Source organism: Silene latifolia, chromosome 6 (genome assembly GCF_048544455.1).
Source record: "Silene latifolia isolate original U9 population chromosome 6, ASM4854445v1, whole genome shotgun sequence".
Classification (NCBI taxonomy): domain Eukaryota; kingdom Viridiplantae; phylum Streptophyta; class Magnoliopsida; order Caryophyllales; family Caryophyllaceae; genus Silene; species Silene latifolia.
Window position 1 is genome coordinate 25,293,465 of NC_133531.1, and position 60,948 is coordinate 25,354,412.

Genomic DNA, 60,948 nt, shown 5'->3' on the forward strand with positions numbered 1-60,948 from the left:
TGATATGTACAAAGGCCTTCTAGTCTTGTCTCTTCTTGATGCTTGGTCATTGAATACAATCAATTTAGCCTCGTTTTGCCATGAAAATGCAAGATTCTTACTCCTTTCCTACCAAGGGATCAAAATCTCAAAGAATATGCAAAACAAAGAACTAAAGATAAGAAATGACCCAAATAGGCACTAAAAAGCATGGAAACAATGGTAATTCGGGGGCTAAATATGCGCCAATTATGGTCACATCAAATATCCCCAAACCGAACCTTTGCTCGTCCCGAGTAAAGAGGTGACAAAGACTAGGACCAATACTAACCTATCCTAATAATAATAGCCAATATGAGACAATTAGCGGGTCTCACTCCGCCCCTTCAACTCACAACAAGACAACCATGAGGTAGGATGCCTTCTTGCAAGGCAAGGTGGGTCTTGCCAAAATGGCGACACATCCAAACATTAAAGCACATAAAATCACATAATGGATGCATCTACAAAAAGAATAGCCACTCCCTCATCAAGTGGCGGAAATTATCTACAAGGGAAGCAATTCAAGGGTACACAATCCTTCATAGATGCAATTTGTTCAAACTACTAAGCCTAGAAGGATACCAATAAATCACCTCCAAGTTGTGTCAAGCTAGGGTACCTTTGTCCTCAATCGTTAAATGCTTTCGTCAAGAGTAGATTCCCTATGGTGTTAGAAACACTGGAGGATCGCGGAATTCCCCCTCTTGCCTAGACAAGAAGAAGGGTCGTCCCCTCTCTACCATGCACAAAAATGGATACGATGGATAAAGGGATCAATAGATATTTGAGTTTCACTTTGGGAGTCTGCTTTTGTTTTTGTTTTTCCCCCCAATTTCTTGTGGCATTTGACATTTGAGAACACTTTCTTTGCCATTTCTTTTTGATTTTTGACATTTCAACACTTGACAACTTTTTTGCATTTCTTTTTGAACATTTTCAAAGTCACCCCAATTAGTAACGAGGGTGCCTTGTATTTGAAGCTTAGGAGTTTTATTTTTTTGCTCCTCTTTTCATTTGATGCATTTTTGCAAACTTTCTTTCATTTTTCATTTCTTTGAACTCAAATTGATTTCTTTTTGTGCCCATTCCCTTTGATGACAAAAATGTGGTAGAACATGGATGAATGATGGAAGTATGCATGGTTTCAAGGGTCACCTTGGAATAAACGGTAGCCAAGGAGTTATCACACCACAAGGTACTCTTGACTCGGCCTTAAACCATGGGTCAAAGGATACTAGCATGACACATCCTAGGGTGTTTTACAAGTATTCTAACAAGCAAAGTCTTAAGAACAAAAAGCATCTACTAGGGCCTATGTACACTTGTCAAGCTTCCCAAATAGACAGTTTCACAAAATTTTTCTAACATGCAACTACATGCCATGATGAAACTAACATATAAACATCCTAATGCATATGATTCTACCAATTAATATGCCATATAAACTAAATGCAATCCTAAGTTCACATTGTTTTTACCGCATCAATCAAAATAAAGCCACATAGTCATTAACATAAAGAGGAAAAAGGAGATTGGAAAGATCATACCATGCGGTCTTCAATATCCTCATGTCTCGGATGTGGCGTAGTCAATCAAAGTGAACAAGGATAAAACAAACACAATATATACAAGACAATATATACAAAGGAAATGAACTTGTTTTTGGATGTTTCAATTTTCAAATTTTTATGATTTTTGAAAATTTTCAATTTTTATGGTTTTTGAATAAAAGTTAAGTGTTAGAATTCCCATCCCCACACTAATATGGGCATTGTCCTCAATGGCCAAAATGATGGAAATTATGCAAAGATGATGCATGATTTCTATACTAAATGCAATTCTACACTAAGCTACACTACATGATGCATAGTTTTTGTTATGACGGAGAGGATAATTTAGATTACCTCCCGTTGTGTATGCATTAACTTCCCCAAACCAAATAAGACACTATTGCTAATGTCAAAGCATTGGGGTAGTTCATGCACAAACTAGTTTTGTCATTTTGGATTTTACAAATGGGAACAATAAAGAACACCTCAATGGTACCGAGGTGTGAGTCCTTTGATGTTGCTAGGACTAAACCAACAATGATCAAAATGAAATAAAATACAAAGAGATATAGATAAACCGTGGGAGAGTAGGAATCTCCAAGGCTTGCTAGTCCACCATCATGCTATCATCATCACCACTTCCCTCATGAGAAGTGGTCACATTGCCACTTTCCTTGACACTTTCTTCTTCACTTTCTCCATCATCTTGTTCATCATCATCTTCACCATCTCTTTCTCCATCTCCACTTGCTTCTTCCTCAATATTATCATCAATTTATTCACCATTTCCAACAACCTCATTGTCTTCCACCACGTCCCTAGATGCACCCGGAAACAAGGCTTCTTTATCCGCCCAACTAGGCAAAGGACAAGATGGATCAAGGAGTCCTTGCCTAGCTAAATGTAGGAGGGGAGGATATTGAGCCAAATATGCATTCTTCCGATCTTCATAAGCTTGCTTGTGCATTGCTTGCATAAGAAGAGTGACATAGTCTTTCCCAATTTCAACTCCTTGCGGTTTGAACTCTTCATACACAAAGGGGTAAGGCGGTATAACAATGGAAGAGGAGGGGGTTTCATGATCACCCTTTTGTTGTTGAATGATGTACTCGGCTTCTTCGGATAGGGGAAGTAGATAGTTGGTCCGGTGGACACTTAGACGACAAATCTTCGCGGGTAAAGTGAATGATCGAGCCTCACTAGTAAGCCATCCATACTTGGTGTCAAGGGGGTTTTGAGCAACCCACTTGAACTTGTTAATCATGATAGGCATATCAATAAGATGGCCATCTTCCTTTGCCTTGTACTTGCTATCCTTATTGAAATTAGGATCAAAGTGCTTGGCTAGGACCGTGACTAGGCCGCCATTAACAATAACGGTTGTACCCTTCTTCCCACTATCAACATGGAGCCATCTATCAACCAATAGCCTCAAAGAATTGAAAGGCTTGGTATGGATTCTTCCGACATTCAAAGCCGATTCAAGGAGAATAAAATCAAGTCTTGTGAAATGATTGGTGTCTTTCCTAGCAATTATGGTATTTCCCACAACTTTGTGCCATACTCTTATGCCCGGATGATGGACCAAAAGAGCACGACAAGCATGAAAATCATCAAATTTCTTCCCGGAGATTGCCTCCCAAAGAGGCTCGGGGTCATACTTTCCATAATGCTTAAGATATCTCGATTCATCGCTAAGACCCAAAATTTCACCCAATTCCTTAAAGGTAATGCGTCTACTAATGTTAGCTAGACGAAACTCAAGATTTTCCCTATCTTCAACTTTGGTAACTTTTAAAGAACTTAAGAATTCCAAGACAAGGGAAGGGTATGTTGATTCCTTTGTTTCAAACAATTTCTTCAAACCCATGGCATTGAAAAAGGCTTTTGTTTGTTCAAGAACACCCAATTTCTCCAAAGCATCTTTACATATGAATTTGGTGGATTGAATTGATTTCATAGCAAACTTGGCAAATGTCTTTCTATGGGTATCGGAAATAAAAGTTACCTCCGGATAATGCAAGAGTTGATCGACACGGAGTAGAAGGTGATGCTCCCATAGAAGTTTGTTGTTGTTGTTGTTGCACTTCCAAGTTTGGTGTTGCTACCACCATTGCCAAAGCTTTCTTTGTTTGGAGAGCTTTTTGCCTTTGAGAGAGAGCCTTTGCCTTTGGTGCCTTTGTTGCTCCCTTTGTTGCACCCTTAGTCCTTGCCATTTGATGAACCAACCAAGAAAAGAATCAAAAATCTTCAATTTGTAGAATGCCCAAATCGATTTGAAGGTGAAAGGCTTTGCCTTTATGAAATCAAAAATCGACTCAAAGGTTGAAGATTTTGTTCTTGGTTTTGATTTTTGTTGAAGATGGAGTGATTGATTTGTTGTTTGAAGGATGGTTTGATTTGATTTTGGTGGATTTTGTTGAGGGTTTTTGTTTTTGTGATGGAGAGGATGAGGGTTTTGATGTTGTGGGTAGTGTTTATGAATGAATGAATGAAGGAATGAAGGTGGGAGGGTATTTAAAGAAGTCGAAATTTTCGAAAACGCAGGGGCAATCCGTGCGGATTAGGCCCAATCCGTGCGGATTCTCGCAGTTCAAAATTTTGAAGCTCGCCTAAAGACGGGCGGATTCGGGGAATCCGCTCGGATTCTTCCGTGATGGGACGGGCGGATTTGCTGCGGGACGGACGGATTTTAGTCCAGAGAAATTTCTTTGTTTTCTTGTTTGCAAAGACGGGCGTCTTCTTCACAAGACGGACGGATTCTATGAGACGGGCGTCTTTCCAGAAATCCGCTCGGATTCTTCAACAGTCAAGAAATTTTCAATTTCAGCTCAGCTCAGGACGGGCGTCTTCTCAGCAGGACGCTCGGATTCTCGTAGACGGGCAGATTCTCAGGAATCCGCTCGGATTCTTCCCTGTTGTACACGGATTCAGCTCCACCCGTGCACAATGCATTCCCCTTTACCATTCTTCCATTCTTCTTCATTTCTTGTGTTCTTCGTTGTGGGGGCATTACTAAGGCATGGATAGCCTAGGCAATTCCCATCCCCACACTAAGGTAAAGCACTACACATCAATTGAAATCGTTAGTCCCTCCCTCACTTCTCTCTTACATGACAATTATTTTGATCAAAGTAAATAAAAATCCAAAAATGATAAAAATGCAATACAAGAATTGAAATGTAAGTTAGGGAGTTAGAAATATTTACAAGTGGTGGTTTAGGGAGGACTCCACCAAACTCTCATTCTTGATGAGATGTCAAGGGGGCATGTTCAAGGTGTTGTTGATGTTGCTCAACACCTTGAAGAAGTAATCAAAAGCTTGTTCATTATTATGGTAGAGGTCCTCAATAGACCGTGCCCCTTGTTGTTGATCATAATCGATGGCATGCCCAATGTAGGGATTAAAAATCCCTTCAAATTCGTCGTCCTAAAGACCACAAACTTCATTGAGTTGATCATTGAAAATCTCTTGCTTAGATGGAGACAACTCTCCCAATTTCTTTTCTTGGCCAATGAGGCCATCCTCTTCTTCCTTGGTTGATTTTGATGAGCTTTGAAAGCTCTCCTTGTCACAATTCACTTGCTCTTTGAATGGAGCATCTTCAATTTTCTTCCTCCATTGGAGTTCCGATTTCTTCCTTTCATCTTTCCGGCTATAACGATCAATCATGAAACATGGCTCATGTAAACGAGGAGCTCTCATGGTCTTGTTAGATTAAAAGTTATGCTTTCATCTCCCACTTCTAGAGTGAGCTCTCCATGTTTCACATCAATCACCGCACCCGCGGTGTGTAGGAAAGGTCTTTCTAAGATGATTGGAATGTTGGAATCTTCCTCCATATCAACAATGACAAAGTCTACCGGGATGAAAAACTTCCCAATTCGCACGGGGACATCTTCCCATATCCCTAATGGTGTCTTCGTCGATCTATCGGCCATTTGAAGTGTGATATTGGTGCATTTAAGCTCTCCCATTCCCAACCTTTTACTTACCGAGTACGGCATGACACTCACACTAGCCCCTAGATCACATAAGGCTTTGTTGATCGTCGTGTCGCCAATGGTACACGGTATTGAGAAGCTTCCCGGATCCTTTAACTTTGGAGGTGAACTCCCTTGAAGTATTGCACTACTCACCTTAGTGAAGGCGATAGTCTCAAGTTTCCGGATCGACTTCTTCTTTGTGAGGATATCTTTCATGTACTTTGCATAGGCGGTGACGTGATTGATTAATTCCGTGAAAGGAATTGAGACTTCTAAGTTCTTCACAATCTCCATGAACTTTCCAAGTTGATCATCAAATTTTGGCTTGGCTTGACGACTTGGAAAAGGAAGTCTAATCACAATGGGCTCCTTTTCTTTGGCTTTGTCTTCATTTTTCTTTAAACTTTCTTCTTTTGATGATTCCCCTTCTTTGGGGCTTTGCACAACAACTTCATTTTCACTAGCTTTCACAACTTCATTCTCAACTTGCTCCTTCGGTGCTTCATATCTTGTACCACTTCTCAAGTGAATGGCACTAACCGTTTCATGTCTAGGGGGATTACTTTGAGGTGGTAATTGCCCCTTTTGTCTTTGTGAGCTTGAAGATGCTAGTTGAGTCAATTGTGTTTCCAACATCTTGGTATGAGCTAGAATGTTGTTGATGGTGGTGTCCTTTGCTTGGCTATCTTTTTGCATTTGGGTGAAAAATTCTTGTTGATTCTTTTGCATTTGGAGGACCGCTTTTTGGACATCAAAACCTTGGTCGTTTTGGTGATTGTATGGATTTTGATTTTGGTAACCTTGGTTTTGATTGTAAAAGGGTCTTTGATTTTGATTTCTCATGGGTGGTGGAGTGTATGTTGTTTGAGGGTTTTGAACATTTTGGCTTTTGTATGAGAGATTTGGATGGAACTTGGTGTTTTCATTGTAAAAATTTGAATAAGGGGTACCACTTTTGTAAGCTTGGAAAGCATTAACTTGTTCGGTTGTTCCCCTACACTCACTTGGGTCATGACCCAAAGTTCCACAATTCTCACATATCCCACTTGGGATTGATGAGGATGCCGTCATGGCATTGACATGATGCTTCGATGATTTTGAGTTTTCCTCAAGTCTAGCCATAGCTTGCTCAAACTTCAAGTTGATTGTGTCAATGTGAGCACTAAGTTGAGCACCCAATTGAGTAACGGAGTCCACTTCATGCTTTCCTCCTCTAGTAGCCTTGCGAGGTCTACTATATTGTGAATTATGGACCGCCATTTCCTCAATCTTGTTCCATGTTTGATTGTCATCAACTTCGGTGAACATTCCATTTGATCCCATATTGAGAATGTTCCTAGAATCTTCATATAAACCATTCCAAAATTGTTGTACCAAAAACCATTCGCTAAGTCCATGGTGAGGACATGAGCGACAAACACCTTTGAACCGCTCCCAAGCTTCATACAAAGATTCGTCATCCCTTTGCTTAAAACCCGTAATTTGAGCTCTTAGCATGTTAGTCTTTTCCGGTGGGTAGAATTTTTTGTAGAAAGCTAGAGCTAACTTCTTCCAAGAATCTATTCCAAGGGTGGCCTTATCAAGGCCCTTCAACCATTGCTTCGCGGTGCCGATTAACAAAAAAGGAAATAAGACCCATCTAATTTGGTCTTGAGTCACGCCCGTTTGAGAGATAGCATCACAATAATCGCAAAAGGTTTCCATATGAGAATGAGGGTCCTCACTAGGCATTCCCCCGAATTGGCTTCTCTCAACTAGTTGGATGAAGGCGGACTTGGCAATAAAATTACCGGTGAGATGTTGCGGTGTAGGAGTACCATTTGGTAGATTCTCCTCGGTGGGTATAGAGTGTGACGAGAATTTAGGCATTGTAGGTGGATTTTGTGTGGTATTGTTTAATGGGTTCTCTTCTCCTTCTATTGCGAAAGGATTGACAAACTCACTAGTGGGTTGAACAACTTCACCAACACCTCCCAAATTCCTCCTAACAAGTCTCCTATTATTCGTCAAGGTTCTTTCGATTTCACGGTCAAAAGGTAACAAATCACTTTGTAACCTTCTAGACATGCAAAATATCAAACAACTCGAAAACAATTAGAACAAACCTTGAGGAGTTTTACTTCCCCAAGGTGAAAGAGACACAACTAATAACAATAAAAGAAATCTTAAATCAATTAAACACCGTCCCCGGCAACGGCGCCATTTTTGATCGAGGCCATTTCGTGTTCACAATTAAGCATATGTGGTCGTTGGTCAATGGTCGATACAAAACACAATTTATACTTCACAAACAACTCTACAATTAGTAAAGAGGCAAGTAAAGGTCGGATCCCAAGGGACGGGTATTGAAATGAGAATTCTATTGCAACTAGTAGTGTCTAGGGGTGTCACAAATTGAGTTGGTGTAGAAGGTCACTAAACTAGAATAACAATGAAAATAAACTAGCAAGATGAATGAAATAAGGGGTGTAAACAATTGATTAAAAGCACTAGGGTGTCATGGGTTCATAGGGGAATCATGGGATATGATCATACAAACATGTTCTCAAATTATAAGCAAGCAATTATTGTTGTGATGGATCGAGTTGGGTTATGTCTTACAATCCTAGGAAAGTTTGGGTCCCGGAGCCGAATCGATTAGATTGTACAACACCTACAAGTCGACTTAATCTTTCCTACTCAACACATGCATGGTCTAACAAGACTCGAGTTGGGTTATGTCTTACAAGTCTCATTGAAAAGATAGAAGATGATAGTAAATGCAAGGATTCATAGGCTTAGCATTTCATCAAATATAACATGTGCATGTATTAAGATCAAAACAAGCAAGCAAATAAGATATGAAAGCATATTGATTTAAGCATGAATCATTCCCCATGTTGGTTTCCCTAATCACCCATTAAACCCTAGCTAAGAGACTACTCACTCATTATCATGTTGATCATGCTAGAAAGGTTGTCAATCATACTAACATAATGAAACATGATGAATAAATGAAAGTAATTAACAATAATTAAAAAGGGATTAAGAGATTATACCTACTAATGATTCCAATAATAAAGCAAGAATAATAGAAGTACTTGAATCCTAGATTGAGAGGTTGTCAATCTCCCAATAATAACCCAAATAATCTTCAATTACCCAAAATAAAGGAAGAACAAGAGAGAGATTAAAGAACTAAAACTTGGATTAAAACTTGATTAATACTTGATTACAATATTGAAGAGAGATTTGATTGATATTAACTACACTAATTATTGATAAGAAGAACATGCTCCTCTAATTAGACTAATGGGGTATTTATAATGAAAATTAGGGAGGATGCATTAGGGTTAACTAAGGGCTAAACTAGTAATTACACTTTTTAAGTTGAGCAAGGAGGAGCCAGTATTTTCTGAGAGAAGGGCTTCTCTTTTCGTAGCTTGAAGAATGAAATCCGTCTTTGTGCAGGTGAACGTGCGGATTAGAGTCGGGACGGCCGGATTTGGCGGTGCAATCCGAGCGGATTCGGGAGAGGGACGCTCGGATTGTTGAGGGGGAATCCGAGCGGATTCCAAGGAGGGACGCTCGGATTGTTGAGGCTGGACGGACGGATTGTCTGCAATCCGTTCGGATTGTTGGTCAGCATCAATTCTTCTTCTTTTCTTCCCTTTTCTTCATAAATTCCTTGGGGATTTCCTTGGGGACGCAAGGATCCTTTCTCAACATTGCTCTTCTACTATGATATGTACAAAGGCCTTCTAGTCTTGTCTCTTCTTGATGCTTGGTCATTGAATACAATCAATTTAGCCTCGTTTTGCCATGAAAATGCAAGATTCTTACTCCTTTCCTACCAAGGGATCAAAATCTCAAAGAATATGCAAAACAAAGAACTAAAGATAAGAAATGACCCAAATAGGCACTAAAAAGCATGGAAACAATGGTAATTCGGGGGCTAAATATGCGCCAATTATGGTCACATCAATCCTTTTAGAGACTTATATGTCATTGCACTAACTGTGGAGGACACCAGCCCCAACAAACTCCCACTTGTCCGTACAAGTGTACGTGCCAATAACGTTATCCGTACTAACTGGAGGACACCGGCTCCAACAGAGCCGTGCCGTATCTCGACTTTCTTCGACCAGGTCTAGGGAGGCTCTCAGGCCTTCTTCATTTTCGACTGGGTTAAAGGTTTGCGTTCTGAATGTCGGCACCGCTGCTTCAATTGGCAGGACGGCCTCAGACCCATAGACTAGGTCGAATGGATTGTACCCTGTTGCTTCTTTCTCCGTGGTTCGAAGGGACCACAGGACGCCGGGTAGTTCATCTGCCCATCTTCCCTTTAGATCTTCAACCTTCTTCTTCAACCCGTTCAGTATTGTTTTATTAGCTGCCTCCGGCTGCCCGTTGCTCTGAGGGTGGCAGACGGAGGAGTATACAAATTTTATACCGAGCTCTTCCAACCAATTCATCACCATGTCGCTCCAAAACTCTCGACCGTGGTCAAATACAATGACTTGGGGTAACCCAAAACGTGTTATGATGTTCTCCCAAATCACCTTTCTTACGGCCGCCGTGGTCTTGGCAGGTACCGCGACAGCCTCGACCCATTTGGTGAAGTAGTCAACGGCGACAATCAGGTACTTCCTTTCTCCGGAGGCCGTCGGAAATGGTCCTAATAAATCCATCCCCCACTGTGCAAATGGTAGGGGATTAAGTACCGGTTGCAGGTCTCGGGAAGGTGCATGTATTACCGGAGCATGCATCTGACAATTCTTGCACTTCTTGGTTTTTGCCTTGGAATCTTTCAGCATGGTAGGCCAGAAGTAGCCGGCTCGGAGAGCTTTGTGGGCTAGCGTTCTCGCCCCCATGTGATGTCCGCAGATGCCTTCGTGAATCTCGTCGTATAAGCTCCGCGTCGGTGGGCCGACACATTTCAAGAGTGGTCTTATTACGGACCTTCTGTACAATTCTCCTTCGAACACTAAGTACCTTGCGGTGATCCTTCTTATCTTCTGAGACAGACTGCGGTCCTCCGGCAACTCTTTTGTCAGCTTGTATTTCATTATCGGAGTCATCCACGTCGTCTCGGCTTCGATGTCGCCCACCATGCCGACGGTCTCAGTGATGCTCTTAGCATTTCTGATATCCACCGGCACGGTTCGACTGACATTTTTTATGCTTGAACTGGCAAGTTTTGAGAGAGCGTCGGCTCGGTTGTTCTCAGACCTGGGGATGCACTGTATTTGGAAAGATTTCAATTTTGAGGTGTCAGCTTTTACCCTCTCCAGGTACCTTACCATCCCATCGTCTCGAGTCTCATACTCTCCTCGGATTTGATTAGTCACTAAGAGCGAGTCTGTTTTCAACACAATATGCTCCGCCCCGGCAGCTCTAGCTAACTCGACTCCAGTTATCACCGCCTCATATTCGGATTCGTTATTTGAGGCCGAGAAGGTAAACTTCAAGGCGTACTCAAACTCGTTTCCGTTAGGGCTGATGATAAGGATGCCGGCTCCTGAGCTGTTCGCCGTGGAGGACCCGTCGGTATACACTTCCCACACGCCGGGATGTGATTCTTCTTGATACGTGCACTCGGCCAGGAAGTCTGCAAGCGCCTGCCCCTTTATCGAAGGCCTCGGCTTGTACTGAATTTCAAAGCCGGAGAGCTCCACTGCCCATTTGATAAGTCTGCCGGATTTTTCGAATTTTTCTAATGCTTTCTCCAATGGCTGGTCGGTTAAGACCGTCACGGGATGTGCGTCGAAGTAGGGTTTCAGCTTCCTTGCAGCAACGACGACGGCGAGGGCTGCCTTTTCGATTAGTGGGTAATTTCTTTCGGCGGCCAGCAGTGTATGGCTGATAAAGTAAATTGGGTATTGCTGCTTATTTTCTTCCCTGATGATTACGGCACTGACCGTGGCCGAGGTAACTGCTAAGTATAGATATAGCGTCTCCCCCAGCGTCGGCCTGGACAGGGTCGGCAGTGTCAGAAGGTGGGCTTTCAGTTGCCTGAAAGCCGTGCTCTGTTCCTCCCCCCAGCTAAAGTTTTTTTTCCCTTCAGCACTTTAAAGAACGGAGTGCTCTTGTCGGCCGACCGAGAGATAAAGCGGGCGAGAGCCGCCATCCTTCCGGTCAGCGTCATAACCTCTTTTCGGTTTCTCGGCTCCGGTAGGTCTAGTATTGCTTTGACTTTCTCCGGATTGGCATCAATTCCCTTGGCGCTGACAAGCACACCGAGAAACTTGCCGGCCCGGACACCGAAGTTACATTTCTTTGGGTTAAGCTTCATTTTATATTTTCTTAGTGAACAAAATGTCTCGCCTAAATGGGCTAAGTGCTCGCTGTCAGACTTGCTTTTTACAATAGCATCGTCGACGTAAGCCTTGATGTTTCGCCCTTTTTTATTTTGGAACACTTTGTCCACCAACCTAGTGTAAGTTGCGCCAGCGTTATTCAAACCGAACGGCATCATTTTATACATGAATGTGCCGTGACTGGTGATGAATGTGCATTTAGGCATATCTTCTTCGGCCATAAATACCTGATGATACCCTGAGAAGGCGTCTAGCAGGCTTAGCATAGTGTAGCCTGCCGTGGCGTCAATTAAACCATCTATTCGAGGCAAGGGATAGCAATCTTTAGGGCACGCTTTATTAAGATTGGTAAAATCAACACACATCCTCCACGCCCCTGACGATTTCCTCACCATTACAACATTTGCTAGCCACTCAGGGTAAGTACAAGGCATGATAAAGCCCGCCGCTAATAATTTGTCTACTTCAGCTTTGATGGCCTCATCCTTCTCGGCCGAGGAGTTCCTCATCTTCTGCTTGACCGGACGAGCGGTGGAGAGTACGTTCAGCTTGTGAACGATCACCTCCTGGCTCACACCTTGCATCTCGGCAGCTGAGTATGCGAAGACATCTTTGTTCTTCCTCAGTAGGTCTAGGAGATCAGCCCTGAATTTTGGCTCCAGGTCGACACCGACAGTTACGGTGCGCCCTGGGTCAATTTCCACTTCCTCGGTCTCGGTTCCTTCGACCATGCGGACATTAGTATTCATCGGTTCGCCCTCCTGCTGCAAGGATGGGCTCTTCCCTTTCTCCGATTTCTTCGCCACTTTGAGGGATTGCATGTTGCACCCCCTGGCAGACACTTGGATATTGACTATTTCATCTTTCTCGTCCTTTGAGACGAGCTTTTGTGCTTCCCCCCGGTCCGAGACGTACATCAATGTCAGGGCCCGGATGGACATCACTGCATCGGCCTCGCTCAAAGTGACCCAGCCTATGAGAACATTGTAGGCAGGCGAACCATCGATAACCACGAACTCGATAAAACATTTTTAGCCGCGTCCGCTTGGCCGAACATCACCGGCGGTCGATTGACCCCTGGGGTACCAGGCCCGCCCCAGAAGAAGTCGTATAGCGGGTTAATGCAGGGGCTCGGGTCTCCAATCTTGGGACCGAGATTAAGAAAGCACTCCCCGAACATGATGTTCGTGTAGGCGCCCGTGTCAATCAGGCACCTTTTGACCAAGTGGTTGGCTATATCCAGGTGGACTACAAGCGGGTTCTTTGTGCGGGGCGACGACTCCCTCGTAGTCCTTCTTTCCAATGGTTATATCGGGGATGGTGGAAGAGGGGATCATTTGTTTTAGGCACAAAGTTGATGGCTTGGTATAACTCATTTAGGTGCCGTTTGTGCCCATTAGCTGACCCACCGTTCTCGTTTCCCCCGATGACAACCTGGATTACTCCCATCCGTTGGAAAACTGATTTTCTATTCGCCCCGTCGGCGCTTGTTCCTGGGCCTCCAGCTACATACTTGCTGAGGCCCCCCTTTCGGACTAGCTCTTCGATGGCGTTCCTTAGATGTCGACAGTTGTTAGTTTTATGGCCGGTGTGGCCGTGGTACTAAAAAAACTGGCTTGTGTCACCGTCCCCCCTCGCCTTGGGGGGCCTTGCCCACTTATGTCAATCATTCTTGTTTAGGGTAAAGACCTCGGCTGGAGAGGCGACCAGGGGGGTGAGACTACTGTACCGCTTCTGGTTGTATGGTCCCGAATTCCCCCCGGCGCCCGCCGAGTGCTGTTTCCTATTAGATCTCTCAGGCCGTGACCTATCCCGTCACGGCGACCTTCATCTATGTTGTCCCGGCGGCTCTTCCTCTCTGGGTGCCTAGCTTCACTGTGGCCTACCCAGGTTTTGTGATAGTCTTCCACCTTTACGGCTCGGTCGGCCATCTTTCTGGCGGAGTCTAAGTTGAGGTCTTCGCACTTGATCAGCTCGTTTTTGAACTCGCCTTTCGGGAGGCCTTTCATCAGCGCGAAGGCCGCCAGTTCGGTGTTCAGCTCACGGATCTGCTGAACCTTAGCGTCGAATCTTTTCACGTAGCTTCGGAGGGACTCGTCCTCCCCCTGTCGGATAGTTAGGAGATCTGATGTTTCCACGGCCCTTCTCTTGTTGCAAGCATACTGGGCTATGAAATTTTCTCTTAGGTCGGCATAACAGTATACCGAGCCATTAGGTAGCCCCTTGTACCAACTCTGAGCTATCCCATGCAGGGTCGTTGGGAAGACTCGGCACCACACCCCATCAGGTTGCTCCCATACCGACATATACGACTCGAAAGCCTCGGCATGGTCGGTCGGGTCGCTATCCCCTTTGTATGATATGGGCGGCAGCTTCAGCTTAGTCGGCACAGGGATCTCGAGGACGTAGGTACTGAGGGGCTGTCTGACCACGTGTCAAATGACACGCGGCGATCGGCTCCTCGCGGGAAGGGCTTGTTGTCCGACTTTGGTGAGTCGGACTTCTTTCATTCCTTCGGGGCTGGCCCCGTTGTTGCCGCGGCGACGCTGTCCTCCCGCGTGTGGGGGAAGGACTCAGGTCTGCCACTGGCACCACGGGCTCTGCTGGCGTTCTAGCACGCCCAGCTCCTTGTATCGCTCCGGACAAGTTGTTCGGGGCCACTCTATGGGCCCTGGTTACCTGTGGATGCGCTGTCGTCTCCGTCGCCGTGACAGGGGTAATCGGCGTACTACCCATCAGGTCCAGGAATAGCTTTAATTTGGCCGCATCGATCACATGTCCCATGACAGTGACTTGGTCGGTAGGCAGCGGTGTTTCTGGCTCTTTCGGCATCCCGTACGCCGTGTCAGTGACTCGGCCGGTGGGGATCGCCGATCTCGTAATTACGGAACGTGTCATCCTGGAAGAATGCAGTTCCTTCACTCACAGTTTCTGGTTGCTTTGACATCTTCTTAGCTCGCTGAATGTTTTTTTTTTTTTTTTTTTGGTAATGTAGGTGACTAGCTTTTAGTACGTATCCCCACAGACGGCGCCAATTGTTCCGGGTGTAATTCCGGAGCAGGATTGTGACCACTTGAGCTTGTAGAATGATGTCGTTGCTCGTCTCTTCCTTTCACTCTTTCCTGTAAGGATGAACAAACTGAGGGCTCGGCTTGGGGCCGAGCGTACTCACTCCGACGCTCAAGTCAGTAAACTTAGAGAGATAAGTTGTATGTTTAACTTGGCAAAGTATATTGTAGAGAGATAAGGGAGTTTTTTACCAGATATTCCAGTTGGTTTCTCAATGAGAGATGTGGAGTATTTATAAACTTTCACCTTTTGTCACGTAGTGGCCAAGTGGCCAAGTGGCGTAGCAGGTGGAAAGACTGTCTTACCCTCGGCCGAGGGACCCATGGCAGGCCGACAGACCTGGTTGACTTCATGCCGAGGGGACTGGATGTGAGTATACGGATATGCCTCTCGGCCGGCTAGTTGCCGAGCCGAGACCCAAGTGACAGGCCGACAGGCTTTGTCTGTTAGGCCGTTTTTCTTTTGACTTGTTGTCTTTTAGCTTTGACCTTGGTCAATATGTTGACTTGGTCAGCGGGTGCAGAATATGCCCCATCATATTTGTTTAGCCTATCTCGGCGAGCTGTTTAGCCGTATCAAATACACAGGTTCTCAACCCAAGTTTATATACAGATATAAGATTTCAAATCGTAGCTTGTCTATTTACGCTGTAAAAAGGTGTGATGATTGAACGAGTTCATTGAATTAGGAAAATAATGTTCGACCATGTCGATTGTCAAGTACTCCGTATATGGGATTTGCCAAATGTTTATAGGTCGCAATCCTACTCTTTGTAATTGCTCAAATTTTCAATATTTTCATCACTTATTTTGAAAGATGGTCGTTCTCAATTCAGGAAAGAATACAATTCTAATTTAATGTAAGAGGTTAACAATTTCGGGCTTACCCAATCGACATCAACCCATAAAATATGTTTTATTCTGAGATTGTAAAGCTTCAAATCGTCTAAATTCTTTTATCATATACTAGAATTCGTGCCCGTGCGTTGCACGGGTTTCTAATCTATTTTCCTCTTATGTCCTGGTTCTTTTCATATTCTTTTAAATGATACCTAAAAGTTGTTTAATCTCGTGTTGGTATGCGGTAGTTTGAGCAATCATTATCGTTATATAATTAGACCCTTTTTTATTAAGCTCTTAAACAAATCTGGTTGACACGGGTTTTTATTAAGTGAGTAATTCTTGTGTAATAGGTACTTGTTCACTGTTCCATAAAATTGCATCATACATAAAATAGATTAGGCGCATCTCAGTCGTTTCATCTTCATTTCACCTACCACCCCCATATCTCACCATCGTCACCCTCCTGCGGAACCGCGCACCACCAGCAATGTACCCCAAATCGAACACCACAATTATCAAATCAACCACCACCAATCGGTTCCTCAACCTCAGATCTGTTTACCCATATGATATTTTCTCGTTTCCGACTTCTATTGATTCCGCATCTATCTTAATCCCAAATTCTCACTAATTATCATGGGCGATTGAATTTTACTTGTTCCTTCTGGGTTTTTTTTTCATCCAATTCTTGGTATGGGTCTGCTGGATTCATTTCGTAATAATTACATCATCAACTATTAAATGGTGATTAGTTGAAATTGATGGAGTATACTATTGATCTTTACCCGGTGGTTTCGGATTACCCCTCATAGGTCCGTTTTTCCTGTTTTCGTTTTACTGTCAATAGTAATTTTTTTTTTTTTTCTAAATTAGCATATGGCATGATGATCACCATCTCAAGGCAACACTCCCACTGTATTAAGATAGACTTAATGTTCTTTGCATGCAAATGTTGTGGGGCGGTGTTCGATGAACTTTGCATTTGTTAGACTGAATACGAAAATACATTTGTTGTGTTCTTTAATCAGTTGACGAAGTCTGGGTCTCTAAATGAATTTTCTATGGTGTTGCTGAATGAAACAATTTTTGCACTTGGTCATGGACAAAGGAAAACATAGTCTTATTAAATTATCCTTTGATTCCTAACGGCTAGATACTAACCAACCTCTTTTTGTATACTATTAGCAGTATAGTCTAAATAATTGAACTTCAGATAGATTGGAAAACATGTCAGCTCTGTTACACTTGTTGCATGTGTGTTTGTTGCATGTATCTAGGGCTCCCGGTGAACGATGGAGGTAGATATATCCTCCGGCCGATTTCTATCCCCATATGGTCCCCTTGTGTAATGTTTGCTTTGTTTGTCTTCCAGTCGCTACTTCCGTTGTCGTCTTTGTTTTCAGGCGGGGCGGGCATTAGTTCAATGATGAGCGGATAAGATCTGTTGCATTTAAAAAGTCAACTTAATATAAATTAACGTAATACTGATTGGATGCAGGAGTGAAGACTACAGAGAATATACCTTGGCTCCATGTGTCTTAAAGAAGTTGCTGTATATTCTGCTCTAGAGGTAAGTATCTCATTGAAATTAGTTTCTTTATATAGTTCCGATTTTATTAGGTAAAAGATTAATTGAGATAAACGTTGGGGCGTTCAAGATGTAGTATTTGAGTTTTGGTAGAATTGGGAAGGTATTTGATTTGCGTATATTTCATAAGAGAAGATATTTTTCCCTATATCTGTGTAGATAGGGATAATATTAATCTTTAATGTTTTATTAGACTTTCTATAAGAGAAGGTATCCTATAAATACCTTAAAACAAGACTTTTCTCTTTTTTCGCTTTAATCATAAAAACGATGTGGACTTATTTTACCAGTTTAGATCTTTTTCGGATTCATATTTTCTCCTTCATATTATTAAAACTGTAAGTTAATAAATTTGTCAAACGGAAAAAAAAGACATGTAAGTCCACTTATTTTTGCTGAGTTGACGGTGGCCACGGTCAGTAAACGTGACTGCTGGTCAATTTTTCTTTCATAAACCTTAATTGAGTTCATTTCCAAACTATGTAATAACAGTTAAATTGTGAACTGATGAAATGAGCAGAAAATACTTTAATACAAAACTTTTAAATCGAGTTACTCTCTCTACTACTCAATAACTGGCAAATTCGAAAAGACCTCCTTGTATACTATATTTCGTGTATATCCCTTGTATTTTTGGTCAGTATCATCTATGAAAAACCTCAGCCCTTGCGGTGTCGTCGTCCTCGAAGCCGCAACGTATAACTGTCCGTGACTAAAAACCGGTTTCGGTAAGTATACGCCGACATGCGTAAGGGATTGACCCTGACTCTTGTTTATGGTCATTGCATACCACGGTTTTAGTGGATATTGTCTTCTTTTGAGGATGAATGGTACTTTAGGATCCGTTGATGTTAATACTATCCTTGGGATCAGCACATGTTTACCCACGTTGGACCCGGTGATAATCCTTGCTTCCACTATATATTCTCTTGTCCGTGTAACAATCAATCGAGTTCCATTACACAAACCTTGCGAGGGATTAATATTCCTTAAAAGCATCACTGGCATCCCTACCTTGAGCTTGAGCTCGTGCCTTGGCAGACCTTGTAGATTTACCGTATTTAGGTACTCGGTTGGGTAAGCTGAGAACTGGTCATCGCTGTCTATGGAAGCCGCGCATACTTCATCGCAACTTTTATATATTTTATAGTCACCAGGGATTTTCTCGGTCATATAGTCGTTTACTGTATCTGCCGTTTCGTTCAAAGGAGTCAGTATTGCTCGTTCACGCAAGTAGTCATCGTCCTTACTCCCGTCTATGAAATTTGGGTAAATTTCATCGACTACCTGTTTAATATCAAGCTTCCCACATGCTGAGGTGTACTCGGTTGGTATCTCTATCCATGTCTCTTCATCTTCGTGCTCTTCTGCTTTTGCCTCTAACCTTCCGTCTCCCATAGCCAATAACCACTTATTAAATCTTTGTCTTTGACCATCATCTGAACCAGTCTCCTGGACTCTCATGCTCTTCTTCAGAAGAAACACGGTGCATGATCTCCATATATGTGACCTGCTTATGGAGGCTTGTACTATATCCTGTCTCTTCCCCTTTGATACGATGGGGAGCACTTGTCTGAAATCGCCTCCAAGTAACACAACCTTTCCCCCAAACATTTTTGAAGATGCTTCCGGGTCCTTGTAGCTAACTATATCCCTTATTGTACGATCGAGCGCCTCAAATGCATTCCTGTGATCCATTGGTGCTTCATCCCATATAATCAATGATGTCTCTCTTAGTAGCTCAGCCAGTTGGCTATTTTGCTTCACATTACATGTCGAGTCATCAAATAGCTCTATAGGTATATCAAATCTACTATGGGCTGTCCTTCCTCCTGGTAGTAGCAATGCTGCGATACCTGTAATCGCACTGTTAGTTCTTCAATGTGCATTATCATTAATTCTCTTATTTCTCTCCTTGCAGCTGTTACATGTACTGTTTATCATCTAGTTAATCTAGATAACTAACCTGACGATGCCACATTGAGTACAATTTTTCCTTCTGACCGCAGTCTCGCTGATATTGCCCCATATAAGAATGTTTTTCCTGTTCCTCTATGACCATAAACGAAAAACAACTCCGGTAACTCGCTATTGACAGCATCTATAACTGCATCATAGACAACTACAATCGGAGAAATAGTTAATAGTTTATCATCATTTTACTATGCTTGCTTTTAAGTCTTTGACGTACCTCTTTGCTCTGTGTTTAGTAATTTGACCTTCCCCTCCCATTCTTCCCTCAGCTGTTTGCGATCGTACTTCTTCTCATCTCTAATCAGCATGTTCTCCATTCCGTGCACATCAGATTCTACTGGTTGCGGCATACCTTCTATGTCTGCTAGTCTTTTCCCGTATCTCATTAGAATCTTGTCTATCTCAAGTAGGGTGTAAGACCGCCTAGCGGCGTCACTAAGTTCTAAGTTAGGGTCTCCAAACAATCTTCTTTTCTTTCGCTCAATGTCATCTGATAACATCCCATAGCTCTCCTCCCACAGCTTTGTGATGTCCGTCACCTCACAAAATAGAATCATCGTGACGAATAACTTCCTGAGCTGCCACGGCATCGCCCATCTATTTGCCTCTGACATGGCTTCATGCCACTCTTTATCATTATTTAAAAGGCCATGCGCATAGCAAGCTTCCTTGAATGTAGGGTACACAACGTTACCCAATTTCCTAATTTCTTCATGACTTTGGACACCTTTGACGATATTAAGGAGCACTCTCAGGTAGTACTTTTCTCCCGCTGTTGGGTGGACGTATACCATTCTGCCAATGCACTTTCCCTGTTTCCTTTTGTGCCACCCCCCCGTCCTTCCACACATACTTAGTCGGAAACTCTGCATAGGATAACGGCCTTGCCTCTGGATGTCTCGCATTAGTTGCCATCCACGCTGTCATCATTGTGTCTGTACTGTTCTTCTTTTCTATTATCTCTTCTAGCATATCACTATCTCTAATCACTACTGCTTGTTCCCCTTCCAAATGGACAGGGAGGCGCAATACTGAAGGATAACTCTCCTGGATATCAAATTCAAAGATTCTCCAGGCCGCTTCTGATGCTGATAAATATCGGCAATCCATGTAAGCCTTTATCTCGTCATTCGTGTCCTCCTTTATGACTAACGTTGCCTTATCTGGCCCCTTCGATATATATTTGAACAAATACTTTATGGCCTTTGCTGTGTTGCACCACTCGACATTGATGTGTGCATCAAACATTAAAAGTAACCCCGGATTATATGGTACAATAGACCTATTGTCCAACTCATGTACTCCCTTTTTAATGGTCCTGCACGTGGAGAGTTAACGGTTAAGGTCATGTTCGTTAGCATTCATTTATTGAGGAAAGTTTCTGGGCAGTTTCAGAAAATGTATTTACCTACTGTCCTTCCTTCTTCTGTACACGGGGTATCCATTGTGGTCCAATGTTGTGCTCTTGTTATGTTCCTTTGGATATTTTTTTGTGCAAACATCATTCATCATACACGGGCAATTTGGTCCATCTTTGCCGCACGGACCATGGACCATATAACGTGACACAATTTCATATAACTGCGGCTCCTTGTCCTTGCCAGGTATCTCCGCACGGATGATGGTGTCGATGAAGTCGGTTGATACCTCCGTGGTTCCTCTCTTTAGCCATAGAAGTATATGAGCATGAGGTAACCCTCTCTTCTGAAATTCTATTGTATAAATATCTGCAGGGGAAGGGTACTTATGTCAGCAATTGACCTTTAAGAACAGTGTTATTTATTTAGCTATTGTTTACCTGCAATTGTAGGTCCAAAATAGTTGTCTTTTTTCAAGAGGTGCATTAGTTGTCAGAGCTTCATCTTGAAAACTCTGGCCACGATATCTGGACGGTCTACAGCTTTTTGTTCCCCCATAAGGGTTAAAGCTGCCTCAACCTCTGGCCACCTCGGATTTGCAGTAAATGTTAGAAATAAGTGTGGATTCCCATACCACCTACAAATGGCCATCGCGTCCTGGTAATTTTGCTGCATGTATCTCGGACTACCAGTAAATGAGGGAGGCAGGTATATTCTCTGTCCGATTGCCAATCCCATGTTATCACCTTGAGTAACGGCGTCATATAAGTTACTTAGAACATCACACCTGAACTTGTCCTGATTATTTCTAATATACCAGAGTCTCTCCGACTCGATCGCACAACAATAGTCAACTAAAAATTGCTGGAACAATCTGCCAGAATATAATAATGGACCGACTCCTATCCTCCTCTGTTGTATCCGATACGCATAGTATTCTCTCATAGTGACGTACTCCCTCTTGCCCTTTTTTTGTGTCCCATCTGGTACGTAATATTGTATGCCAGTATGGTAACTATCTTCGCCGTAGGGAAATAAAAGTGGGTACTGCAGAGCCATATACGAAGGATGCAACTCGCTAATTGCCCGTAACCCGTTGGATCGATGATGTACAACTATGTCTCTCCCTCTGGTCTCGGTACTATTATCTTGTACAATGAGTGCGGCGATCTCCGAGGCTGTCGGAGTATTGTATATCCTGTCGTTAGGCTTCCTGGTACCTAATAATTTAACGGAAAGCTGTACCCTTTTGTCCTCCTTTATCCGCTCTTTTGCCATACGAAATATCTTGGCTAGTAGGTTAAACTTGTCCAACATGGCTTTCAGTCTTGTTAGGACGTGTTGATCTAAGGCCGGGCTTCCTTCTCTTCAGGCCACGGCCTTTTCTCTTAGCAATATTTCGGAGTCGGTATCGTATACATATAGCTGCGCATACGCTGGTTGGGATCCATCCTCTGGAAGCAGTGTCCCCATACGGTGGAGGACCTGGCCGCTAATCCGGAATACGTAGCTCCCAGGCCTCATGTTAACTGAGTTGTCAATCTTTGCACCCATAGAAGTGAATGCGTAACAGGAATTATATACTCTAATTAACTGTCTAAAGTCTTTCGATTCCTTATCGTCATGGGTTAATAGCCTTCTTAAGATGTTGGGCGGATCCTTTATTCCTTTTAAACGCACCTTACCATCCTTACAACACATGTTGAACCTTATATTATTTCGTGTGCTTGTGCTCTTCACTCTCTCATCGAACCACATAATGGCACCACAAGAAGGGCACTCGTACTCGGCATCTCCTAGGTAGCGATACGCTGTCTCTTTGTCCTCTACGGCAGCTATTAAAAACTTAATCTTATCAGTGCTTTAATTTAAAATTTAAATACCCATGCCTAGTGACGATGGGCTGCTACTTTATTAAACGGTACAGAAGTTACATTTACCTGGTTCTCCTTGGTCTATAGCCTCTATCCATTCTACAGAGCGGTTATCTACCCTTTGCCTCTTTCTCCTGCCTTCTAAAATGATTCTCCTTCGTTTGTTCCTCTTCTCTATGCCTTCCATTATTGTTGTTTACAATTCAACAAACTTTGTTCGAGCTGGAATAACAGTTGTGCTTATGTGAATGTTTGCTTTCTAATGAAGCTTTATATATATTTTCTTTTTTAAGTTCTATCTAGTTGCAATTTCTATCCTCTACTCTTTATTCTATTTATCTGCTACATAAGGTTTTAATTTTCTATTATCTTATATTATACTCTCTTTCAAATTCTTTATTTTTTATTATGAATTTATTTAATAGTGTTGTAGTAGATGTCAGGCACAGGTGGGATACTCAGTGAACGTAACCCTACTCCACACGGACTGAAAACTTATGTGATTAAAAAACGAGGCTTGGTATACATCGGTGATTATTTAAGCCGTGATGCGATCCTTACCTACTGCCTTATTGTTTTGCAGGCCCGTCTTCTCAACAGGAAGCTGATGAAATTTTTCTAGCCCCTGGGTATGATCCCTACTTTTAGAAACAGAAACTATATTACCACAATGTCACAAAGGCTCTTGTCTACGGGATAGAACTACGGGAGTTCAGATGTAAAAACGGTGCGGTTGCTTCCATAATAACAAATTTCCTCACATATTATTATATGTGGCAGCAACATAATAAATATATCAAGATTCTGACATATAATCATGAACTTCACACGGTTCATCAGTCTCGAATAAAGTAAAGAGAGACCGTCGTCTAAATTGAATTACTTGACCTTGTAGGGTGAAGGAGTTCCAAAAGATTTCTGAAAGAGGTGACGTATACAGTTTCGGCGGTTTTCTGCTGGAGTTGGTTTATGGTCAGGAGGAAACAGAATCATATTCATCAGAGTCCAACAACAATTAGGTTTAATGGGTAAGAATCTAAATCTCTGCTGATATTTATTCTTTATTAATCTATATGAAATGTATGTAATATCTAATGATAATACATCAATTATTGGCTAAGTAAATGAAAGTAACAACTAATAATATGTAGTTGTGCCACATACGTCACACATACATCACACTGTAGCTAGAAATTTAAATTATAAAAGCTAATATTATTTTTGGAATCCTATAAACTATTAAGTAGTAGTTTAGAACTATTTAGTCTTCCTTGAGATCTATCAAGTCCACCTCCTCGTGTCTTGTCTTTTTGTTGCTTGACGTGCTGCTCGATTCCTCATCATCTGATCCGTCCACAATATGCACTTGTCTTGGACGTTTTGGTTCAGTATGCTCTCTGCTGACAGTCTGTATTTAGTGGTCGAGGTGTTAATATCTACACTTTGTTAAACTGTACCCATGAAACATTTAGTAATATTTACCTCATTGGAACACTTCTCTGAGATGTCGATAACGTTGAAGCTCTTTCTTCTTTTAAAGCCATGGTTGTAATCGGCAACCTTTATTTTGAAACAGAATTCTTTTCCAACGAAGGTGTTGTAGAGCAGATCCGGAATGTGGTTGTAGTCTTCATCATCCTCATCCTCAATTGGTTAGGAATCAAATAAGGTAAGTGCATCTTGTCCTATAAGTCTTTTAGCCTCTTTGTCAAATATGACGAAAGATGTAGTAGATTCAGCATCCTGCACTTTTAACTCGATATGATACCTAACACAAAGAAGAGTCAGACAGTTAGATAACATTGTTGATAGTGTCACTATTACATCGATTAAAAATCAGAGTATTGTCCGAAAAACTAATACCTTATTGTCTGAGTTTCACTTGACTTTTTGCAAGTGTCACACCAAAGGCCAGATGCCTTGTGACGTGGCTTACTGGTGCAGCCAAAACATGATTGGTAATTCCAAGGTTTTTGATACGTGCCTAATATATAGTCTTTTTGGCCTATTTCAGCACGTATTTCTATGCTTTTCTATACTATTTTTATAGTATTTTGCCCCGAATTGGCTACTTTGGTGTATTTTGTCCTTTTTGTAGGAATGATCGCGAAAGTGGTGGAACCATACTCCTTTTCGTCCTTTTTGCATGCATTTAGAGGAGACGTGATTGACCCAGAGTGAGTTACTGCATTTGGAAGTGTCTTGGCACGCACTACGAGGCACTTGGGTGAAGACGTGAGCTGAATTGAAGATAAAAGCACTCGAACGAGCTACACCTTGGTCGATCGAGTGGTTTTTAGACCCCCTGATGCTCGATTGAGCTATCCCTTACTCGATCGAGTAAGCTGCATATGACCAAGTCCTCGATCGAGTACCCATTTGGTCGATCGGGGGACTTTTGCTGGAATGTTAGTCGATCGAGTGGTTTAACCTACTCGATCGAGAGGTTATCACGGGCAATGGGCTTTTGATTAGTCCGTGAGTTGTTATTTCCGTAGACTTTAGTTCTTTTTTTTCTATTTAAACCTAAGTTAATTAGGTTATTAGCAATTCTTTTTTTACTATCTCTTTTATCTAATCTTCTGCACTAGAACTACTGTTACTTTTCCTACGTTACTTTTTACTTTCTACTGCTACTCTTATTTCGGGATTGCTTCATTGGATTTCGGGTTCTTTACGCCGGAATTTGCTTGGATTGTAATCTCCTTTCTTCTCTCAATAATAGTTAACCTTCTTGTTGCATTAATTCCTTGTTTGCCTTATTTATTCTTTTGCCCTAGTTCATCTATTATTGCAATTTACTGTTATTCATCATGTTTTCTGTTGGAATTTTATTTGCTGTTAGTTTAATTAAGAATATGAGTAGCTAAACCCCTTCATGTTGGGATTAGGGAATCTGCGGTAGAAAAATGACGACGTAGTGAATGAATTGGACGAATTGATTAAAAGACCCTGTCACTATAGCAATTTAACTGTAATTCCCGACCTAGTTGAGTGCACGCTTCTATGTCACCCATTAAACTGGCTACAATTAATCCTGGATCGAAAGATTGGACTAAATAGGCTCGCTATAAAAAGAGACTACCCTAATGAGGACGAAAGTTAAGTTAGTGGTATTTTAGGGTAGGAAGTGGACCGAAAGGACCTTCTAACATCCGTCTCACATTAGTTCGTCTCGAGTCATTTCTTCACGAGTTGTTGGACTACCGTAGTGAACCGAAATCCCGACATGTACCTCTCTTCTTGATAGTTAAATCGTAATTTACCGCTTTAATTCTCGTAGTTTAGAAACCAAAATTTAAACAACCCTCAATTGTTACCATAGGATTAGAATAGACAGCTATAATTACATTTCCTCCCTGTGGATTCGATACTCGACTGCCTCTGCTACATTTTAGTTGAGACCGTTAGGTTTTATCTTTGATAGGGTTGCGATAGCCGTGTCAAATTTTGGCGCCGTTGCCGGGGAGGCAATTGTTCAATTTATTAGTTGTTTCGTTTTAATCCTTTTTCGGTCTAAGGGACACCAGTTCCTTGGACTATTCTCATTTCTTGTTGTAGTTTCTTCTTATGCGCAGGTTGCAAGGTGGTCCACTACTACCGTTTGATCCCGAGATTGAAAGGTCTCTGCACGTAAAGAGGAGATTGTTCCAAGATCAACAGTTAGAGGAAGAGTCCAGTTCTCGTTCCAATTACTACGAGAACGAACTGTTCGAGGACAACCCACCGTCTTCTCCGGTTTCTACCTCATCGGTTGAAACCGTCACTTTTCCGGACATTCCGAGATGGCCGAAGAAGCGACCATTGCTAGTCACTCGAACCTACAGCACGAATCTCTACAAGGGATTCACGTTACCGGGGAGGCAAGAAAATTCGAGCCAAAGCCGTCCCTTATAAATTTGGTCGAGAGGAATCTATTTGGGGAAGCTGCAAATGAAGATGCAGCCAAGCACATGGAAATATTCATTGATTATTGCAGTTCCATGTCTCCACCAACCGGGCGTGACTCGACCAAGTGAAAGAAACCATGTTCATTTTCTCACTCCGCGATCTTTGCAAGGGAGTGGTATAGGGATTTGGACCGGCAGCGGTGAGGGGATAATCGACTGGAATTCGCTAGCTTTGGCGTTTTACAAGAAGTATTTCTCCGCTTCAAAGACTATCGCCATTAGAGCTCAGATAATGAGCTTTAAACAAGGGCCTGACGAGACCTTCCACGAGGCATAGGTTCGATTCAAGAAGCTAGTGCGCACCATACCGCACCATGGGATCGAAAAATGTAGCTTGTGCAACCATTTTTATAATGGTTTATATGATGATCACGGGGGCCGTCTTAGATGTCACGCAATGGCCGTTTCTTTGAAAATTTGGGAGCTACCAAGGGGTGGAAGATCATTGATGATCTGGCCACCCATAAAGCTGAATATGGGAACTCGAGAGGAAACCAAAGAAGAGCTGCCGAATCTACTTCCGTCGCGGCACTTGAAGCCCTCACTGCAAGGTTTGACAAGTATGAGCTAGGAGGGGTTTCTAAGGGGGCATGTACGGGTAAATGTAATGAGGACGGTCCTTTCGTCCGTAGAAGATGTGGGGGAGATGGACATGTCTCGGATCATTGTCCTAGTCCTTTTGAGCAATGCGCGCCTTTCAACATTACAGGCGGAACAACGATTACTACGAGCCGAATATCCATCCCAATTTGAGGTGGAGCAATCAGAACGTGCTCAACCCCACGGCTCCTCCAACGCAAAGAACCATATATTCCTCCACACCGGAAGCAACAAGGCTATCGAAGCCTCCATCCTTCAACCCTCCTAACCAAGGTGCATCATCCTCTAGTGGGGTGAGTGAGATGGGTGAGTTAAAGTCCATGATGCAGTCCATTGCAAAGCAATTACAAGAGAAGGACACGGCATTCAAGGCACTTGAGACTCAAGTTGCCCAACTTGTCGCAAATCAATCTTCGAGGAAGCGGGTCAATTACCGACTCAAAATGAGAAGAACCACATGAGACGGTAAACCCGATCGAACCGAGAAGCGGTCTTTCTTATGAGGGACCGAAGTGAAGAAATCGGACCAAGATAGTCAGAATCGATGATGAACAGTTTTCCGCCAAGAAAAAAAGGACTCACGACAAAGGAATTGCTCGATCGACTGAAAGCTGGTGTTCGATCGAGTGAAAATGGCGAGGAAAGCCCTCGATCGAGTAGTCTTTCTGCTCGATCGAGTGAACAGGAAGCTGAGGTTGATCGATCGAGTGGAAATGTTACTCGATCGACTGAAGTTGATGAAGAAACTGCTCGATCGAGTGAGCACATTGCTCGATCGAGTGATATTGATGACGGGAAGCTTATTCGAGAGCCTTCTAGTGCTCGTTTAAGCGAGAAATCACCCGAAAGACCTCGCTCGAGAGGTAAGAGGCGTCCAAAGGATACCGAACTTGCACCAGAAGACACTTTGAAAGCGAGAAACAAGGGACTCGAGATACCTATCACGGTTCCCTTCCCGAGGCGGCTGCAGAATACCAAAGTTAATCAACAGTTTGGCAAATTTGTTGAACTCTTGAAGAACTTGGAAGTTTCCGTGCCGTTCACTGAGTTGCTGACTAAGGTACCCTCTTATTTAAGATTTATGAAAGAAATTTTAGCACGTAAGAGGACTATAAATGATAGTGAGACCGTAGCTTTGATTGAGGTGGGGTCAGCCCTGTTTCAAAATAAGTTACCCCCTAAGCAATCAGACCCGGGTAGTTTTTCGATTCCGTGTCATATCGGTATGCAGTTGATTGATAATGCGCTATGCGATCTAGGCGCTAGCGTAAGTGTCTTACCTTTGTCTCTGGCTAAGAGACTTGGTTTGACAAAACTGAGTTGCACCAACATGATGTCAAATGGCCGACCGTAGTCCTGTCACGGCCATTAGGTATAGTAGAAGACGTACTGTCCGGATCGGGAAGTTCTTTATTCCGTCGATTTTGTTGTCTTAGATATCCCCGAAGATGCACACACCCCTATTATTTTAGGGAGACCATTTCTATCCTTTGCCCGTGCGGTGATAGACGTCGTGGGAAGACTTTGACATTTCAGGTAGGGGATGAGGAGCTGATTTTTCATCAGTCCAAGTTCCGGAGAGCTCCCATGCAAGTTCAACCTTGCAATGCTCTTTCTTCTATTGTCCCTATTGTAGACGCTCCAGATGAAAATTTGGAAAATATTGCTGTTATTGTTAACCCTCCGCCTCAGATTGAGAGCAAGAAGGAGGCAAGTTCGTCTGTTGTCCTTACTGCAGGTACAGATGAGAGCAAGGATAGGACTGTCAAGGGACATGGTGTGGCCATTATCAATCAAGATGAAAGCAAGGATGCCAAAGAAGATGACAGAGGAGCGAGAACGAAGAAAGTTCGAACCTACATAGATTGGAACTACATTCCTCCTACTGTCGCAAATGGTGATTCAAGCTCATGGAAGATGAAGAGGTCGGTCAAGATCGCTCGAGGTGACGTCTTCATCGGAAGCCCACGAAGGGGCTACTGAAAGCTGATGAGAATTAAACGGGGAAATGCCCCGTGTAACAAATTGTAATAGACAATTCGTTGAATTTCTTTAAACTTTGTTTTTTTTACGTTTTAATTAGGACAATTAATTTAGACAATTTTTAGCATAGACTAAGACTATAGACTGTATTTTCTGCGTATTTGGTATTTTGGGATGTGTTTGGATGTGTTTTATGCAGGTTTGGGGAAGTTTCACGCATTTCGAGGAAGTAAAGACGGGAATTCAAAGAGTCTACAAGAGGAAGTCCTCGATCGAGTACTTTTTGTACTCGATCGAGTGGAAGTTGGTTCGATCGAGCTGTCTGGTTACTCGATCGAGAAAAGCCCAAGAGGAACAGTCGATCGAGAGGATTCTTACTCGATCGAGCGGAGGACATCAAAGTCCTCGATCGAGTGATTTAAAAAACACTCGATCGAGTGGTATGAATAGGACACGGGAGTTTTCTATCTTAAAACTCTTATTTTTCCTAATTCTATTTTCACTCTACCCTAATTTCGTCTAAACCCCTCCCTAAGTGCGATTCCCATTTCCCCCAAATCCCCATTTTTTGCCCAAAATCATCAAATCCGCCACCTACAATTCTCTCCTTGCACATTAATCTTCAAAAGCCCCTTGTTTTCCCTCTCATTTGTGCTTGTTTTCGCGGATTTTAAAGGGAATTAGGGTTCGCGGGCTTTTCAATTGAAAATCCGCCTTTGTTGCTTGTTATTTGAAGTTTAATTGCTATTGTAGGATAATCATCATCAAGTAAGTGTTCCTTTCACACTCTTTGCATTTTCTCTTCATTTAATTCGAATTTCTTGAGGTGATTTGAATTAGGGTTCGAAAAATCCATGTCTAGTCGATTCTTTTTCGATTTAATTGTGTTTATATACCCTTAATTAACTTGCTTGATGATCTTATCCCAATCTCTCACTGCTTTGCTTGTTTAATTCGAAAATTGCGCGAGATTCCGCGACTAGGGCTTCTCAGTCGAAAAATTTCGACTGTTAGACGGTCTATTTGCTGCCATGCTTTGTTATTTGCAGTTATCGCCTACTTGTTACTGCCGTTAACTGTTTTTCCGTCCCCTATCGCCATTACATGCTGTGAATCATTGGGAATCTTGTTCTGTGAGTTGGAATTTTCGACTGCTAGGAGTCTTACGTGCTCCCTTATATGGTTTTCATGCTGTGTTTGCCCCGTTAGTAGTCATTACGTTATCATATTACCACCACTCACATGCTACCTTTCGAATTTATTGAGGATTATTGGATTTTGTATCTTTGGAAGTCGGATTTCTTGGTGATAGGGCCTTTTATTTCTTGTCACATGTTGGTTAGCGGGTTGTTTTAACCACGGTCGCAGCAATCTTTTCTTATCATGCCCTTTTACATTTGCGGGATGGATGCGGTTCTCGCCTTCCACAAAGACCACTTCGATCGGCCGTGAGCGAGTCGGTGGCCCCCTGCCGCCATCGGCTCGCCTTAGTCACCACCGCGCTCGGCTAGCACTTCTACCCCCGCCAGACCTTCTCCATTTGGAACGAGGATTCACTCCTCGTTTCCCGACGCCTGTATATCCGCCACCGAGGCCGCATCGCAGTTAGCCGATTAGCCATCACTTCCAGCCCTTCCGAGGCGATGTTACGGGAGAGGGCGCTCTCACTCCTTTACCCGGATGCCCACGGTACGTTTTACTTCAGCGGACCACCGGACTCGGTTAGCCGCTTTACTTCGTTGCCCCCTCTCCTCCACCCGTTTCCTTGCACGGACTGACCTAGAGACCTTAGGAATTTATGAGGAGGTCTGTAGTTTGTTGAACGGGACGGGTATGTCGGGTCCCGATCACCATGCGGGAAGTCGCTATTCGTACCCCTACTTACGAGTTTTTCGGCTCCTATTCTTTTGACACCGACTCTTACGATCCGACCACTCCAGTTCTTGCATTCACTTTCGACTCCGCAATGAGTCGCACCACTGGACTTTGGCCAGGTTTGGGCAGGTTTTAGGCCTAGTTAGTGACGGTCCCACCGACCCACCTCGAGACCTCCTTCAGCCACTTTGGGCTGCACTTTCTCACACCCCCTTCTCCTCACGGAAGGGAGCTCACGTTCACTTACCTGCCCCCCATTACTACTTGCGTCTGATAGGAGAGACCATCTTTGGGTGTGACCGAGCCCAATAACGTGACCAACACCGAGCTAGCGATTCTCGCAGGTACCTCAACATTGACTACGGCACCGTTTGTTCTAAACATTGCCTATCTAGTAGCTCAGCATTGGAACGGAATTGGGACTCGGGTCAAGACCGCTGTTGTCTGCGGCGGGCTAGTGACTAGGATTGCCCGCCACCTTTACCCCACTGAGCCTGGACTTACTGCACCGGATAGGATGGCTTACCTTGGCCTGGGAGCCATGACCGACTTCGCCTGGTTCCCAAAGGCGAAGGGGAGCGCGAGGACGTGGAAGATTTGTGGTTCCACGTCTGTCACCTTGCCGTGCTCTACCCTTCCTCCACTCTTATCGCTCCCGTCTGCTGCTGAGGGAGCGAGGCCACCTCCACCCACCTACCACCTCACCTTTACCCCTACTTCTTCTTCTAGGAAGAGGAAGCGGGAGGCCGGAGCGACTTCTAGCTCTCAGGCTCAGACTCCGGCCCAGACTCAGACTTAGACTGGACCCACACCGACTCCCACACCTACACCTTCACTCACTCCACCTCCCTCCGATCCGGCCTTTCCGGCCAATTTTGTCTGCCCTCCTGTTTTAGGGGCGCCCGAGGTCCTGGACCAAGGGCGTCGTGATGCCTTGCTTTTGGATATGTGCAGGTACATTACTGAGATGAGATGGGATATGGCTTTGGCTGTATTCCCGCTCTACGAGTACCACATCCGAGCACGGCGACCGGGCCCAGAGGGGTGGCCACATCCCTCCTTCTACCGATACCCAGCGGACGGGTACCCTCCACTACCTTCGACTCGGAGGAGGAGCGGAGGAGACACCGAGCACGAGAGGTGCGATTCTGGCCGACGGCGGCACACGAGCTGCGAGAGAGGAGGAGAGTGATCCCCCGTTCACACCCGGTCCGGAGGATCAGCCTGGAGATGACGACTGAGTTTCCAGCTTGTCTGTTGCTGGTTTGGGGAGACCGTTTTGTTGAGTCGGAGTACCTAGGAGACGGCGGTACCGACGACGAGTAGTCTATCGGTCTACTCACTTCCCGATTTTCGTTGGTTTGGGGAAGTTCGCTTTTGTATGTACATTACTCTTTTCATTTTGTCTCCTTTATTTTTATTCTGCTGGTTGTATACCCCCATCCCCCATTTTTCTGCTGGTGTATGCTGGAGGACAACGAGGGCGTTGTCCGTTTTGGTTTGGGGAGGGTATTGCATCCTTTTGAGTCTGCATCTGCATTTGTTTTGCATTCACGTTTAATTTCTTGCCTGCATTGTTGTTTATTTTCAATAAAAATCAAAAAAATCAAAAAAATTAGAAAAATTTCAAAAATTCAAAAACATTGCACGTTTATTTTTGCATATAGGTTGAGTCGGAACGGTAGATTTCCGTGATGAAATTGCACTATAACTTGTCATATTACTTGAGCCTTGCACTTTTATTGATAGTCTTTAGCCTTGTCATACGCATAATCTACGAATTTCTGTTCAAATATAAGCTGACCGTTTAGACTTGACCTATAAACTGGCAAACTACTTAAAAATTCTGAGTTTTAGAGCCATAACTGGTGACATTCATGACCAGTTCATTAGAAATTTTGAGAGTAGTACTCCTTGCATAGCATGTTTGTCTCATTTGCACATTTATGACATTCAATTTCTCATCAAATGCACATATTCGGGTTTGTGGTTGGTGTCACATGCAGGGAGGGTCTTGCAAATTCCCCTTTCTTTATATCTTACACCCATTTAGCTCCACTTTAGCCAAAACTTGCCTTTTTGACCCATTAGCTACATTCCAAACTAAGCCTGCCTAGTCAAGCTAGTTAGTTTGTCTTTTGTGGTATGTCTTCCATTGCAGTTTGGTCCGTAATTCTTGTTGGAGTTGGTGTATGAATTAAGGAAGGAGGAAAGAAAAAAAAAAAGTATTGAAAAAAGAAAAGAAAAAAAAAAGAGGAAACGTGAAAGAAGAAAGAATCGAAAAAAAAAAAGAGAAAAAAAAAAAGAAAAAAATTACATGAAAAACAGAAAAAAGAGAGTTGAATCGAAAAAGAAGAAAGAGAAATTGTGAAAAAAAAAAGTTGTACCCTCTTGTCAGAGTTGAGAAGATGTTCGAAGATGTACAATCGACAAGAGTTGTTGTTCAGTTGTAACCGTCTGACTCCTCCGTTCTATCCTATATTTTTTTTGAGGAGATTGTGCTTTGAGTCTAGTGAGTTTTGTGCCAAGTGAAGGGCACTAGTACTTAGTTTTTCAGTCAGTTTGAGATCCGGATGGTTTCATTATGGTCCTGTTAGGAACTAGCTTGACGCTTTTACCTCCACATTTTCATAACTTGTTTTGCCTTTTCTCACCTGAACCTCACTATTCCCATATTATTTGCATACCCTCGGCTGTGACGGACATTATTGGTTGGAGTGTGTGCATTAGTACTTGAATTGTCTTTCATTTTTGTTGCATGCATGCTATGTAGGTCGCAGTTAGGTGAGTGACTGTCCCTTCTTCTCTCTTCTACATATTACATTCGCCCTTTGCTTCATGAGAGAAGAGTGACCACGTGAGAGTCCAGTTTTGTTGGTCTTGCAAGATCGATAGGTCAGCTTTATTTCTAAACAGCTTATAATTCGTTTTGCGTCTCGATCGCTTGGCTTTAATCGTTGATTTTTGTTGCATTAAATCGGTTCGGTAGACAAGTTAAGCTAGCTCGAGTTATCATTTCCGTTCCATTAGTTTAGTTTTGAGTTTACTCGAGGGCGAGTAAAGGTTTGGTTTGGGAAGATTTGATACGTGCCTAATGTATAGTCTTTTTGGCCTATTTCAAAGACGTATTTCTATGCTTTTCTATACTATTTTTATAGTATTTTGCCCCGAATTGGCTACTTTGGTGTATTTTGTCCTTTTTGTAGGAATGATCGCGAAAGTGGTGGAACCATACTCCTTTTCGTCCTTTTTGCATGCATTTAGAGGAGACGGGATTGACCCAGAGTGAGTTACTGCATTTGGAAGTGTCTTGGCACGCACTACGAGGCACTTGGGTGAAGACGTGAGCTGAATTGAAGATAAAAGCACTCGAACGAGCTACACCTTGGTCGATCGAGTGGTTTTTAGACCCCCTGATGCTCGATCGAACTATCCCTTACTCGATCGAGTAAGCTGCATATGACCAAGTCCTCGATCGAGTACCCATTTGGTCGATCGAGGGACTTTTGCAGGAATGTTAGTCGATCGAGTGGTTTAACCTACTCGATCGAGAGGTTTTCACGGGCAATGAGCTTTTGATTAGTCCGTGAGTTGTTATTTCCGTAGACTTTAGTTCTTTTTTTTCTATTTAAACCTAAGTTAATTAGGTTATTAGCAATTCTTTTTTGACTATCTCTTTTATCTAATCTTCTGCACTAGAACTACTGTTACTTTTCCTACGTTACTTTTTACTTTCTACTGCTACTCTTATTTCGGGATTGCTTCATTGGATTTCGGGTTCTTTACGCCGGAATTTGCTTGGATTGTAATCTCCTTTCTTCTCTCAATAATAGTTAACCTTCTTGTTGCATTAATTCCTTGTTTGCCTTATTTATTCTTTTGCCCTAGTTCATCTATTATTGCAATTTCTTCGTTATTCATCATGTTTTTGTTGGAATTTTATTTCTTTGTTAGTTTAATTAAGAATATGAGTAGCTAAACCCCTTCATGTTGGGATTAGGGAATCTGCGGTAGAAAAATGACGACGTAGTGAATGAATTGGACGAATTGATTAAAAGACCCTGTCACTATAGCAATTTAACTGTAATTCCCGACCTAGTTGAGTGCACGCTTCTATGTCACCCATTAAACTGGCTACAATTAATCCTGGATCGAAAGATTGGACTAAATAGGCCTGCTATAAACAGTAGACTACCCTAATGAGGACGAAAGTTAAGTTAGTGGTATTTTAGGGTAGGAAGTGGACCGAAAGGACCTTCTAACATCCGTCTCACATTAGTTCGTCTGAGTCATTTACTGCTGAGTTGTTGGACTACCGTAGTGAACCGAAATCCCGACATGTCCCTCTCTTCTTGATAGTTAAATCGTAATTTACCGCTTTAATTCTCGTAGTTTAGAAACCAAAATTTAAACAACCCCCAATTGTTACCATAGGATTAGAATAGACAGCTATAATTACATTTCCTCCCTGTGGATTCGATACTCGACTGCCTCTGCTACATTTTAGTTGAGACCGTTAGGTTTTATCTTTTATAGGGTTGCGATAGCCGTGTCAGTTTTTCTCTCGGGATACCTTTTACTTTAGCGGTGCAGTAACATATGAGATCCTGGTTGTCCCAAAAAGGTTAATAAAGGGCTTAGTGAACCAAAGGAGAAGGAAAAACAAAAGGATAGTTAATAAATTTATACCTTCTTGTACTCAGATTCTGCATACTCTAAGAGGCTTGATATATCTTTTTGGATGATTTCATGTCTAACTGACTTGTGTTTCAACTCGCCATTCTTCTCGCTATAAATTGTACTCAGTGTGTTCACTTCAGGGAAGTCCAGATTGAGGTATAGACTACTTGTTGACGAAGTTGCTAGACTATTGTATCCTGAAATTTTTTTAAATCAAATGAATTGGGTGATATGGTCTGAAATACAGTTAGAAGCATGGTAGTGAATAAATTACATACTTACCATTATAGTTCTTTACCGTCAGAGATGTGACGACGGCTATGGTAGGTAAATTAGAACCAGACAGTTTTTCCTTTTGTAGATGATAGTCGGCGAGACACTGATCCCATAATGTAATTCTTACTTCATCACCCCTGTATAAGAATTAAAGAAGATTATAAAGTTTTGGAGGGAAAGAGAAAGGTAAAGCATATAGATTATAGTCCAAAGGTCGGGTACATACACTTCATTTTCAATAACTATTGCAAAATAATTGCTTCCGGGTTTCTCGTCGACAACCACCCCATATAGATCTGTAAATTACAGAGTGAAATTAGAATGGTAGATATTAATTACAGACCGTTAATTAAGGTAAGTTTAAATACCCGTGAGTATGTAGTGATTATCACGCCGCTGATCTAGGCAGTCGAATGGAATGAAGTCGAATCTATGAGTAGGTATAGTACTATCTTCTAATGCCATGGCCTTGGCAAAAGTAGAGTAAAAGAATTTCAGCATAATCTTGTTGTCGCTTACAACACGATGCATACTCCTGTTTGCGATAACCTCAAAGTTCTTGAGGATATGGATTTTTCCATCACAAATTTTTGGTTGGAAGCGTTTCCAAAAATAACCTGGGATGGTTGCCTGCACGTATCCTCCCTGTAAACATATAGTTGGAAGTCAGTTGGTTGCCACATGTGGTAAAAGTAAGGTATATGGACAGAGGAGATAGAATATAGAATAGTTTGTTACCTCTTCATCTATGAGGACGATAGAGACATAAAGAAGTTCAGCTTTGTTACTTGGACTATGAACTTTGCACAATCTTGTGACACGAACCTTGATTTTCAAATCGTTACTGCCGGAGTCTTCATTGTCAGGAGATGTGGGTCTTAGTTCATTGATCATCGAATAAGATCTGTTGTAGAGAAAAATTCAAGTTAATATAATATAAATGAACGTAATAGTAATTGGATGCAGGTACTGAAACGGTACTAAAGCTACAGATGGAGAACACAAAGCTACACATGGAGAACACACCTTGGTGCCATGGTTGATTAAAGAGTTTGTACGCTATTCTTTTTCACAGGTTTCTCAACGTTGATATTAGGTTATTTATATAGTAACTTTACAAATCTTTCTGTTATTATAGGATTAGGAATGTATGAGATAAAAGATAAGAGTGATGGCATGGAAGATCGTCTGAGAGGATGAAGACAACAGGCTGTAAACCAATTTTTAATGTAGTATTTGATTTATGGTAGACTGGGGAAAGTATATATTTTATATATTTTTGTATATTCCGTATTCCGAAAGAGAAGATATTTTTCCATATAGTTGTGAACATAGGGATAAAATAATATTTTGTAATCAGATTTTTTAATGTAGTAATCAACTTAAGATAATATTTGGGACTTTTTTAATAGTGTTTGTTTTATGGTAGAACGTGGAAAAAAATAGTTGAGCACAAAAGGCTGTTATTGATTATTTTAATTTGAGTGTTTTTAATTTGAGCGTTTTATTGAGGACAAAAAGGTGTTATATCCAACATGATTTTTAAAGATTAATTTAGTGATTATTTTAATTTTAGTGTTATATAAAACGTGGAGACTCTTAAAATGCCTGAAAAAAGCCTCTTTTATATATATATACTAGATTTAATGTCCGTGCGATGCACGGGCCTATATATATTTTTTTTATAGAATATGCTTGTATATAACTGACACTTCAATATATTAACACAAACTATTTTTGTATTAATCAAACTTCTATTATTATTAAACAATAAAAGCTAAAATCATAAATATGAAGGTATTAATGTTTTTCTACCAAATTAATCTGTTTGACTTAGGTTTAAGTGAAGGATAAGACCAATTACAACACATTTATAAATTATACGTAAATATTTTAAGCTTTACTCGACATAATAATATTAAAACATCTAAATATAAATGTGTCTTTAATTTTTTTTTTAGGACTCTCGGTCAAGTTCTTAGGGTAGCCAACTCACAGAATAAAGAAGGCTCATAAGCATCACTACATAAGCAATTTAGATTACTATATTGTCAAACTTACTTAGAAAATACAACGATCAAATTTAAATGAAACCAATATTTTTGTTTCTTTACCAAATACTCCATCCATCTCATTTTTATTGTTCTTATTTTTCTAAAATTTATCCTATTTTTATTGTCTCCTTACTTAATTTAGTATGATGTCACTCTTATTCTTAATTAGAGGGGTTGATGTCACTCTTATTCTTAATTAGAGGGGTAGAGTAGTAATGTTATCTTATTTGTTAAATCATTCACAAAAAGGAAAGTAGGACAATAAAAATCCTCTTAATTTATTTAGGGTTTTTCTAACATGAATGTTTCACAAAAAGGGAAGTAGTACAATAAAAATGGGATGGAAAATATTAGGAATATTTATAATAGTTGGGCCTCAACCATCACCTTAAGGTTTTGGTTGAGATGGTTCATCTATCATGATATCAGAGCCAGTGTGACCGAAAGTCACGGGTTCAAATCCTGGCAACCTCAAATACGGGGGGAGCCGGTGCACAACTAACCACTCTTCAAGCCCGACGGGCATTTGAGTGAGGGAGCGTATTAGGAATATTTATAATAGTTGGACCTCAACCATCACCTTAAGGTTTTGGTTGAGATGGTTCATCTATCAAAAAAATATAATAAATACTATTGAAATACATACCATAAGAAGCGTAGAGAATACAAAATGTCTATCTGGAAAATCATGTACCGCTAATTTGAAGTTAAGTGGGAGAATGACTCTGGCAAAGCCAAACCAAATACATAGATTACGGTACATATCTAACATAATGAACTTCAAAACAGTATACTACCATTAATTATAGGTATAAAGTGTCGAAAAAAATATGTAGCTTCTTAATTAGTTTGTAAGAATAATAATAGCGATAATTCATTTCTTTTTAGTTGTATCATTTGTATATGCTTCTCACACCCAAAAAAAAATCATTTGTATATGCTACTACAATTTCAAGGTGCTTCGCAGACTTGCTCGTCTAAAAAATACTCCAAATTATATATTAACATATCGGTTGGTAGGGTCAATTCTTATACTTATGAACAATATTCAATACTGGACTCTCTATAATCGCTCGAAAAAAGCTTTCTTTACTAACTATCCGACACACAATTGCATCGACAATTTTGTTACCAAGCAAGAGTTGTTTGTGAAGTTACGACTTGATTAAAGCAAATACATCCTGCAAAATAAAAAAAAAAGTTATCAATAACACACCAATAAATGTATAAGCAACTTCTCGAAGTTTGTCAATTATTACTCCGTACTTTCATAATTTTTAATGAATTTTTTCTCAACAATATATACAACGGCAAAATAATCACAGATTTAATATACTCCGTAATAGGAGTATATTAACGAATGAAGTACAACACATTTGTACAATGTATTTGTTGATCAATCAAATAATACGTAGTAACTAATAACTATCATCATCTTAAATTACCTCGGTGACGTACACAACAACTTATATGGTTGAGTTTGCGCACACGTTCTACACATACATTAAAAATTGGTTGTTAATATACCTTTTAGAACGTCAAAACATTAACAAAACCCTATAAAATTACCTTTGTGAGAGATTCAAGCTTTCTCCGTGCCATGATACCTATAAATGAATAAAAATAGGATGTTAAGTTAAACATCAAAATTTAGATAAAAAGAGATCGACACTTAAAATAACAAAATAATACATGCACGAAGTATTGTACTTAAACATTCACATATGTTAGAAAACTAAAGACAAATAAAGATAAAAATACTGGTGGTTGAAAATCAAATTAATATACTCCGTATATAGTACTCGGCGTGAGTTATTTTGATGCAAATTAAATTGTTACCAAAGTCCTATTATTTGTGTACTACTAAATTTAAAAACGAATTTAGTACTCCGTATTTAAGTAAAATAAAAAGGTAAAAAAACTACTCTCTTCGTCTTGGCCGCTTACTGCCTTTTTCCCCCCTCTGGATATTTAGAGATTGGCTATTTTTATTCCATAAAAATAAATAAAGGGGGCTGATTTATATCGACGACGTTTTAGTAAATATCGACGACGTTTTTCATAAAAAAGACGATGAGTGCCCTTATGACTTTATCTCTCTAAAAAAAATTCTCTCAAACTCAACTAAATTCAAAACAAACAACAACAACAACAATTAACAATATGTCTAATCTCGATTCAACGGTACGTAAACAACTTAATCATTTGCTTAATTTTTCAATTTTTTTTTGCGCATCGTTCATTCTATTCGATAGTTGAATTAATTGACGTATTAACTTAGTAGTAGGGAATGTTTGAATTTGTTGCGTAATCTAAAAAATGTCCCCCGAAAGATGAACCATGGCCAAATTTGGAAACCAACGTTCAGACCACGGACCAAACGTTGGAAACCAACGTTTGCCACGGACCAAACAATGGAATTCCACGTTTGGCCATGGTCCAACGTTGGATTCCAATGTTTGGCCGTGGTCAAACGTTGGAATTCAATGTTTGGCCGTGGTCAAACGTTGGATTTCATTGTTTGGCCGTGGTCAAATGTTGATTTTCATTGTTTGGCCGTGGTCAAATGTTGATTTTCATTGTTTGGCCGTGGATTAAAGTTGGTTTTCGTTGTTCGTCTGCGGTTGATCGATAGAAAGTAATGTTTGGCCGCGGTCGTTTGTTGGGTCTCGTGTTTTAGGCATGAATAAGTCGTTTTTACATGTTTTTCTTTCGTTTTACGCAATTTATGTAGTATATGATTCCTTTTTATTGTCTTACTATAGTCGTTATTGCTTGTAACAGGAATCGTGGGAGGATTTTGGCGATAATCCAATTTATTACAACCCGTTGTTCGAGACTACTATAGATTTCAAACGCGTGATTTAAGCTTTCAATTGGGCTCGAGAAAATCGCATTCGAGAATGGGTTTGCTTTGGTTAAAGCAAATAACGGAGCTAAAAATAGGAAAAAGAACGGGTTGTTGGCAAGTTATTTTCGATGTAAAAGAGATGGTAAACCAAAAGAAACGGACGATCTTGAAAAGCCAAGGAGGTCGCAGAAGTGTTCATGCAAGTTTCGTATTCGTGTCGTTCAAAATTTCGTGTCTAAAAATGATAAAGAGACGGTGGTGTGGAACATTCTAACCTCCGAGAGTGGTGGACTACACAACCACAACGTAGCCGTTTATAAGGACGGGGATCGGCACTTTGCGGGATTGGACGCGGAAGAGAAGGCATATGTTAGGCAACAAACATTGGCCGGGGTTCAACCGAGGGATATTAAAAATGGTCTTCATTTGAGATCCCCTGATAAACCTCAACCGTCAAGCACCCAACTGTATAATGAAACAAGGAAAATTAAGAAAGAAGAAATGGGTGAAAGAAACACCGCTCAGCAAATGTTGGCTCTAGCGGTGGCAGCGAAATACGTCCACTTCTACGAGATTGATTCCGAGGAGTCAAAAGAGTTGACTCGCATTTTCATGGCTCATCCTGAAGCGATTAAGTTGTTTCGGGCTTATCCTTATGTGGTCCTCATGGATTCGACTTATAAAACCAACATTTACCAGAATCCACTCATTGAGATGGTTGGTGTGACACCCACGGGATCGTCCTTCTTAATTGCATGTGCGATGATTCCTTCCGAGTCTGACGTGAATTACAAGTGGCTGTTGAGAAAGTTAGCTGCGATTTTAGATGCCACCGGAGTTGCGTCCCCGCCGTATTTGTCACCGACCGGGAATTGGGTTTGATCAGCGCTCTTGAGCAAGTATTTCCCGGGCTGAGCATTTGTTGTGTAGATGGCATGTGAACAAAGCCGTCAATGCAAAAGCCTTGACAACATTCAAAACTGAAAGTATGAGGAAATTTGTCATCTCAAATGATGAAGATGGTTGGTTTAGGGTGATCAATTCAGTTACCGAGGAATCGTTTCAGCGTGCGTGGCAGTGTTTCCAACGTAAGTGGCCACAAATGGTGGATTATATACGGACAACTTGGGGTCAACACGCAGGGAAGTTCGTTTTATGCTATACAAACGAGGTCTTACATTTTGGTAACACGGCAACTTCCCGTGTTGAGTCAGCACATTCTCTATTGAAGGCTTGGTTGAAGTCAAAGCATCTCACACTTGACTCCATGTGGTCCCGTATCCACGGCATGCTTGAAAGTCAACACTCGAAGATTAAGAAAGAACTCGAAGATGAAATGAGTAAACCTAGGAGAACATCTCGTACTTTCTCCTTATTGCAAGGAAACGTGTCTACTAAGGCCATAGAGTTAATGGAGAAAGAACTTACTAGAGGCCTTGGTTTGGGTATCGGATTGAATGATCGATGCCGACACGTGATGCGAACGACTCATGGATTACCTTGTGCATGCAATTTGGTATCTTTGCACGGAAAAGGTAGGAGGGTCCATCTCGAGGATATTCATGTCTTTTGGAAGACATTGGTGTATGATATTCCTCAACAAATGCCGAAAAATGACGGTGATTTATGGGAGGAATTAGTGGATGATATGAGGCACAGTGACCCGGTTAAACTAAGGGCGGCCATAGACTTGTTGCGTGATTTCCAAAGCACCCGGAGGACCAAGAGATTTTGCCACCCCCTATTAATGAGCACCTGAAAGGTCGTCCAAGAGGTTCAACCACTAGAAACAAGTCGGGTTTTGAGCATGCAGAAAGGAAGTTCGGGACACCAAGTACTCACTGTTCAACAAATGCAGAGGTTCAACAAAGAATTGGTGATTTCGAATCAGGAACTCCCGGTGCTCCTTTGGGAAGGAACTTTACCATTGGCTTTATATCAACATGGGTCAAACGGTGGGGTATACTTGAGGTTTTGTAGGGCCACTTCGATGGTTGGGTGGATGTTGGAGATGACGGTCATTGTGGATTCCGGGTAATATCGCACGCCCAGCGAGGCCGAGAGACAGATTATATAGTTATGCGGGAATGGTGTTCGAGGGAGATGAGGACCGACTCTATCTACGCAGAGTTATATGGAGGTTTTCTATCACCACTCAGCGGTATGTCAAGGGTTGGATTTAGCACTTCGACGAGTTGAGTTTTTTCAGCAGATTAGTTGTGGGCAGGACCATTGGATGTGTAGTGACGATTTGCTAGTTTTTGCAACGATGTTCAACTGGGCGATATGTGTGATTGGTCATACACTGCGAGACGGGAAGAATGTTTGGGAAGGAAGTTGCAAAACTATCATGCCATTGAAGACCCGAGTTGAAGGCCGACTACCATGTGGTATTTTGTGGTTTGTCCTACATCATAGCCATTGGATGCGGTTGCATTCTAGCAGCCCCCTTGAGAGTCTCCCTATGCCGCCACTTGATCCCACTTGGTTGACCTTCCGAGATCCCAGTGTCGTTCACCTAGAGACTTTGTACCAACATAACATTGAGATTTGGCAAGCGTTCATGTTAGAAACTCCGAGAAGACGTCGTAGAAGTCAGGTCTCTGATAGTGCGACAGTTATCTCAGTTAGTAGTTGTTCGCATTGAAAAAACTATTAAGTTCACTTGTGTAATGTAATATATTATTGAAAATCATAACAATTACTAATTTCTGAAATTTCTGGAATTCATGACAACTAATACAAATTTGGAAATTTTTGCAAATACTCACTACTTCATAACAATGGCTAACATAAGAAACACAAACAAATACAAGATACACTTGAAATAAAACTTCATCATCTTTGACAAACTCGAAATTTCCTCTTTCAAACATATCACTTGCTCTTTCATGGCTTTTCCACTTGATGCGTCATCACCTTCATCTTCACATGCTATCTCCAACCTTTTTGTTATTGTCAAATGATCTTCAGTCAACCACGACACAAAATTATTGCAAACTAAACACTTAAAGTACGCTTTCATTGGATTATTAATTGACTCGGAAATCATGATGATAGCGTTTTTGCGGCAAAGATTGCAACGTTGATTCTTAAAGTTAAGTCCTTCAATTGGGTGATTTCTCCCCATTGTGGATGATGTCGACATTAGTGGATAGATAAGGAAGAAAATATAAGTCAAAAGTAGAAGAAGATGAGGATGATTGAAAACTGGAAGAAGATGAATATGTTAATATAGTTGAGTATTCAAAAATCACCGTTATAATTCAAATGTTACCGTTATAATTCAAAATAACCGTTATAATTCAAAATAACCGTTATAATTCAAAATCACCGTTATAATTCAAAATGTTACCGTTATAATTCAAATGTTACCGTTATAATTCAAATGTTACCGTTATAATTCAAAATCACCGTTATAATTCAAATGTTACCGTTATTATTCAAAAATAGCCGTTACAATTAATAAATAAATTTACAATTACTAGCTTATAAATAGGCCATTCTATGTCAATTTCAATCACAACATCCAATTCTAATCACAACATCCAATTCTATTCACAACATACAATACTAAAATGGATCTCACAAATGCACAAAAAACCAGAGTTTATCAAATAAGAATCGACCTAATTGTTCAAAATTTACCAATTCTAATTGAGCGTGCGGAATCGGTGGTTCCAAAGTGCCTTTGTATGGCACATGCTTGAAGAGCCTCCAATTGGTAGCCTTTGTATAATTTTACAAGGAAACCGAGAAGATGTGCTAACTCCTCGCAATCTTGCCCCGCAAACCACTGTCATCATCCTCGCCCGAACCGGCCACAAGAACCCGATCACCACTAACAGGTATCCCAAGAATATGCTGGACATCATGGAGCATGATACTAATCTCTCCAAAAGGCATATGGAAAGTGTTAGTATCCGGGTGCCACCTCTCGATAAAAGCACTAATGAGGTTATCATCTAGACCGGTGGTAAAACACTCCTTCAAAACTCCAAGCCCGCTCGCATGTACCCTAGCTGCAACACCCTCAGTGAGAACCATGTTCCTAATCTCCCTCGCAGCTTTCGGCCTCTCGTAGAGCTTGATCCACGACCTCATATTCTCCGGGTTAGGGTCCGACCAACTGTTGAACGCAACGTGACCACCAAAACTACCAGCAACCTCCCGAGACCTCGCCTCCTCCGACTCGCTAACGACGTGACCGGGAGTAGGCATCATAACCATTCCAGACGTCTCTCGAAGTGGGGGTGGCTGCTTGTGGGCCTGCTTAACTCGCAAACGACGCTTAGAGCCCGTAACATAACGCCCAGCGGTACGGTCGTGTATGTTAGGCGGAGGCGGAGCATTCATGATTGCCTTTCCTCTCTCATTTCGATCTGCCATCTGCATTAGGAAATTGGAAGTTGTTAGAAAACACGTTAATCGACTAATAAAGTAACAAAAATCGGCAAATAATAGCATAAAACACGGTTTTTTTAAAAAAAAAATTAATTTACCGCGGACTAACAAAACAAACCCCTTCTTTGACCGCGGTTGAACAAAAAAATCCCTTAGTTGACGGTGGCTAAACATTTTTTTTTTTTACCGCGGGCAAACTTTTTTTTTTTTACCGCGGCCAAACAATGAAAATGGGTGTTTGACCACGGCCAAACAATTATTTCCAACGTTTGACCACGGTCAAACGTGAGAATTAAACGTTTGATCGCAGCCAAACAACCAATTCCCACGTTCAGCCACGGATTAACGTTGCATTCCAACGTTACACCCACGGCCAACAACCATTTCCAACGTTTGGCCGTGGTTTCGCCCTAAAAACCGTACAAATTCACTCCCAATCCGATTAACAACAACAAATTTCGACTCAAAAATCAATCCCAATCAACTATATTTCGCAAACAACATATAACAATACCAAAATTTACATAATAACAACTAATTAACATGAATTTTAATCGAAAAACTAACAAATTCTACAATAATTCAATTAATTTAAATAAAAAGCTAACACATAACCTAATTTACTAACTAATTCAATTCTAAAACAAAATCCAATCAATTTAATCAATCAACAATAACAATAAAGGAAATAAAACTAGGGTAATTTGATAACTTATACCTTGAATAACTCACTTTTCCAAATCTTATACCTAAGATAATTTTCTTTAAAATCTTATACCTAAAATAACATTTTCTTCTAAACTTGATACCAAATCTTAAAAAAATCTCTAAATTAACGATTTTGCCCTTACTAATTTGATGGTTTTTAGTGCTGGTAATCGTGGATGTGTGTGTTAATAGGTGAGACATAGGATGATAATGTTTAATTAGTAAGGGTAAGATTGCCAGTTCAAGGCTTTTTTTCAGATTTGGTATCAAGTTTGGAAGAAAATGTTATTTTAGGTGTAAGATTTTAAAGAAAGTTATCTTAGGTATAAGATTTGAAAAAGTGACTTATTCAAGGTATAAGTTATCAAATTACCCATAAAACTATTTAATTTCATAGTTTAATTCAATTAGTTTCAATTTCTAAACTAATTTAACAAAAAAAAAAAAAACGGCACTTACTTGGCAACGTGGGAGGCAGCAGTGTGGTGGCGGTGGAGGCGGCAAGGTCGGCGTGGTGGTGGCAACAGTGTGGTGGCGGTGGTTGTGGTGGCGGTGTGGTTGTGGTGGCAGTGTGGTGGTGGTGTTGAGTGTTGGTGGAAGTTGGAGGTTGAGTAGAGAGAATAGAGAGAATAGGGAGAATGGCTAGTGAGAGATGAGGGGCAGTGAGCGTCTTTTTTATGAAAAACGTCGTCGACGTTTACTAAAACGTCGTCGATATTAACGAATCCGGTAAATAAAACCAAACAAATAACCAATGATATTTAATAAATGTGTCGACGATGTATATCACCCATTCAAGCCCTGTTAGTATGTGACTCGTATGTCACTTACGGAATATGTCGGAGTTTAATTACGGTGAGATAAATTAGACTAAGGAAAAAAAAAGGGCAGACATACGTGCGACACACAGCGGGGCGCGGGAATTTCTGGTGAATTTCGTTGAGATTAGTGATTGTTGCACAACAAGCTTTGCGTTGACTTTTTTTATTAGAAGTTGACGTCACCTTGCTTTCCTTAGTTAGTTAGGAAATATGTTTTGTATTAATTAATTATATTTCTTAATTAGGATAATCTTTGTTAGGGTAGTTTAATATATAAACACTACCTTAACCTAGTTATTCTTTTAAGGAGAGATTTGTGACAGTGGCGTATCTAGGATTTGCTTACACGGGGTGCAAATTTATATGCTTCTAAAAAAATGAAATATTAATCGAATATTACAAAGTTAGGCGTCTTTTTAATACTGTATGCTGTCAAATTTTCGAATTAATAGCCTCTTTCAAGAGAGAATGATGTATTAATTCAAACAAACTATACTCCCTATATCATATAAAATGGATGATAAAAAACATAACTATTAAAAGATACCAAAACAGACCAATTTAAAGAACACAAATTCTAGAATAAGACGGTCTCAAACTATGAGACGGTTCATTTTTATAAAAAAAAGTTGTTCATTTAGTGTTAATAAATGAGTTGTCTTTGTATATAATGGGATCGTCTCACCGTCTCATAGTCACGGTGAGACGTCTCACAAGAATTATTGTTTACAGAAATACTCCATAAATTCCTCAACTGTCATTTATTGCAATTTACAACTCCTCGTCTACTGGGTACTTTTCCACACCACTATCACTCTATTCTAGGCCCTAGGAAAGATCAAAAATCTTTGATAAATAAAAAAAAGTAAAAATTGCCTACTAAAAGTTTCGAACCGGCGATCTGTTGGATAAAATCGAAGTTTTTAACCATTGCACCATAATAGATCTCTAGTCTTTAGATGTTTCTTTATATATATTAACATTTTTTTCTGAAATCAGGGGGGATGCAAGCGCACCCACTGCACCCCCCGTAACGACGCCTCTGATTTGTGAGGCAAACAAATTGAGAGTTTTAAGAGGCAGATCTAGAAAAACTCTGTGCTCATCTTTTGTAATCTGTAATTCTCCCGACATAGTGAAATATTTTCCCTCGCCCAGGTGGATGTAGCTATCGCATTGATAGTGAACCACGTTAAATCTTTGTGTCTTTTATTTTTTGCATCTACCCCGTATCGCTTCCGCACAACAAGCCCCATAACCAAACATAGTCTAATAACATAGTCCGTACGAAAAGCCCAAAAACTTGTCTCGTAAGATGGATATATTCGTGTTGAGATAGACGAAGTGATAACCTAAACGAAGATACAATTGGTGATAACCCTCGTTCAGTTCAGGGAGTCAACCCCCGTTATTAGATGCTGAAGAAAATGAAGAACCGAATAAAGAAGGCGAAATCATCATCTTCACAATCCAACTACTTACCACCCAAAATTTGGACTCAGATTTTATCATCGTTGCCAGCTAAAACCGTTTTGAAATTTAGGTGTGTATGTAAAACTTGGCGCTCAATTATTGATCACCCTGATTTCGTTCATTTCCATTTCCAACTTTGTAAACTCAATGCAGAGAATAATAATAAAAAATTATTCATAGCCCTCGAGGATTTGGGACTTGATGGATACGAGGGGTGGCTGTTGACCGTTCGTCAAACTATTACTCTTCGAAAAACCGGTCATATTTTTGGGTTATCTAATAAGTACAGATACCATGTTTTAGGTAGCTGTAATGGGTTGCTTTTAATGGTACAATATGATGATTCTTTTCAGAAACCGGCACAATATAGATTGTGGAACCCTAGTATTCGCAAATCGTTGGTTCTTCCCATGAGCCCATTTCACAACTACTTGAACAGAACATGGCATTTGTTTGGGTTCGCCCCTTATAGTCAGGATTATAAAGTGGTTGTGTTCACATATAGCAAAATTGAGGATACAAAACCTGTAAAAGTATGTTTTGCAGTTTATACGCTCCGTGATCAACAATGGACGGTCAGAAATGATCCCGTCAATGTCACCAATTTGAACTTTCCTAATACGGCTGTGGCATTTCAATATTTATCAACTGCTTTTTACTTTCGAGGGAAAGCATATTGGCTTGGACAAAATGTTATACAAAGCAGAGAATTCTTAACTCATCTTTGTTCCTTTGACTTGGACAAGGAAAATGTTACGTTTTTAGAACTGCCATCTAGTCCGGATGAAACAGACTCCATGAAGTTTCTTTTTCTTCTTGAGGGATCGTTAGCGGTTTTCAGAATTTCTAAGGTAACTTCCCGTATATGGGTGCTGGAACAGGACAACAGAAAGGGGCCATGGACTCTATGGTTCTCCGGGAAATCAAGTTGCGATGGTTATAACTTGTTCAGGAATGGTTTACTAAAAAAGATTTATTATTGTGAAATGGATGGTGGCTACTTTGTTTATGGGAACAAGGTTTATAATATAGTTAGTTGTCAAGTGCAGGAGTTGAATAAATCTATGAGCTCATGTTTAATACTAGAAGAGTATTCGGAGAGCTTGGTGTTGTCCAAAGAATTTTTTTTTTTTTTTTTTTGACCGCTACCAAAGAATTTAAAGCCCGTAATTTGAGGAATGATAGTGATAGGACGTCACGCTCAAATTGGGTGTCACCCCCTCACATATATTTTTAATTGACGGGGTCCCCACTCACCCCATGTGAGAGGGTGGCGCCCAAATTGGGTGTCATCCGGTGCGAAACATTGAGATTGACCAGCTACCATACATAAGAACGAACAGGAAAAAAAAGTATATCAATTATCAGGTAGCATTTGGAGGTTTAGAAACTCTTAATGAAATCGACGGTCTAAGTGATTTCATAGGCGGAACCTATGAAATGGACAAGCCATCACACATAAGAAATCTGAGTTATACTCTTAAGAAAATGGGCAAGCTACTAGCCTAGTAGCCTACTACACATAAGAAAGAAAAAAAAGTATATTAATTGGCATTTGGTGCTTTAAAAACTCTTTATGAACTCAACGGTTTAAATTGTGATTACTTTATAAAAGTGATTTCATCGTTACAAGTTACAACACTAAAACCTACTTTAAGACATACTTATACTGAACGGAACTAAATGGGGTTTGGTGAGGAGTCAGTTCCGTAAAAATTAGGTTATTAACTCATGAAGAGATAAAGGATTTAGAGCATTTTAGGAACAAAATGGTCGCTCTTCGTTAGATTTTTCAACCCGATTTTACGAAATTGGGGGAATTGCGCACGGTCCAACAACCTGTATAAATAGATAAGTGTATAAATACTAGAAATCAATTGAATTGCAAAACCATTTCCCTCTCATTTGACAGTACCCTTGTCAAACTCTTACAATGAAAAACAGTAAGAATCCCACAACTTTATCGAATTTGGTCTATATTTCTGAATGCAAGTACTTACCACCCGATATTTGGACTCGTATTTTGTCAACATTGCCGGCCAAAACCCTATTAAAGTTCAGGTGCGTATGTAAATCTTGGTGCTCCATTATTGATAACCCTGATTTCGGTCACGTGCATGCCCAATTCAATTCGGAAAATAATACGAGTAATAGATTATTGGTAGCCCTCGAGGGTATGGGATACACTGGAGGTCAAGGGTGTGTGTTGACAGTTCGTTATGCTCAAAATCTTCGTAAAATCGATCACATTTTTAGAATACATTCGTACAGGTACCGTCTTATAGCTAGCTGTAATGGCTTGCTTTTAGTTGAACGATCTCCTCCTCAGGGTTGCCTTAAGGAATTGAGATTATGGAACCCTTGTATTCGCAAATCAATGATACTTCCACCTTGCCCGCTTTCCTCTGCTTTGCTATACAATAGTTGGTATTTGTTCGGGTTTGCCCGTGATAGCAAGGATTATAAAGTAGTTGTGTTTGGATTTGATAATAGTCAGGGGGTAAAGGATGAAAAAATTTATTTTGCAGTTTATACTCTCACTAATCAACAATGGACCGTTAGAAATGACCCCCTCATTGTCGGTACTCTGAACAATAATGTTAGTATGTTTTGGATGTTTAATTCTGTATCAACTGTTGTTTTCTTTCGAGGCGCAGCACACTGGCTTGGAAATAATGATAACCAAAGGCTTGCATTTACTCATCTTGGTTCATTCAACTTTGATCAGGAAAAATTAACCCTTTTGGAACTGCCATTTACTTGCGAAGAAAGAGGCTCCTTAAGGTTTCTTTTTCTTCTTGGGGAGTCGCTAGCTGTTTTCAGTATTTCTGAGGTAAGTTCGAGCATATGGGTGCTAGAGCAGGACAACCAAAAGGGGCCATGGACTCTATGGTTTTCAGGGAAATCAAGTGAGGATGGTTATGAAGTATTCAAGTTGTGCTATGGTAATCTTGAAAAGGTGTTCTATTTTGAGAATGATGGCGGCTATTTAGTTTGCGGGAACAAGGTTTATAATATAGGTAGTGGCCAAGTGCATCCGTTTAAAAGATATATGAGCTCTCATTTAAAACTGGAAACGTATTTGGAGACCTTGGTTTTGTTCAAAGGATATGGAGCTCGTGATTTGAGGTCGTTCCCGTGAATAGAAGAATAGTAGTACTCTTATCTTTCTTTCTCCAATTATTTCTACACCTTCCCTGATTATTGATTTCTAATAGAATTCTTCACCCATTGATATAGGACCATTTTGCACTCTTTTTCCCTATATTTTCATGCTTGTTCGACCCCATTTAAGGCGGTTTTGTGCCCCTTTACTCTCGTTTCTAGTCCCGATTCCCTTTACTATGACACTTTGGCCCCCTTGCAGATATTGAGGCGGGAACGGGCGAAACGAAGCTAGAAAGACGGGATTTCTAAGCTATGCATGAAAGATGAAGGGAATTATCTTTGAGGAGTACCCTCAGTGGTAGGAATGAAGCTGGCCTATTTACTGGGAGTACATATTACAAGGAAATGAAGGAAGGAAGTTGGAGAAGCATTCCCAGCCGGTGGCCCGGCGGCCGGCTAGCCGGCTGGGAAGACACTATGAGTTTGAAGACGAAGAAAATGAAGAAAGTTACAGGAAACTCCCAGCCGGTCAAATGACCGGCGGCCGGCTAGCCGGCTGGGAGTCCCTCAAAAGGCCAAAAGTCAAGATTGAAGTCAAGGTAGCCTCAGCCGGTCAGGGACCGGCGGCCGGTCGACCGGCCGTGCACACCTGATGACTTCAAAACTTCAACCAAAAATCTAGGAAACTCCCAGCCGGTCAAAGGACCGGCGGCCGGTTGACCGGCCGGGAGTGCATTTACGTGTTTCAAGCCCATTTCCAATTTCGGTCCTAATCCTTGTGTAACCTATATATACCCCTCTCCTTAAACCCTTTGACACACAACCCTAGATCTGAATTATTTCCTTTCCCAAGTTTGAAACTTTGTGAATTATTTCACTAATCATTCCCTAATTAAGCTAGTTCTTCAATCAATTAGTGATTGAATTTGGGTTTGTAAGAAGATTGAAGGATTTCCTTCTTTATTATTTCTATCCAAATTCCTCTTTCACTATTTTGTTGGTATTAATTCTCTCCCTATTTTCATTTGTTTACATTTTGTTCTTCTTTTATGTTTGTTTGATTGTTTATGTTAAGATTGTTGGTGTTGTTTGTTTGTTGTTGTTAATTTCATCATTGTTCATCTTTTCATTGTTGATCTTTCCTTTGTTTCTCTTTCTTTTGTTCATCCTTGGGTAGTTGTCCTCAAAGACTTAATCTTTGAGTTAAGTTGGTTAAAGATTGTGTCTTTAGGTTTAATCACTCTCATTATTAGATTAAATCATCTTACCTTACACCCATTGTTAGATTGTTGCATGTTTAGTAGTGAATTTCATCTTCTCACCATGTTTATGACCAAAGTTTCCATCTTTATTGTTTATTTTGCAATTAGGACCATGATTAGTGAGTAGTCTTCCACTAGGGCTCGGTTTGACCCAACATGAGTAATTTCATTAGTTGAATTTCATAAAGGCTAATTATTTGGGGAAATTGGTGAGGGTAGTTTAGAGGATTGACTTGGTTCATGGGTTGACTTTTGGGTAGTGTTGACTTACGACCCTTGACCACCAACGAGAGTTGGTTAGGTTGTGATTTGGATACCCATAATTTGACCCTATTGTTGACCTCGGTTGAGACCGAAAGGGAGAACCGGGGTAGGACACCTCTAATCTAGCGTTTGAAATCGACCCTCGAGAGAGGGAGTGGGATGACCCGGGAATTGACGGGGCTTAATGACCTTAGCAAATATTGGACTACCTTGGGAATAATGCATGTTTTTGGGGTAGTCGGGTATTGAGTTAGGGATTCCGACCTTCGAACCCGAGAGGGGGGTTGGTGGGTAGCACTAGTGTCCTATTTTGAACCCGAGAGGGGGGTCTTAGGCGAATTAGAGTCGTCACCTCCTCACCTAACTACCCTTGTGATTAACCTAGAGATTCGATTGTGTGGAATTACGAATTGTTTGGGGAGAACCGAGTCTTAGGCTTTTAAATTATTTGATTTCCATCTATTTATTTTATCTTGCTCTTTCTCTTAGTTTGTTTTTATTTAGTCGTTTTACCTTGTTGTTGGTAGTTTTAGTATAACCTTCATCCCTTATTGTTGACTTAGCTAAACGATAGGATTAGAACAATTAGTAATCTTCTCAACTCCTTGTGGGATCGACCCTTAATAGTGTACAACGATAAAATCGTGCACTTGCGAGGTATAGCTTGATACCATCAAGTTTTTTGGCGCCGATTCGGGAGTTCGGCTAGATATTAATTGTTTTCGTTCTTGTTTAGACTAAGTATTTTGTTTCTAATCCCTCTCTTGAGTGTGTAGGATTTCTTGCATGGTTAGGAGAGCTCGGAGAGGTCAACCAATACGCCCGATTGACCACGAGATCGAAGCAACCGCGAGAAGACTAAATTCGCTCCGTAGAAGAGGACTTATAGAAACACCGATTCCTCAAGAAAATCCAGTAATTGAGAACCTTCAAGGGGAACCACGGGTCTTTGAAACTTTCGAAAATCCTTTTGCAACACCGGAAACGGAAGTAACAATGGCCGCGGTCCCTATGAGAGATAACTTGGCTCCGAAAAAGGTGGTGAATCCGAGTATTGTGAAGCCACCTATTCAAGCCAACAATTTTGATGTGAAAGCCACCTTGCTACAACTTGTCCAAGGGAATCAATTCGGAGGGGGAGCCACCGAAAACCCCAACGAGCATCTCAACGAGTTCTTGGATAGTTGTGACATGTTCAAGGCCAATGGAGTCACGGAAGATGCCGTACGCCTTAGGCTTTTCCCTTACTCTTTGAGGGGAAGTGCCAAGGAATGGCTTAAAAGTTGTGAACCCGACTCTCTTCGGACTTGGGACGATGTCTCTAAGGCTTTTCTCAACAAGTATTTCCCACCCCAACGAACCGCTAGAATTAAGAGTGAGCTCCAAGGGTTCACCCAACAAGAAGATGAGACCCTTTATGAAGCATGGGAGAGGTACAAGGGCCTCCAAAGGCTATGTCCTCACCACGGTATTGGAGATGATGAGCTCATCAACAATTTCTATGAAGGGTTAAACAATGATATGAAGATGAACCTTGATTCCGGCTCGGGGAAGGGAGCGTTGGATAAGATAGATCACAAGACGGCGAAAGAGCTTATTGAAGAAATGGCTTCTCGCACCTTTCATTGGAACAATGATAGGCACAAGAGAAAGGGGAAGTCAACGGTCGAATCGGCCAACAATGTGGAAGTGAAAGAGATGATAGAAGAGCTTAAGCAACAAGTAGCCTTGATGAGCTCAAGCAAGACATCTAGCAATTCTTCTATGAGGAACCAAGTCTATAGTTGTGAGCTTTGTGGAGACCAAGGACACCCACCCAATGAGTGTCCTTTGGTGGTTGGAGATGGCAATTGTATGGAGCAAGTGAACGGGATATGGGAGTCTAGTCCGGCCAAGCAAGCGTTTAACAACAACCAATATCACCCCGGATTGAGAGCCCACCCAAACTTCTCTTATGGCTCTCAAAATGTCCAAAACCCAACCTTCCAACAAAAGTCACAACAACCAAACTTCCAAACTCAAAAACAAAACACAACATTCAATCAAGGTCCACCGGGTTTCCAAGGAAGAACCTTCCAACCTAGACAACAATTTCAATCACTTAACCCACCAACCACCCAACCATTCCAACAAACCACCCAACCATTCCAACAACCCACCCAACCAAAGTCAAACATGGAACTCATGATGGAGCAAATGATGAATCATCAAACACAATTCATCAACCATACCACCCAAAAACAAGAAGAGACAACCACATCCATCAACCAACTTAGAACCCAAATGCAAGCCTCTCAACGAATGACGGACAACCAAATATCCCAATTGGCTACTCAAATGAGCCAACTTCAAGCCTCCCAAAGGAAATTCCGGGTAAACCGAGGAGAATCCGAAAACCATGAATGCTATCCACTTGAGGAGTGGTAGGGATTTGGAAGACCGGGAATTTGTCAAGAAAAGGAAGAGTAGTAGACCGGGTAATGTCATTGAACCTCAAGTTGTGGTTGAACCTCCAAAGGTAATTGAAGAAAAGGAGGGAGAAGAGGAACTCGTGGAAATTGTTGTGGAAACTCCAAAGGTGATTGATGAACCGACAAGGGTGGTTGAAGAGCCTCAACAACAAGTGGTAAGAACTTATGTACCACCGGTTCCCTTTCCACAAAGATTGGCAAGAGCCAAACTTGAACAAAAGTATGGGAAGTTCATGGATATGATGAAGGGTATCAACATTACTATGCCTTTCATTGATGCCGTAAAGGAGATTCCGAGTTATGGCAAGTTCTTGAAGGAGCTTATCTCAAACAAAAACTCTTTGAGCCCAACAACTACGGTGAGCTTATCCAAGGAGTGTAGTGCAATTCTCATGAATGAAGCTCCTCAAAAGCTTGAAGACCCGGGGAGTTTTTCCATACCTTGTAAGATTGGGACCGTGCACATTGAGAGGGCTTTGTGTGATTTGGGGGCTAGCATTAGTCTTATGCCCCTCAAAATTTTTAAGAAGTTGAAAGGTTATGAGCTTTCACCAACAAGGGTTTCTCTCCAACTTGCGGATAGGTCGGTAAGATACCCTATTGGTCTTGTGGAGGATGTCCCACTCAAGGTGGGGAAACTTGCATTTCCATGTGATTTCTATGTAATGGACATCCCCGAAGACTCAAATATTCCCATCATATTGGGGCGCCCTTGCCTTGCTACGGGGAGTGCCATGATTGATGTGAATAATGGGAAGCTTTCTTTGCAAGTGGGTGAAGATAAGGTTGAATTCTCCTTGAACAAGGCTATGAAAGAGCCTTCGGAAGAAAAGTCTTGTTATATGATTGATGTGGTAGAAGAATGGGTTGATATGAAGAAATTTGATGAAGACAAGGGTTTGCAAGGGTTCCTTGAGGGCAAGGTAAAGGATTGCAAGGAGCACCGGGAGTATGCTTTAGCTATGGAAGCAACAATTGAAGAAGACCCGGACAAAGAATTTGAAAGCTTGAGAGGAGATGGTAAAAAGGAGGAGAGATCTACGCCTCCTCAAGTGGAGTTGAAACCTCTTCCTTCTACTCTTAAACATGCTTTCCTTGGCCCTAATGATACTTACCCTATTATTGTCAATAGTGCACTCAATGACACCGAACTTCAAAAATTACTTGATGTTGTGAGAAAATACAAAGATGTCATTGGGTACTCAATTGATGATATCAAGGGGATTAGCCCTTCTTTTTGCACCCATCGCATTCATTTGGAGGATGAGAGTGCATCTTCCATTGAGCCTCAACGCCGCCTTAACCCCGCTATGAAAGAAGTGGTTAGGAAGGAGGTGTTGAAGCTCTATGATGCAAGCATAATTTACCCTATCTCCGATAGTGCATGGGTGAGCCCGGTGCATGTTGTACCGAAGAAGGGCGGGGTCACGGTAGTCACCAATGATAAGAATGAACTAATTCCAACAAGAGTCACAACCGGGTGGAGAATGTGTATAGACTATAGGCGCCTAAACAAGGCAACTAGGAAAGACCATTTCCCCCTCCCTTTCCTTGACCAAATGTTGGAAAGACTTGCCCAACATTCTCATTTTTGCTACCTTGATGGGTTTTCGGGGTTTTTCCAAATCCCGATTCACCCTAATGACCAAGAAAATACCACATTCACGTGCCCATTCGGCACCTTTGCTTATAGGCGCATGCCCTTTGGGCTTTGCAATGCGCCGGCCACATTTCAAAGATGCATGTTAGCTATATTTTCCGAATATGTTGAGAATATCATGGAGGTGTTTATGGACGACTTCTCGGTCGTAGGCACCTCATTTGATGGATGTCTAGCTAATTTGGGTAAGGTCTTGAAAAGATGTCAAGAGAGTGGTCTAGTCTTGAATTGGGAGAAATGTCATTTCATGGTGACATCCGGGGTTGTTTTGGGTCATGTAGTGTCAAGTAAGGGCTTGGAAGTTGATCAAGCCAAGATTGAAGTGATCAAAACACTACCCCCTCCCACTAATGTAAAAGGAATTAGGAGTTTTCTTGGGCATGCCGGTTTTTACCGGAGATTCATTAAGGATTTTTCTTTGATTGCCCGACCTTTAACTTTGTTGCTTGGAAAAGATGTGCCATTTGAATTTACTAATGAGTGTTTGGATGCATTCAATAGGTTGAAGGAAGCTCTCATCACCGCTCCAATCATGCAACCTCCCACTTGGGGAGAACCTTTTGAGTTGATGTGCGATGCTAGTGATGTGGCGGTGGGAGCGGTGCTAGGACAAAAGAAGAATGGTAAACTCCATGCCATATATTATGCAAGCAAGACTTTGGATGAAGCTCAATCACATTACACTACCACCGAAAAGGAGCTTTTGGCGGTCATATATGCCATGAACAAGTTTCGTTCTTATTTGGTGGGCTCTAAGGTAATTGTGCACACCGATCACACGGCGTTGAGACACTTGCTAATCAAGAAGGAGTCAAAACCCCGCTTGATTCGGTGGATACTATTGTTACAAGAGTTCGATATCGAGATTAGAGACAAGAAAGGTGTAGAAAATGTGGTAGCCGATCATCTTTCTCGGCTACTCCATGTCAAGGATAAGGATGGATTGCCAATTGATGACACGTTACCGGATGATCAACTATTCGCACTAGCTTTGATGGATACCCCGTGGTACGCGGACTATGTAAATTATTTGGTATCCGGGGTCATCCCACACGGTTATGATTCCCACAAGAGAAAGAAATTCTTCCATGACCTTAAGCAATATTTTTGGGAAGAACCGTGCCTCTACAAAGCTTGTGCCGACGGGATAATTAGAAGATGCATCCCCAATGAAGAAGTCCAACCCATAATCTCTCATTGCCATGACATGCCAAGTGGAGGGCATGGTAGTTCACGAAAAACCGCCGCGAGGGTGCTCCAATGTGGATTCTTTTGGTCTTCCCTATTTCACGATGTGGCCACCTACGTCAAGAAGTGTGACAAGTGTCAAAGAAGTGGTAACATTTCAAAGAGGCATGAAATGCCAATGAACTACATACTTGAGGTGGAGTTATTCGATGTATGGGGCATTGACTATCAAGGCCCTTTTCCCTCATCAAATGGGAATGAGTATATTCTTGTTGCGGTGGACTACGTGAGCAAATGGGTTGAAGCAATTCCAACAAAGACTTGTGATGCAAAATCAGTAACCAAACTCATGGAGACAATCATATTCCCACGGTTTGGAGTTCCACGAATTGTGATAAGTGACCGTGGAACTCATTTCCGGGAGAGGACTCTTGATGCTTTACTCAAGAAGCATGGGGTGCAACATAGGCGGAGCCTTGCCTATCACCCACAAGCTAACGGCCAAGCCGAAATCTCTAACCGTGAAATCAAGATGATCCTTGAAAAGACCGTGAGCCGGTCAAGGAAAGATTGGTCTACCAAGCTCAATGATGCATTGTGGGCCTACCGAACCGCTTTTAAAACGCCAATAGGAACTTCACCGTTCCGGTTGGTGTACGGTAAGCCTTGTCATTTACCGGTTGAGTTGGAGCACAAGGCACATTGGGCCATCCGTCTACTTAACTTTGACTTGAAAAGCGCCGGGGAGAAGCGGCTACTTGACCTCAATGAGCTTGAAGAATTCCGACTAGAGGCTTATGAGAGCTCTAGGTTGTACAAGGAAAAGACCAAGCGATTCCATGACAAAGCTATTATAAGGAGGGAATTCAAGGAGGGGGACTTGGTTCTCCTCTTTAACTCGAGGTTCAAGCTATTTTCGGGAAAACTAAAGTCAAAGTGGTCGGGGCCTTTCACCGTGGTCCGAGCTTTCCCCTATGGGTCGGTTGAGGTATCCGATGGAGACCAAACATTTAAGGTAAATGGACAACGGCTAAAGCACTACATTGCCGGAACCCCTATCATCAAGAGTGTGAGCTCCATTGCTACCTACCTTCAAAATTATTGATTGTCATTCATAACTCCGTCGAGCCTACGACATAAAACAAGGGCGCTTCATGGGAGGCAACCCATGCATCTTTGTATATATCATGCATTTAGGTAGAATTTGAGGAATTTTGGATGGATACTACTTGTCAATTTGATTGTCGTCGGTCATGATTGTTGAAGATTTGGGGTTTTTGTTTGATGAACAAGCGTTTGACCATTTATTGGCCTTTATCCGACGTCCCGAGTCGGGTTTGAAAGTCGACAACGCGGAAAACGAGGCCAATAAATGATGGGAATTGGAATAAGGGTATATTGGAGAAAGTATGAAGGAGTGTATCCCCAGCCGGGTGACCGGCGGCCGGTCTCCTGACCGGCTGGGAAGTTTCTGTAAAATCATACAAATTTTGGAGAATCTTCAAGGAAGAGTACTCCCAGCCGGCCGGCCGGCAGCCGGTCCACCGGCTGGGAGTGCGTATACTAGAGGAAATGTGTCAAATTGGTTTGAAGGGGAGTCCCAGCCGGCAGGCCGGCAGCCGGCCCACCGGCTGGGAATGCGCATATGAAGAAAATGAGGATTTGGTGATCTCCCAGCCGGGTGACCGGCGGCCGGTCTGCTGACCGGCTGGGAGTCTTCTGACAATTTATTGAAATTTTTGAAACTTAACCGAACTCCCAGCCGGGTGACCGGCGGCCGGTCTCCTGACCGGCTGGGAATACTCTGCTCGTGTTTTAACACACAAAATCACCCAATTTCCTTCATTTTTTTTTCGACATCTCCCTTCTCTCATTCCTCACTATAACCCTAACCACCCTCTTCCCCAACCACCACCAACCACTCCGACCACCAACAACCATCAACAACCACCACCAACCACCTCACCCTCCTTCCTAACCTTTCACCCACCATAAACATCACAAAAACATGGCCCCAAAGAAAAGAGTGAGGAGAGGAGACTTGGCCCTTCAACAGGCGGAGGCGGTAGCGGCGGCGGCGACCGACATGAGCTCCGATCCCGACTTCCCGGACATCCAATTCGCTTCAATCACAATGAAAGGTAAGTTTGTCTTATTCAAGAAACGCCCTATTGTCCCTACCCGATTTATTGATCGCCAATCCATGCGGGAATTAGGATTAGATCAAGTTACTCTTGAATTATTTGATGGGGTGGGGATGAAAATGATGTATGGAATTCATGAGCGGACCTATGTCCGTCTTACTTGGGAATTTTTGAGTTCCCTCCGCCTTGACAAGCATCGCCAAACCCAAAAGGTTGCCTTTTTGCATTTTCGTTTGATGAACAAGGACTACTCCTTGACCCTTGCAACCTTTGCTTCCCATTTTGGGCTTGACTCTAGCCCTCCTCACAAGGCACCCGAGACATTTGACCATGGGGCCTTATGGAAGGCTATTACGGGTTTAGATGATGTTAAGGGGGTCAAGAGAGCCGCCAACACCGTCCATAATGCGGCAATTCGGGTTTGGCATCGGTACATGGGTTGGACCATCTTTGGCCGAGAGGAAAATCACAACTTCCGAACGGAAGAGCTGGAAATTCTCGGCTCTTATCTTCGTTCCAACCCCACTACTTTCAAAATTGACATTGCCCACCACTTGGCCCTTACATTACAAAGGCTTAGCAATTCTCCGGCCTCTAATACGGCCGTTGTCGTG

General features: G+C 41.7%; 2 protein-coding genes and 2 non-coding genes across 4 annotated transcripts; 1 reads left to right on the plus strand and 3 right to left on the minus strand.

Annotated features, from left to right (window-relative positions):
- The first annotated feature begins 6,948 nt into the window (after nucleotides 1-6,948).
- LOC141589166 (small nucleolar RNA R71) lies at nucleotides 6,949-7,055 on the plus strand. Its single transcript, XR_012520115.1, has one exon. It is a non-coding gene; the product is annotated as a small nucleolar RNA R71 (small nucleolar RNA).
- A 9,952-nt stretch (nucleotides 7,056-17,007) lies between these two features.
- LOC141587873 (uncharacterized) lies at nucleotides 17,008-21,174 on the minus strand. Its single transcript, XM_074409340.1, has 8 exons — nucleotides 21,129-21,174; nucleotides 20,739-21,057; nucleotides 20,122-20,648; nucleotides 19,548-20,057; nucleotides 19,323-19,463; nucleotides 18,325-19,212; nucleotides 17,291-17,363; nucleotides 17,008-17,209 (listed from the first exon to the last, which is right to left on the minus strand). The coding sequence occupies exons 1-8, from the start codon at nucleotides 21,172-21,174 to the stop codon at nucleotides 17,008-17,010; spliced, it is 2,706 nt and encodes a 901-aa protein (XP_074265441.1).
- A 14,479-nt stretch (nucleotides 21,175-35,653) lies between these two features.
- Nucleotides 35,654-36,963, minus strand: LOC141587874 (replication protein A 70 kDa DNA-binding subunit A-like). Its single transcript, XM_074409341.1, has 6 exons — nucleotides 36,953-36,963; nucleotides 36,665-36,830; nucleotides 36,295-36,571; nucleotides 36,153-36,222; nucleotides 35,933-36,063; nucleotides 35,654-35,847 (listed from the first exon to the last, which is right to left on the minus strand). The coding sequence occupies exons 1-6, from the start codon at nucleotides 36,961-36,963 to the stop codon at nucleotides 35,654-35,656; spliced, it is 849 nt and encodes a 282-aa protein (XP_074265442.1).
- Nucleotides 36,964-54,236: 17,273 nt separating this feature from the next.
- LOC141589342 (small nucleolar RNA R71) lies at nucleotides 54,237-54,343 on the minus strand. Its single transcript, XR_012520285.1, has one exon. It is a non-coding gene; the product is annotated as a small nucleolar RNA R71 (small nucleolar RNA).
- Nucleotides 54,344-60,948: the final 6,605 nt, after the last annotated feature.

Coding starts and splice junctions, on each gene's coding strand:
- LOC141587874 (XM_074409341.1), bottom strand. Junction 36,572..36,664: donor TCGTCCTCATAGATGAAGAG/GTAACAAACTAT, acceptor ATATGTTTACAG/GGAGGATACGTGCAGGCAAC. Junction 36,223..36,294: donor TAATCACTACATACTCACGG/GTATTTAAACTT, acceptor TGTAATTTACAG/ATCTATATGGGGTGGTTGTC.
- LOC141587873 (XM_074409340.1), bottom strand. CDS start 21,174: ATGCACCTCTTGAAAAAAGACAACTATTTTGGACCTACAATTGCAG. Junction 20,649..20,738: donor AGAAGAAGGAAGGACAGTAG/GTAAATACATTT, acceptor CTCCACGTGCAG/GACCATTAAAAAGGGAGTAC. Junction 17,364..18,324: donor GAATATTAATCCCTCGCAAG/GTTTGTGTAATG, acceptor AACTATATAAAG/AAACTAATTTCAATGAGATA.